Source organism: Thermobia domestica, chromosome 8 (assembly GCF_964235325.1).
Source record: "Thermobia domestica chromosome 8, izTheDome1.hap1.1, whole genome shotgun sequence".
Classification (NCBI taxonomy): domain Eukaryota; kingdom Metazoa; phylum Arthropoda; class Insecta; order Zygentoma; family Lepismatidae; genus Thermobia; species Thermobia domestica.
In genome coordinates this window covers 53,811,019-53,883,107 of record NC_137461.1, presented here as the reverse complement: position 1 = coordinate 53,883,107, position 72,089 = coordinate 53,811,019, and the positions used below count along the sequence as shown (strand labels likewise).

The following is a 72,089-nucleotide window of genomic DNA, read 5'->3' as shown; positions in this document are numbered from 1 at the left end:
GCAAAGAACTGTGCACAATTATATTGTCGCCCATAAACGCTTGACGTGGCACAAAACATGCAGTCAGTTGAATGAAGAAATTCATCCCACACGATATTGGAAAAAGTTTCATCAGTTGACCGGACAGCAAACAACAACAAGATATCCACTGTTCCAAAACAACGAACCTTTGCATTCAGATCAGGCTAAAGCCGACGCATTTGCCTCTCATTTACAAACTGTGTTCACTCCGCCCGTCGGTCAACATGACGATAGTCCCAGATTCTCAGAAACTACCATCGCTCACCTATTACAGCCGTCAACTACTCACACCTTAGATGAGAATCAACCGTTAACATTTTCTATCACCCATGACGAAATACAGACGAGTATCAAAGGAAAACGCAACACAGCGCCTGGTTTTGATAAAATATCCTACCGACTTATCAAAGAATGCTCAGTAAAGTTTTTTATTCTTCTCGCAGCTATTTATACTTTTATTCTCCGCACGGGATATTACCCAGTTGAATGGAAAGTCTCTAAAGTTTGTATGTTTCTAAAACCGAAAAAGCCGCCACATTCTGTCAGTTCGTATAGGCCAATACAACTGACTGCGACACTGGGGAAAGTATTGGAAAAAATTCTTGTAAAACGCTTACATCAATATCTGCATGATCGTCAACTCCTTCCAATTTTCCAGACCGGTTTTCGACCATCATACAGTATTAATGACCAGTTGCTTCGCTTGACGACCACTCTCGTTAACCAATATAATAGATCGCTCCCATCTTGTTTAATTTTAATGGATCTAGAGAAAGCATTCGATCGAATTTGGCATTACGGTCTATTTTACAAATTGCTTAAATTTGGACTACCACTTACATATGTCAGAGTAATTTTCTCATTCATACTGAATCGAATCGCATATGTATGTATCAACAATACCATCTCCCATCCCATCTTTCCATACACGGGAGTACCTCAAGGGTCCAGCTTGTCTCCTCTTCTATACATTTTGTACGCATCAGACGTGCCAGTACCTGCTCCTCCAACTTACTTATTCCAATATGCTGATGATACTGCTTTCCTAACTCTCGGAAGAACTATACAACACATTAATAGAAGCTTACAACTCACAGTTAATCAATTTCTTGCGTGGTGTACGAAATGGAAACTTACTGTAAATGAGGAGAAAACGCAAACACTTGTCATCATGCCACCTAAATGCCGAAGTAAAGTTCACCGCAACCCTAACCTGCTTGATATCACTGTTGGAACACACCGATTAAAACCGACTAACTCAGTGACATATTTAGGAATAACATACGATAACAAACTACAATGGACTGCTCATTTCCAGAAACTTATGCTCAAAGCAAAAAACAGGTTACAATTGCTTCGCAGACTCGTAGGACAGCATTGGGGGCTAAATTCAAGGCTGCTTATTAACACTTATAAAGCGTTCATGCGTAGCATACTTACATTCGGACATATTGCTTGGTCCCCAGCACAGTCTAGATTCTACAATAGGCTCGAAATTATGGAGCGCCATGCAGTGCGCTTAGCATACCGAATCAAATTACCATATCCTAACCAAGAACTATACAATCGAATAGACTTTCCACCACTTGTAGAACATATTTCACTCTTACGTAAACGATACATAGCCAAATGCCTAGAATCTCATAAAGATATTTTTCTTGACACAATATTCATAGACTCAGAGCAGGATTCCACTTTCAAATATTGTCATACACCGTTAAGCATCTTGATCACACTTCACGTAAACAACCTTCCCATGGATCACTTTCATCGCAGATTCTTTCAACGTCAAATCATTCATCAAGTCATCCCTCATCTTTTTCCATAGCTGCACAGTTCTTCCTCAACAATAATCTGGGCTCCCCATGTCTACATCAGTCTTGAGCCGCCCCAAGACAGAAGCCTAACATGCATTCGTTTATATTAACCATTTCATTGTGTTGTGGCGTATAATGCACTTTCATCTCATCAATCATGCTAATATATTTATAAAAATCTAATTATTTTCAACATATAATATTATATCCTTTCAGTTTATCTTATTATTTTTCTCGCTTATTCCTTGTTTATAACTTTTCTCATGTTATATCTTTCGCAATGCTCAGTATCTTAATGTTTATTATATGTGTTCATGCATATTGTTCTATTAAGCACTTTTGGTAGTACTTGTTTCATTTTGCACGTATAGTTTTCTTTATATCACATTGTACAACTATTATTATTTATGTTTGCACTTGTTTACAGCACATCACATGCCGAGAGAGAGGGCGTAACCCTCTAGTGGCAGTTCCATATGAAAATAATTGATGATTAATACCAATGGAATGAATTATGCCCTATAAATAAATAAATACTACACCAAAAAAAAATCCTAAAAGAAAAAACCCATTCCTTGTTCAACCTAAAATCTTCCTAAAAAAAAAAAAAAAAAAAAAAAAAAAAAACATTAAAAGTGTTGATGTTAATTTGTTTCCGTTGTAATTCGGATTTTTAGAGAAGCAATTAGGGGTGATTTATGCTCTTGCTTCATTAATTCAAGTGAATTATGTGGTGTAAAGTGTAAGTTGTTCATTCTTTCACATAGCAGCAGAATTTCCTTCAAACACAATGATTATGTAGTTACACGATGAACTTGCTATCTTGGTGATGTATGTACGATAATAACAAAGTATAGGATAATTTATCGACTAGTAAGATGTGAATATAATTGTGGATATATTAAAAACTCAGAAAAAAAAATTTCATGAATAAGGATATAAAATTTGTGAGAATTAGAAGTTCTATTAATTCTAAGAATTAACAGGTGAATTAGTTCTATTGCATTTAGGAGAAGTTCTATTAAAATTATCCAAAATATTATAAAGGCAATCAATGTCTCGAGAAGGTAAATAATGCAGGCAAATTAAAGTTAATAGTATACAGTATAGTAACAGGGCCGGCCTTAATTGGCGCGGGGCCAATTGGGAACATTTTACGGGCCCCCCAGCTTTACAACTAACTTGTACAAGGTCCGTACAACTAACACACACACACACACATATCTATCTATCTATCTATCTATATATATATATATATATATATATATATATATATATATATATATATATATATATAGATAGATAGATAGATAGATGGTGATCAGAAAAATGGAAAAACCTGAACCAAATTGCAACTTACCAGATTAGTATGGTGTCGGGCAACCTTTCGAATACAGAACAGCCTTGATGCGACGTGAAATGGAGGCATAGAGGTCGTGAATGGTAGCAAGTGGAATTTTACACCATTCCTCTTGCAGGGCATCGGCCAGTTCTGTGAGAAATGATGGAGGTGGAAATCGTCGGCGGAGTCGTGTTTCCAAGACGGACCACAGATGTTCAATTATATTGAGATCTGGGGATTGGGCGTGTCAGGGGAAGTGTTGAACTTCATCCCGGTGTTCCTCAAACCACGCTGCAACAACGCCAGCTGTGTAAATGGGTGCATTATCATCCTGGAAGATGGCGTCATTGTCCGGGAACAACATCCGGACCACAGGATGCAACTGGTCTCCTAAAATTCCGACATAATCGTTGGCAGTGATTCGTCCGCTAAGTGTGACCACAGGAACCAATGAAAACTATGATATGGGGTCCCAAAGCATCACCGAGCCGCCGCCATGTTTCACAGTTGGGCGGAGCCACTGCAGATCATAAGCTTCTTTGGGCGTTCTCCATACACAGACACGTCCCGTGGTTGGGAATAGGGTGAAGGATGACTCATCCGACCATATCACACGTTTCCAGTCCTCAACGGTCCAAGTTGCATGGTCGCGGCACCATTTGCGGCGTGCGAAAGCGTTATGGTCCCTGATGAGCGGTTTGACCCGTGCAACACGACCCCGTAAGTTCATGTCATGTAATTCGCGGCGGACTGTGATTGTCGAAACAGGGTGGGGAAGGTGCTGATTGAGTTCCTCCGTCACTTGCTCCCCAGTGACACGACGGTTCTGCGTGACATAGCGCTTTAATACCCGGCGTGACCTGTCACTCATGATTTTCTTCCGCCCACTGTTCCGCTTCCCCGATGTGGTTCTCCCGTGTGTTATGTAGGCCATCATCCTGTCCCACGCGACACATCTAACACAGTAGCCATAGCTGTCACACTCATTTCACATAACCGCGCACCAACAATTTGCTCTCTTTGAAAATCTAAGAGGTCTCTCATTTTACACTACCTCCGTCTGCTGCAGGCACTGGACACTGCTCTCCCACTGCGCCTGACGTAGTGTGGAGACTGACCTAACACACCACCACTAGCGGTCCGGCTCTGCGGGCGCCACGACACCACTGCCAACCCATATATCTGACGTGTTGCCAACTACAGGTGTTTCCATTTTTCTGATCACTATCTGTATATAGGCTATATATATATATATATATATATATATATATATATATATATATATATATATATATATATATATATATATATATATATATATATATATATATATATCGCTTTCCCTACTGGTCTAGTGGTCATGCCCATTTCCCATTATAACGTGTTTCCATCTGTAGGTGTTCTGGTGAAAACACTCACCTTGTTCATTACTTATAGCAGTTAATTTCTCGCAGAAATTACTCAAATGCAAATGCAGACAGTGAATGATTTTAAAATACATATTTCACCCTTGTGCCTCCCAATTTTTCAAGAAGGTTCTGTACCAGTATTTCATAGTTTTTTCTCTTGCAAATAAACCTATCGATGTCAAATCTAGTTTCTTGACCAAGCTTGGTCGAGAAGTGTGGAATATCAGGAAACGAGCGTAACCAAAATTTAAAGTGCCTCCGGCCATAAAGACGGCCGCAGTGGCCAAAAAGCTGATTGGTCAGATTTAGGGATGCGCACGAGACGAGTCGAGACAGGATTTTCCTGACAAAATTCGAGTTGAGACACGGCTCTTCCAATAGAAAAATATTCATTTTTCGAGTCGAGACATCACTTTTACAGCACATTTTCCAGACGAGACAGCCACAAATCTTGTCTCGTGTGCATCCCTTATCAGAATATGACATAACAATGTGTTTCAAGTTTGAAAATTCCATTTTATTTGTAAAATGATAAAGGGATGAAAAACAAAAAAACATATTACCTACACTGGGAGGAAGTAGACATCTGTTTGAAGGTATGCTTATCATGGCCGCCATCTTGAAGTCGGCCATCTTGTATCTTTCTCGACTTTTTTAAATAGGAAGCGAGTCATGTAATATATTAAATTGGGCTAGAATTTTACGAGAAATACAATGGTGAAGTCTATATTTCCATAAGTTCATATTTGTAAGACATAATGAAATGCACATTGATATGAATTCGCTGAAGATTTCTTAACAGCTGTATCTTTTCGAAAAGAATTCAAGTTATTAAACTAAATATACGCTAGTGAGAACATCAAAGATAGCTACTTATTAAAGGTATAATCAGCTTGAATCGTTATCTTAATCGTAATACGGCAAATTTTGGATTCACTAAAATATTATATAATACTTTTGATAAAGTGGATAGTTTCAAATATCTAGGATCAATATTAACAGACAAAAACCATATTCACAAAAAAATTAAATGTCGACTAAAAGCAGGGAATTCGCCTTATTATTCATTTTAAAACCTCCTATCGTCGCGAATTTTGTCAAGAAATTCCAAGCTTAAACTATATAATATGATAATCATGCCTGTTGTTCTGTATGGTTGCAGAACATGGTCGCTTACTCTGAGGGAAGAACATAGACTGAAAGTATTTGAGAGCAAGATCCTGAGACGAATATTCGGACCCAAGAGGAACGGGAATGGGGAATGACGAATCCTTCATAACGAGGAACTACATAATTTAAACGGTTTACCAAACATTGTTCGGATCATCAAATCTAAGAGGCTTAGGTGGGCAGGTCATGTGGCCAGGATAGAAGAAAGTAGAAACACTTTCAAAGTCTTAACTGGAAGACAAATCGGAAAACGACCATTAGGAAGACCTAGGCGCAGATGGGAGGACAATATTAGGATGGATCTCGCAGAAATAGGAATAGAAAGTATAAACTGGATTCAGTTGGCTAAGAGTAGAGGTTAGGGGAGAGGTTTTGTGAATCCGGCATTGAACATTCGGGTTTCATGAGCTATAGAGTTAGTTACATATTCAGGGCAAAGTTTGTCTTCTGGTTTTGAATTTTTAATACAGGTATAATAAGAGAAAGGATATCCAAAGAAGTTGCACTGAGGCTGATTTATTTGATATCTCGGAATTCATGTTAGTATCAGAAGATATAATCAGTATGAACACCAGGAACTTTAACTTAGTGAGATGTTTCAAGTGAAAGGATCCCAGAATAATGATATACATATTTACACAAACTCAAAGAAAACAATATTTTTATGCCCAGGGTGTATGTAAGGAAATTTGGAAGAGAATTAAAGGTGTTGGTGTGTGTGCAGAATACTCCCTGGACATAATATATATTTTTACAACAGAAGTTGTAAACGTATAAAAATAAAGAAACTACTGAAGCATTATATTTTAAAAATATTTACTTATGCCCGGAAACTTAATATAAATTATTTATTTACTTGTTAGGGAGAGGTCATACGCCCCCTTGTGGGGTCTATGGACGTAACTGTATTGCAATATGTTGTTGGGTGTACTTGACAACCGAGAGTAGCAGAGCCGTCTTAAGGGTACCATAGCCACTTTGTCGGGGACCCGCGAGCAGAAGGCCACGCATGTATTAATTTCATGTATTAGAAGCAAAATTTTGTCATAGGGAGTACAACGCTACATAGCGACTACATAGGGACTACAACCCATAGCAGAGGGGCCCGATTGGGAGCAATTGGTCCAATTGGCTTAAGGCCGGCCCTGGTAGTAAATTACATATTTTACGTTACACTGTTTGCTGCATTCTGCATTTTACGTTTATTCTAATTTAAAATCATAAAAGTAATTTATTTGCTTACACATGTTTATTATTTCTAACTAATTGGTTAATCTGATTACTGCAGTTTAACATACATTTTCAACACCGATACTATATACGATGGAGAATACTGTTAAATTGATTACTGTGTACTCCAGGCAAGTAGTTCCACCTATATTAAATCCAGGACAATGTACGAGAGGCCTGCACGGGCTTTAGACGAGCCCGCGGGCCGGACTCGGGCCTAAAAGGCATATATAATTTCGGCCCTGGTCGGGCTCGGGCCGTAAATGTTTAAATATACAACCATATTTCTTGGGCCTTTTCGGGCCTAACTTTGTAAATATACAGTGCAACGATGTTTATTGCACCGTTGTTTCTGGAGGGCTTTTAAAGCACAACTGCAAAATTGCTGCAAATAAAATACAATTTTGCGTTAATTATTAAGTTTTTTAATTCGGGCTTATTTCAGGCTCACTTTGTTATCACACGAGTTCGGAAGTGGCTCAGTCCTAAATGCTAAAACTTATTTCGGACTCGGGTAGGGCCTCACATTCTAAATTCACGAGCCAGGCCGGACTCGGGCTAAACTTTCCGGCCCGTGTAAATCTCTAGAACGCACACAGGAAACGTGCGTTATCTAGTTTAAGATGAAATTATCATTGAATGTAACGATACACATGCCACACGAAGCTTCACAATCTTCTGCGCTGCTTGGATTTAAAATCAGTCGACAAAAGGACAAAAGTTAAACGAAAGATTTCGGTTTTTCTATCTTTTATATGAGTAATTTTGCTTTAAAAAAGTAGTCGTACAACGATCAGAGTTTTAGAAAGTAGGCCTATCTTACTTCCTTTAATGATGAAGTGTTTCCTTTCTCTGATCTCCAATTTCTTTCCTTCGGATTCAGTTTATTTATTATTTCACTTTGGTAGGAAGGTTTGGGTTACAACTCTTCACTTCTGTATTACTTTGTTGTGACAGTCGTATTAAATCGAGAGACTCGTATATATCATTATGCTGATAACTAAATATCATTTTACTTATCATAAAACAAGCTTTTAATGCAACTTAGATTTGGGAAATGTGGTTAATGTGCGTATGGTTTTGTGTTCGATCTGAATGACATGCTCCCGCTTTACGCAATAGGTCTTATTTTATGTAGCAACAATCGATTGCGTATTTTACATTAGCATACTTGCGGATGGGTAAACTTATACTAAAAAAACCGCGAAGGTTTGACTAATATGCTCGTTTTCTGAATTGCAATAATAATAATAATAATAATAATAATAATAATAATAATAATAATAATAATAATAATAATAATAATAATAATAATAATAATAATAATATACTAGATCTGGTAATCCTTACAACCTGTGTAAAAGTAAAAGATAAAGAAACACTTTGATAAGACTAGATTGACAGAACAGCAGGCATGATTATCATATTATATAGTTTAAGCTTGGAATTTCTTGACAAAATTCGCGACGATAGGAGGTTTTAAAATGAATAATAAGGCGAATTCCCTGCTTTTAGTCGACATTTAATTTTTTTGTGAATATGGTTTTTGTCTGTTAATATTGATCCTAGATATTTGAAACTATCCACTTTATCAAAAGTATTATATAATATTTTAGTGAATCCAAAATTTGCCGTATTACGATTAAGATAACGATTCAAGCTGATTATACCTTTAATAAGTAGCTATCTTTGATGTTCTCACTAGCGTATATTTAGTTTAATAACTTGAATTCTTTTCGAAAAGATACAGCTGTTAAGAAATCTTCAGCGAATTCATATCAATGTGCATTTCATTATGTCTTACAAATATGAACTTATGGAAATATAGACTTCACCATTGTATTTCTCGTAAAATTCTAGCCCAATTTAATATATTACATGACTCGCTTCCTATTTAAAAAAGTCGAGAAAGATACAAGATGGCCGACTTCAAGATGGCGGCCATGATAAGCATACCTTCAAACAGATGTCTACTTCCTCCCAGTGTAGGTAATATGTTTTTTTGTTTTTCATCCCTTTATCATTTTACAAATAAAATGGAATTTTCAAACTTGAAACACATTGTTATGTCATATTCTGATAAGGGATGCACACGAGACAAGATTTGTGGCTGTCTCGTCTGGAAAATGTGCTGTAAAAGTGATGTCTCGACTCGAAAAATGAATATTTTTCTATTGGAAGAGCCGTGTCTCAACTCGAATTTTGTCAGGAAAATCCTGTCTCGACTCGTCTCGTGCGCATCCCTAAATCTGACCAATCAGCTTTTTGGCCACTGCGGCCGTCTTTATGGCCGGAGGCACTTTAAATTTTGGTTACGCTCGTTTCCTGATATTCCACACTTCTCGACCAAGCTTGGTCAAGAAACTAGATTTGACATCGATAGGTTTATTTGCAAGAGAAAAAACTATGAAATACTGGTACAGAACCTTCTTGAAAAATTGGGAGGCACAAGGGTGAAATATGTATTTTAAAATCATTCACTGTCTGCATTTGCATTTGAGTAATTTCTGCGAGAAATTAACTGCTATAAGTAATGAACAAGGTGAGTGTTTTCACCAGAACACCTACAGATGGAAACACGTTATAATGGGAAATGGGCATGACCACTAGACCAGTAGGGAAAGCGATATATATATATATATATATATATATATATAGCCTATATACAGATAGTGATCAGAAAAATGGAAACACCTGTAGTTGGCAACACGTCAGATATATGGGTTGGCAGTGGTGTCGTGGCGCCCGCAGAGCCGGACCGCTAGTGGTGGTGTGTTAGGTCAGTCTCCACACTACGTCAGGCGCAGTGGGAGAGCAGTGTCCAGTGCCTGCAGCAGACGGAGGTAGTGTAAAATGAGAGACCTCTTAGATTTTCAAAGAGAGCAAATTGTTGGTGCGCGGTTATGTGAAATGAGTGTGACAGCTATGGCTACTGTGTTAGATGTGTCGCGTGGGACAGGATGATGGCCTACATAACACACGGGAGAACCACATCGGGGAAGCGGAACAGTGGGCGGAAGAAAATCATGAGTGACAGGTCACGCCGGGTATTAAAGCGCTATGTCACGCAGAACCGTCGTGTCACTGGGGAGCAAGTGACGGAGGAACTCAATCAGCACCTTCCCCACCCTGTTTCGACAATCACAGTCCGCCGCGAATTACATGACATGAACTTACGGGGTCGTGTTGCACGGGTCAAACCGCTCATCAGGGACCATAACGCTTTCGCACGCCGCAAATGGTGCCGCGACCATGCAACTTGGACCGTTGAGGACTGGAAACGTGTGATATGGTCGGATGAGTCATCCTTCACCCTATTCCCAACCACGGGACGTGTCTGTGTATGGAGAACGCCCAAAGAAGCTTATGATCTGCAGTGGCTCCGCCCAACTGTGAAACATGGCGGCGGCTCGGTGATGCTTTGGGACCCCATATCATAGTTTTCATTGGTTCCTGTGGTCACACTTAGCGGACGAATCACTGCCAACGATTATGTCGGAATTTTAGGAGACCAGTTGCATCCTGTGGTCCGGATGTTGTTCCCGGACAATGACGCCATCTTCCAGGATGATAATGCACCCATTTACACAGCTGGCGTTGTTGCAGCGTGGTTTGAGGAACACCGGGATGAAGTTCAACACTTCCCCTGACACGCCCAATCCCCAGATCTCAATATAATTGAACATCTGTGGTCCGTCTTGGAAACACGACTCCGCCGACGATTTCCACCTCCATCATTTCTCACAGAACTGGCCGATGCCCTGCAAGAGGAATGGTGTAAAATTCCACTTGCTACCATTCACGACCTCTATGCCTCCATTTCACGTCGCATCAAGGCTGTTCTGTATTCGAAAGGTTGCCCGACACCATACTAATCTGGTAAGTTGCAATTTGGTTCAGGTTTTTCCATTTTTCTGATCACCATCTATCTATCTATCTATCTATCTATCTATCTATATATATATATATATATATATATATATATATATATATATATATATATATATATATATATATATAGATAGATAGATAGATAGATAGATAGATAGATATGTGTGTGTGTGTGTGTTAGTTGTACGGACCTTGTACAAGTTAGTTGTAAAGCTGGGGGGCCCGTAAAATGTTCCCAATTGGCCCCGCGCCAATTAAGGCCGGCCCTGTTACTATACTGTATACTATTAACTTTAATTTGCCTGCATTATTTACCTTCTCGAGACATTGATTGCCTTTATAATATTTTGGATAATTTTAATAGAACTTCTCCTAAATGCAATAGAACTAATTCACCTGTTAATTCTTAGAATTAATAGAACTTCTAATTCTCACAAATTTTATATCCTTATTCATGAAATTTTTTTTTTCTGAGTTTTTAATATATCCACAATTATATTCACATCTTACTAGTCGATAAATTATCCTATACTTTGTTATTATCGTACATACATCACCAAGATAGCAAGTTCATCGTGTAACTACATAATCATTGTGTTTGAAGGAAATTCTGCTGCTATGTGAAAGAATGAACAACTTACACTTTACACCACATAATTCACTTGAATTAATGAAGCAAGAGCATAAATCACCCCTAATTGCTTCTCTAAAAATCCGAATTACAACGGAAACAAATTAACATCAACACTTTTAATGTTTTTTTTTTTTTTTTTTTTTTTTTTTTTAGGAAGATTTTAGGTTGAACAAGGAATGGGTTTTTTCTTTTAGGATTTTTTTTTGGTGTAGTATTTATTTATTTATAGGGCATAATTCATTCCATTGGTATTAATCATCAATTATTTTCATATGGAACTGCCACTAGAGGGTTACGCCCTCTCTCTCGGCATGTGATGTGCTGTAAACAAGTGCAAACATAAATAATAATAGTTGTACAATGTGATATAAAGAAAACTATACGTGCAAAATGAAACAAGTACTACCAAAAGTGCTTAATAGAACAATATGCATGAACACATATAATAAACATTAAGATACTGAGCATTGCGAAAGATATAACATGAGAAAAGTTATAAACAAGGAATAAGCGAGAAAAATAATAAGATAAACTGAAAGGATATAATATTATATGTTGAAAATAATTAGATTTTTATAAATATATTAGCATGATTGATGAGATGAAAGTGCATTATACGCCACAACACAATGAAATGGTTAATATAAACGAATGCATGTTAGGCTTCTGTCTTGGGGCGGCTCAAGACTGATGTAGACATGGGGAGCCCAGATTATTGTTGAGGAAGAACTGTGCAGCTATGGAAAAAGATGAGGGATGACTTGATGAATGATTTGACGTTGAAAGAATCTGCGATGAAAGTGATCCATGGGAAGGTTGTTTACGTGAAGTGTGATCAAGATGCTTAACGGTGTATGACAATATTTGAAAGTGGAATCCTGCTCTGAGTCTATGAATATTGTGTCAAGAAAAATATCTTTATGAGATTCTAGGCATTTGGCTATGTATCGTTTACGTAAGAGTGAAATATGTTCTACAAGTGGTGGAAAGTCTATTCGATTGTATAGTTCTTGGTTAGGATATGGTAATTTGATTCGGTATGCTAAGCGCACTGCATGGCGCTCCATAATTTCGAGCCTATTGTAGAATCTAGACTGTGCTGGGGACCAAGCAATATGTCCGAATGTAAGTATGCTACGCATGAACGCTTTATAAGTGTTAATAAGCAGCCTTGAATTTAGCCCCCAATGCTGTCCTACGAGTCTGCGAAGCAATTGTAACCTGTTTTTTGCTTTGAGCATAAGTTTCTGGAAATGAGCAGTCCATTGTAGTTTGTTATCGTATGTTATTCCTAAATATGTCACTGAGTTAGTCGGTTTTAATCGGTGTGTTCCAACAGTGATATCAAGCAGGTTAGGGTTGCGGTGAACTTTACTTCGGCATTTAGGTGGCATGATGACAAGTGTTTGCGTTTTCTCCTCATTTACAGTAAGTTTCCATTTCGTACACCACGCAAGAAATTGATTAACTGTGAGTTGTAAGCTTCTATTAATGTGTTGTATAGTTCTTCCGAGAGTTAGGAAAGCAGTATCATCAGCATATTGGAATAAGTAAGTTGGAGGAGCAGGTACTGGCACGTCTGATGCGTACAAAATGTATAGAAGAGGAGACAAGCTGGACCCTTGAGGTACTCCCGTGTATGGAAAGATGGGATGGGAGATGGTATTGTTGATACATACATATGCGATTCGATTCAGTATGAATGAGAAAATTACTCTGACATATGTAAGTGGTAGTCCAAATTTAAGCAATTTGTAAAATAGACCGTAATGCCAAATTCGATCGAATGCTTTCTCTAGATCCATTAAAATTAAACAAGATGGGAGCGATCTATTATATTGGTTAACGAGAGTGGTCGTCAAGCGAAGCAACTGGTCATTAATACTGTATGATGGTCGAAAACCGGTCTGGAAAATTGGAAGGAGTTGACGATCATGCAGATATTGATGTAAGCGTTTTACAAGAATTTTTTCCAATACTTTCCCCAGTGTCGCAGTCAGTTGTATTGGCCTATACGAACTGACAGAATGTGGCGGCTTTTTCGGTTTTAGAAACATACAAACTTTAGAGACTTTCCATTCAACTGGGTAATATCCCGTGCGGAGAATAAAAGTATAAATAGCTGCGAGAAGAATAAAAAACTTTACTGAGCATTCTTTGATAAGTCGGTAGGATATTTTATCAAAACCAGGCGCTGTGTTGCGTTTTCCTTTGATACTCGTCTGTATTTCGTCATGGGTGATAGAAAATGTTAACGGTTGATTCTCATCTAAGGTGTGAGTAGTTGACGGCTGTAATAGGTGAGCGATGGTAGTTTCTGAGAATCTGGGACTATCGTCATGTTGACCGACGGGCGGAGTGAACACAGTTTGTAAATGAGAGGCAAATGCGTCGGCTTTAGCCTGATCTGAATGCAAAGGTTCGTTGTTTTGGAACAGTGGATATCTTGTTGTTGTTTGCTGTCCGGTCAACTGATGAAACTTTTTCCAATATCGTGTGGGATGAATTTCTTCATTCAACTGACTGCATGTTTTGTGCCACGTCAAGCGTTTATGGGCGACAATATAATTGTGCACAGTTCTTTGCCATCTACGTGCCTGTGTTAGATATTCAGGGTTATGAGTGCGCTCATATTGTCTATAATAATGCCGAGATTTTCTTACTAAGTGCAAATATTGCGGAGGCAAAACAGGCTGATATGTTTTACCGTGATAAGTGGGAATGTTGTCATGTGCGCTTGTAGCAATGACCTGCGTGAGTGTGGTTATGGTTGTGTTTAGACTCTCCTCTGTATCCGGTGGTAGTATAGTTTCTAATGCAGCGTCAATATCCGAGCGATATTTATGCCAGTTAGTTTTGTCATACAAATATATGGTACGTTCGGCTGCTGTCGGAGAAACGTTTTTACGTACATCGTTGACCGTGATTTTCACCGGTAAATGGTCGCTACCTATGCAGTCCAGGACTTCGATATTACACCTGTCTATGAGTGAAGTGGTAGAAAGAACAACATCCGGTGTAGTTTGGCTACTTGGTCTGGTGTGCTTCGGAAGGGGATATATGTGACCATGTAAGGAAAGTGCTATATGGTCTGCAAACTGAGTCTTTTCCCTCTCGGAACGGCTATGGATATTGATGTCTGCTAGTATCAGAAGATGCTTATATGTTTGAAACAAATGTGTGAAATACTCGAGTGGTATCACGTGTCCGGGACGTACATATATTGTTGCTATCGTAATTGCTATGTTAGGTAGATAGATAGTTGCTGTAAGATGTTCAGGAAGTCTGTAGGGAACCCGAGTCTGATGCTGTCGGTAAGATAATTTATTATTTATGCCAATTGCCACTCCACCTTGCGCTCGTACATTATCTTGTGAAAAGTCATAGCGCATGAGTTGATACCGTGGAAATCGTGATGGCATTCTTGGTTTTAAAGCAGTTTCATTCAAAGCGAAAACATCAATATTTTCTTCTAAGAGCAGATGTTCAAAAAGAGCTTTATGTTGCGGCAATGACCGTATGTTCATAAATAAGAATTCCAAACCCATGATAATGTAGTAAGCTATCGGCTTAGACAGCAGTTTCTCTCGGAGATATGTGAAAGTGTACATAATTCCCTGAATATGTGGCATACAGATTGATATGAAAAATGCTCGTGGCGGCAGCAATGACATGTTCAAGAATGAATTGTCTTTGAAAAGGAAAAATATTTTGTAGAACAAGCGTGAAATATCGAAGAAAATTTTCAACTGTAAGACCGGAAGTGATTGATTGGTCGGCTTGGACTGGTGGATCAGTTGTACGCAATGGCACTGTGAGTTCAGGACGATCTGCTGGTGGGGCTGGCTTAGCTTTACATTTGTAGCTGTATGTAGGGTGTGACCCAGGACATACAGAGCAGTGAGCAGGCTTTTGGTGATTTGGACAGTCTTTAGTCTCGTGCTGTTCAGCACAGTAACTACACTTAGGGATGTTAGGACATTTTGCTGTCACGTGCGAGTTGTAAGTCTGACATCGTTCGCATCGAATAGGCAGGGGTGAATTAGTACGTGATGGTTCGACTCTGTGCCTTTTCTTAAAGATGTACGCTCCCTCTTGAAGGAGGGTATCAATAGACGATTTGTTGGAGGTTAGCACACGAACCATGTATGTAGGTCCCGTTTGATTTCTGATGCGAATGCATTTGTCGACAGGAATGCCTTCAGCTGTAAGCTCTTCCATTACTTCTGAATCAGTGATTTCCGGTAGAACCCCACGGATAACAACAGATAACATTGGAGTCTTTGGTGGCGGGGGTGTTTGCTTAATTTTACTGGTAAGCTGTTTCAGCTTGGCATTTTTTCCAAAGATTTCATAGCTAGCCTTGTTTCGTAATGTAGTTCCAAAGTTCTCATCCTCTGATCGGATAATGACACCATTCTTGGTGAAGACTATTTGCTTGATGCTAGCTCTGGGAAGGTACTTAACTATTTGGTTGAAAATAAGCCGAGAATTGTTGTATTTGATATCGAAATCCGTCAATAGAAATGAATAAACTGGTAAACGTGGAGAAATTAGGTTTTTAGTTCCTGGATTGTTTTCAGAAGTTGCATTAGACGAACATTGCATAGGTTCCTCAATGCTGGTAGATGGAGCAACATAGTGCGGTGATTTAGAGCGAGAGCGCTTTTCAGCGGATCCGATACTGCTTTCAGAAAGCTGTCTACTACGGCGCTGTTGACGGGGATCCCTCCCCTTATCCCCCGGAGGTGGCGGGTCTGGGCCCTTAACTACCGGAGGCAAACGATGCATGGTCTCTCGGACCAGTAATATCCCAAAGAAATGCAATAGGCACACGAGTGGATTGAATCACGATTAGAAACTCAGACTATGATAGAGTTATCCTGATGACAGAGAAGATAAATAAGTCTCACCCTCCAGTACTGAGAAGCACTGTCAATCCCAGTGAGAGCGTATGCGTGCTGGCCTCGATTGTGCGTATGCAACACAATGTCATAGAAGGCACGTTAACACTTCCCAGCTAGGCTAGGCTTGGTTCAAAAATCAGCTTGTGACGTATGGTACGTCAAGCTGCTAAGTATGTCGACTTTTAATGTTTTTTTTTTTTTTTTGTAAGTGACTAGCCGTTCCGGCTAGAACCCTGTTAGAGGGTTATGCCCTCTCTTAGGGAACTGAAGTATGGGTAACAGTAGATGTGCCTGATTTTGAGATGGTCTCAGAGTTCTTTATTAAAGCTTGTTATAGCGATCAAGATTTAAGGACCTGTGCGGGCCTTAACATCAGGCAGGGAAAGGGTGGCAGAGCAATTACATGATGTATAAGATGCAACGTAGTTGTCATTATATAGGTTATATGCTGTGGAGATGAAGATGGTAGATGAGGCGAGGTGCATGGTCACATCACAATACGGGGAAAAGTTAGTTGACGGATGAAGTTATCTTCTCGCCTAGGGGCTACTCTAGGCATTGAAGAAGACAGAGGGAGCCCATGTTAGTTGTGGATGGATTTATTGTGCAGCATAGGATGGAAAGATGAGCGACAGATGGTCATGAATTTGATATTCAGCAAGTAACTCTAGGTCTAGTGCATCAGGAGGTAGTGTGTAGCAGTACAGAGTATACAGGAGTGAGAGCGGTGGATGGAAATATCGAAATGCTGTTGGGTGGAGTGCCATATGATGCATAGTAGTCAGAAGTAGAGGATGGTGTGCTTCATAACGATTGTGTATGTAGGTGAGACGTAACTTTTCAAGATGAAACTGTAGAGATGGAAACTCAATGCGGTTGTATAATTCTGCTGTTGGGCTAGGTAACTTAATACGAAATGCAATACGTAGTGCATGTCTTTCTAAGATTAAGAGCTTTTCGTAGAAAGAGCGTGCAGCAGCTATCCAAGCAGTGTGACCGTATGTTAGAGTCGGTCGTAGGAAAGCTTTGTACGTATTTAATACTGTAGTAGGTTTCAAGCCCCATGTTGTTCCGGTTAACCTCTTTAGAAGATTTAGTCTATTGTAAGCCTTGGCGGTGACTGTTTGAAGATGTGGTTTCCATGTTAGATGTCTATCGAATGTAATGCCCAGATAGGTCACTGTTGAGCGTGCCTGTATAGGTGTATGGTTGACATGAAGTGTGAGGCGGTTGGGATTTCGACGGACTCGTGAGGTTTTCTTAGAGGGAATGAATACAATCGCCTGAGTTTTCGTGGCATTAATTGTAAGTTGCCATCTATCACACCAGCGGAGGAAATCGTTAATAGCTGTTTGCAAAGATTTGTTTATTGATTGGATAGTCGATCCCAAAGCAAGGAATGCAGTGTCATCGGCGTACTGAAAAATATGGACTTTATCTGGTAGTGGAGGCATATCAGCAACGTAGAGAATGTACAGAAGTGGCGATAAAGCCGATCCTTGAGGAACTCCGGATAGCAGAAAAATAGGGTGTGATAGGCAGTTGTTAATAGAAACATAGGAAAGGCGACCCACTAAAAAGTTGTAAATCAGACGGATATATGTGAGTGGAAAACGGTGCCGTATTAATTTATAGATAAGTGCTAAGTGCCAAACTTTGTCGAACGCTTTCTCTAGATCAAACAGTACAAGACATGATGGCTTGACGGAATTATAATGATGTGTGACCATAGTGGATAAGCGAAGCAGTTGGTCGTTGATAGAATAGCCTGGTCTAAATCCTGCTTGATGGATGGGAAGAAGGTGACGTCTGTCGATGTATGCGTGTAGACGTCGGACAAGAATGCGTTCTAAGATTTTACTGAAGGTAGACGTTAATTGTATTGGGCGATACGATGATACGCTTTCAGGTGGTTTGTGAGGTTTTGGAAACATTAACGTCTTTGAAGTCTTCCACTGGATAGGAAAATAGCCTGTTCGGAGAATGAAGGTAAAGATGCTGGCAAGCAGAGTAAGCAATGTGAGCGGACTTTCTTTGATATGTCGATAGGTGATATTATCGAATCCTGGTGCACTATTACGTTTGTTTCGAACAACAGTGATGATGTCCTGAACTGTAATTGGTTCTGTCAAAGGTTGATTAAGTGGAAGAGTATGGTGTGGATGAGGCTGTAAAGAAGGAGATGAAGTATTGACTGTGTCTGCTGGATGGTGATAAGTAGGAGGAGATCCGTTAGGTGTGAATATTGTTTGAAGAAAATCAGCGAAAGCGTTGGCTTTGTCTGTATCTGTTTGAATGCGAGATTCTTCTTGTAATAGTGGGTAAGGTGTTTTGGTGTACTTTCCACAAAGAGCGTTAAAACGTTTCCAATACTTCGTCGGATGATTGACATCAGAGAGAGAATTACATGTTTTAACCCAACAGCGTAGTTTGTAAGCAGATATGTAGTTTTTGACCATCCGCTGAAGTTGCTGATAATGCCGAAGTGATTCAGGATTGCCAGTCATTTGAAAATCTCTATAAAATTGTCGAGAGCGAGTAACGAATGTGAGATATTGCGGAGGTAATGTAGGCCGGTATGGTGTGGAGGTAGAAACTGGAATGAATAGAGAACTTGCCTCCTGAATTGTGGTGGTGAGATTGTCTATGTGAGCATATAGTTCGTCTTCTGTAGTGGGTGGTTGTAATGGCTCTATAGCTGTCATGAGATGAGCTCGATACTGATCCCAGTTTGCTTTGTCAAAGCGGAGACTAGTGCGCTGGAAATGATTAGAGGAATTCATACAAGTTGTACGGAGCTGAAGTTTAATTGGAACATGGTCACTGCCGACTGGATCAAGAACATCGATATGTACTTGGGAGACCAGATTAGCTGAAGTAATGACGATGTCCGGAGTAGTTTGTGAGATGGGTCTTGTATGTTTAGGCAGATTATGAATGATGCCAAGTGTATGAGTTGTAATGAAGTTTCGGAATGCGGTTCTGTCGTGTTCTGATCTACTATGCATGTTAAAATCGGCCATGATTATAAATCGTTTATAATTATCTGAAATATACTGAACAAATGAGGTAGGTAGTGGATGACCGGGTCGGATATAAATGGTGGCAACAGTGATAGCTATGTTACGGAAGTATAATGTGAGTAGTAGGTACTCAGGAAGACCAGGTAAATTGCAATGATGTCTGCGAGATGGAACACGATGTGGAAAACCCACAGCTGTTCCTCCATTGGCTCGTTTGAGCGGAAGGGAGCTATCCTGCCTAACCAGTGTGTAGCCAGGAAACTGGCAAGAGATGGATGGAGTAAGGAAGGTTTCATTAAGAATAAAGACTGTGGCTCTTTCCTCTAGTAGTAACGCTTCGAATAAAGGTTTGTTTGTGTGAAGTGAACGAATGTTAAGGAATATAAACGTTAAAGCCATGATGAAACAGACAAAGCTAAACAGTGGTTTCCAAGCGAGAGGTATGAAAGTATACATTTTGTCCTGAATAAGTTGCATAGAAGTTAACATGAAAAATCTCTCTTGCTGCGTGAGTAATTTGCTGTAAGACGTGAGAGCGATGAAATGGTTGGATATTTTGTAAGGTAAGCGTGAGGAAAGAAAGAAGATTTCGCACTGTTATAGGTGAGTCCATAGTAGGAGGAACATCCTCGGAATAATTATGTGTGCGCAATGGTACTACATATTCTGGATGATTTACTTCAGGAGCAGGTTTTCCTTTGCATTTATAGCTATATGTTGGATGTGCTTCGTGACAAGTAGAACAAGTAGGTGGCCGTTCTAGATTTGGACAGGCACGTGTTAAATGCTCGCCAGTGCAGTAACCACAGACGTTGGTGTTAGTACAGTTGGCGGTAGTGTGCTGATTGTAAGCCTGACATTTTGGGTTTTTTTTTTTTTTTTTTTTTAATTGCTAGCCGAAGGCTAGCTCCCTTGCGAGGGTTACGCCCTCTATCCGGGGTGAGTGCTGAAAGTATTGGGGTAGTAAGGAGATTGGAGCTGGTCTATGGGATGTAGGAGAACTGGAACATCATGTATTTAAGTAACACTTTATTATATTTCAACTTTATTTCATTTTATTATAGTATGCATCAGACATTATGATCTTGTGATCATAATCATAAGGGCAGGAAAAGATGATGGTGAGGTGCACTTCACAGGACAAACACAAACAGGTTGTTAAAAAGACGAATGCTGGTTATCTTCTTGTCCAGGGGCTACTCTGGACAGTGATGAAGACATGTGAAGCCCTGTTAGTAGAATGGATTTACAGTGCAGTAAATGTGGGTGAAACATGATGGGGAAGATGATCGGAAGAATAGGCAGATGCGACAAAATGGTCGGGGTGATCAGGTGGAAGAGTTTTGAGATAAAGGGAGAAGAGCAGAGATAAAGGACAGGTGATGAAATTATAACCCAGATCGTAGTTGCGATCGATATCCATCGTGTCCACAAGTAGAGGGTGCCGTTGCTGAAAGCGGGTAGTTATGAACTTGAGCCTTAATTTTTCGATGTGATGAAGTAGGGTAGGAAACGTTATGCGGTCATACAACTCCTGCGTTGGACTCGGAAGCTTGATTCGGTATGCTAGACGAAAAGCATGTCGTTCGAGCACTTTTAATTTGTTGTAGAAGTAAGGTAATGCACTAACCCAGGCGGGGTGTCCATATGTTAAGACGGGGCGCAAAAATACCTTGTAGGTATTGAGTACTGTAGAAGGCTGTAATCCCCATGTGGTACCTATAAGACGTTTAAGAAGGTTTAAACGATTATAGGCCTTGCGAGTGATTTCTTTAAGATGTGGGCGCCAAGTTAGATGATGGTCTATAGTGAGACCGAGGTAAGTGACCTGTTTAGTGGGTTGAATTCGTGTACCGTCGACACTGATGTTAAGGAGATTCGGATTTTTCTGTACTCGAGAGCGCTTGCGAGGTGGAATAAAGACAATTGCCTGCGTCTTAGTGGAGTTTATGTGAAGTCGCCACTTATTGCACCATCGAAAGAAGGAATCAATTGCTATGCTGAGAGAGGAGTTAATCTGTTGAATGGTTCGGGCTGTACAGAGAAAAGCAGTGTCATCAGCATATTGGAAAGTGTGCACATTGAGAGGAAGTGCCGGCATGTCAGCTACAAACAGAAGATATAGTAGGGGTGAGAGAGCAGAGTCTTGGGGTACACCAGAGTGAATAAAAATCGGATGAGAGAAGGAGCTATTGATGGTTACATAAGAGAGGCGGTTAGAAAGAAAGTGAAATATGAATCGGAGATAAGAAAGCGGAAGTCGGAAGCGGTGTAGTTTGAACAGAAGAGCTAAATGCCAAACTTTATCAAAAGCTTTTTCGAGATCGAAAAGGATGAGACAAGACGGTCGAGCAGTATTATAATGATTGGTAATGAGATTTAAGAGTCTGAGCAGTTGATCGTTGATGCTAAAATTAGGTCTAAATCCAGCCTGATGCACAGGGAGCAAATTATGGGTAGAGAGATGGAGATGAAGTCTGGCGACGATGATGCGCTCGAGAATCTTGCTAAATACGGAGGTTAGCTGTATTGGACGGTAAGATGCAACAGAATCTGGAGGTTTGTTAGGTTTCAGAAACATTAAAGTAGAGGATGTTTTCCAGTCTGAGGGGAAGTAGCCGGTACGAAGTATAAATGTATAGACATAAGAAAGAAGAAGAAGAAGACAGTATGGTGCTTCTTTGATGTGGCGATAAGTTATCCGATCCAAACCAGGAGCTGTATTACGCTTGCGATTCACGACAGACGAAATATCGTCAGTAGAGATAGGAGCGGTGAGAGGATTATTGTCGGGAAGACTATGAGTTTCACTTGGTTGTAAGTAAGGTGCTGATGGGTTCAAGATGTCCGTGGGATGCCTCCGGGGAAAGTCTGGTGAAAAAGGAGTGAATGTAGTTTGCAGGTGGTCGGCAAAAGCGTTGGCTTTATCTTCATCGGTTTGGAGCGGACAGTCATTAATAAACAATGGATAAGGCGTCCTGGTTAGCTTGCCCGTCAGCAGATTAAAGCGTTTCCAGTACTTAGTTGGGTGCGAAGTTTCTGCCAAGGTGTTGCAAGTCTTGACCCAGGTCCGGAGTTTATATGCCTTAACATAGTTTCGGACTGTGCGCTGGAGTTTGCGATGATGCTGTAGTGCTTCCAAGTTCCCAGTGCGCTGAAACTCTCGGAAAAATGCGCGGGAGCGGTGTATAAGAGGTAGATAACTTGGTGGTAGGCGTGGTTGGAACCGGGAGATTTCAGTGGTTGGTATATGAAGTTCGGATGCATGACGGATAGAGTAGGTGATATCAGAAATGCAATTGTACAGAGCATCTTCTGTGGTAGGCGGCTCAAGATTGGCTAAATCGGCAGTGATTGTGGAGCGATAATGTTCCCATTTTGCTTGGTCAAAACGTGGGACACGTCGAGATTCTGGTAATGTTCGAGGACTATGAGGCTGTGGTTGATCAATGTGAAGTTTGATGGGTAGATGATCGCTACCAATGGAATCTAGTACCTCGAGAGTACATCGTTGGGAAAGGTTGACAGATGAAATCACTACGTCTGGTGTGGTTTCAGTGATAGGTCGGGTAGGTTTTGGTATGTCAAAGATATGGCCTGTGGTATGACTGGTGATGAAGTTAAGGAAACGTTGTTTCTGGTTATCTGAACGGCTATGAATATTAATATCTGCCATAATGATATAATATTTAAAGTTATTAGAGATATACTGAAAAAAGGAGAGGGGGATTGGGTGTCCAGGGCGCACATATATGGTGGCTATAGTGACATAAAGGGAGTGAAAATAGAGAGTGATAATGAGGTGCTCCGGTATGTTATATAAGGCAGGGTGGTATTGGCGATGACTAATGGAAGGATGAAAGCCAACAGCCACTCCCCCATTTGCTCGGCGTGCAGCTACCGTAGAATCACAACGTAGTAATGTATATCGGGGTATTTTAAAAGACATAGCTGGTGTGAGGTGAGTTTCGTTAATGAGGAAGGCTTGAATAGATTCTTCTAAGAGAAGCTGTTCGAAAAGAGTATAATGAGTAGCGAGGGATCGAATATTAACAAATAAGAGCGAAATACCCATGATTACGGTGCAGTAGAAAGGTTGGAAGTTTCTGTGGAGGCATGTTCTTCGAATGGAGTGACATGAAAATACACGTGTGGACCAGAGTAGGTAGCTTGAAAGGAACATTTAAAGATCAGGCGAGCAGAGTGATTGACCACCCCGAGAATGTGTTGTCGAAGAAAAGGATGAATGTTTTGCATTGCGATAGTGAAAAAAGATAGTAATTGTTGGAGAGTAATAGGTTCGTCGATAGCTGGTGGTGGTAGCGCTTGCTGAGTTGGCGGTAAAACAGGTCGCAAAGGAACCGTGAGTTCCGGGCTGAGAGGCTCAGCTGTAGGTTTCGCTTTGCATCGATAACTATACGTCGGATGCTGCTCTGGACATGTGGAGCATTTAGGTGGTTTAGCTAAGTTGGTACATGCCTTAGTATCGTGGGCACCGCTACAGTATCCACATTTGCTAGGTTGCGTACATTTTGAAGTCGGGTGGGAATTGTACGCTTGGCAGCGCTCGCATCGCAATGGTAAAGGTGGAGGTGATTTTGAAGGCTCGACGCGATGCTTTCTTTTATAAATGAAAGCGCCATAAGTTAGCAAGTCATCGATGGTGGTTTCGGAATTAGTAAGGACTCGTACCATGTATGTGGCTCCATGGTCGTTTTTAATACGTATGCACTTAAGTATAGAGTGCCCCTCTTGAGTGAGTTCTTCCTGAATCTCATCGTCTGTCAGGGAAGGATCCACCCCCCTAATGACAACTGAAAGAGCCGGGGGTCTTCGTGGAGGTGGTGCCTGTTTAAACGCCTTTGATTCAAGTCGCTTCATTTCAGCATGTTTGCCAAAAATTTCGAAACTGCATTTGTTTCGTACAGTGGTTAAGAATGATGAATCGTATGACTTGAAGATTATCCCATTGCGTGTATGAACAATTTGAGCGACGGAGGCGCGTGGTAGATATTTTAGGAGTTGTTGGAATGCCAGCTTGGTATTCTCAAATTTGGGATCAAAGTTGGTAAGCAGGAATGAATGAAGACGAGGTTTGGAAGAATCCAGTATTGTCGGAAATTCGTTAGCGTCGTCGAGATTCATGGATGAAACAGACTGCTCGGATTCACTAACAGTATGATGACGCTTAGACGGTGGCTGAGTTGAAGAAGTGTGATGTTTGTCCGGTGTGCGTGATCGGGATCTACCAGAATTTTTGCCTTGGGAAGCAGATGGATGCCTGCGGTCAGTTCCCTGGCCCACTGACGTGGGATTCAGAGACGGCCCAGGAGGTTGCGGTGGTAGTCCCGGATGGCCACCTGACGCCATCCAAATGGGCGCAAAAGACTTCGGTGAAGAGGATGATCGAGGAAGCCCACTGTGGCTCTCACTTGAGGCAGCAATACGTCCTCGCGGAGATGTCGGTCAGTGCGAGCACTGGCCCTCCACAAAAGAGATGAGGAGACGAAAATGATGATGATGGCCACGGGCTCCCACTTGAGTCAGCAATACGGACTGCAAGGGGATGTCGATTGCCTGTAACAGTACAATCCTCCCGAAATGAACAAAAAATACTATACAATGCTCGTAGAGCGTTAGCAATCGACCTCAGACCTGTGAATCGATAATCGATTCTGAATTCTGAGTGATTATCGACATTTTGGACTCCAATGCTACCCCACTAACTGAGAGCTAAGTTTTCACCTACGATAGTTTTAATTCCTTTCGTTCCACATGCAACAATTAAAATATATTCATTTTTTAATAACAAAATTTAATATAGAAAATAAAAATAGTCAAAATTAATGTAAGAATTGGAACAAATTCAATCAGTTATTCAGCCGTGGTGTAAATTAAGAGAAAACTTTCCTGTGCTGCCACCTATTAACAATTTTTATACTAGCTACACATCGAATGATAAATGTATTGTAATTACTATTATTTCATTTTTCTATTTAAATACGTATCATAATTAGTGATGGGCAGTGGAAATATTCCCTGTGGGAAGGAAAATAAAAAATGATAATATTCCCGGGTTTTTCCCTAGCATATTAATTCCTGGGAAGGAATGTATTTCCATTTCTTTATTTTATCTTCCAAATTATAAGAACCGTATGGCTAATTACTTTATTTTCATTTATTATGATTTACTTCTAGCCTTTAAATAATTTGGACGTTAAAAAATAAAATTCGTTGACTGTCCTTATATAACTATTCATATGATTTGTTAGTTCCATTTTCATTTGTACTAAAAAGTAGGGGGTATGTTTAGTACAAGGGGTCCAGAAGCACGTAAAAAACACAAAATTTACAGGAGAAATGAGTGATGCAAGTCTTTAGACGTAACAACGTAACCAAATCTAACCTAACCTAACACAAACTAACGTAAGTTAACCTGAACTAGCTTAAACTAACGCAATATTAGTAGAAATAAGCGAAATTCTATCATTTCTTTAGAAAATTATGCGCAGGGAGTAATCTACACCCCCCGAACACCCCCTAACACCCCTCCAAATTTCATTACACACACCCCTGGATGGAAAAGGAATACTCCCCCAAATCCAATTGTATCAACCAGTATCATATAGGTTATTTATTACATCAAGTTAAAAAAGGTTTAGCGTTTAGGAAAGAAGGCAATATTCTTATTTATATATTTCACTTCAAAATACGAAGCGACCTCGTTCTCATGTACGACTTCGAGAACTACATTGCCTCATTGTTTCGGGCGGTGTTTCAATGGAAACAATTGACAAAACAGACCCGCTCATACCTACTCTCCTGGACTTCGCGGTCGTTTCCGAGAAAAGAGATTGATGGACAGATGCAGATGACTGAAATTGGCAACGTCTTGAGCGGTCATTCACTTAGCTCCTCCTCAATAAGGAAAAATATGACAATATAGTTATAAGCCTATACCAGATTCAGTTGGTAAGTGCTACTCTGCAACAGGCTCGCAACCAGAGGGGGGCTAGGGAGGGCCTGGCTCTCCCTTAATTTTAAATGTCCCCATCAGACCTCAATACAAAATGCACAATTTAGATATTTGTATGAGAATTTTTAATGACTTGGCTCCTCCTAACATATCCATGCCGCCCCCCCAAAGCTCTGTGGCTGGTTTCGAGCCTGCTCTGCAAGTGGTGTATCAACGGACGGACATGAGAAGGGTGTAGTCAAAACGTTTTTAGAAATGAAGAGATCGATCGATATTAGAATTATATATATTTTAGACTGAGTCTAGTGTTATGCAGGAACGCATTTGGCGCTAGCTTAATTTTTTGTAAAGTAGGCTATATTTTTTATTCATGTAAATTCATTGAGTGGAACAGGGCTCATAGCGAGTCACTTTTTTAACTAAAATTTACTTTTTTTTTTCAAGTTGGTCACTAAAAGTTACTTTTTCCAAATTTGTCACTAAAAGTTACTTTTTGAGAGGTAAAGTGACTTTTTCGTGTGATTTATGTTTTGCATTGGCATATTTCTAAGAAAAATATAAAAATAAATGGAAAAAGGCAGAAACTTGTTACTCATTACTCTTCTGAAAACTTCAGTACTTGCTGCCACATGTGAAACAGTCAGCTTTATTCTCACTTCAGCTTTTATTTTTCTAAAGCACAGTGGACGGTTGATGGATGCTTAAGCTCTCAAGGTGGGGTTGAGAACCCTTCTGTGTCTATTTTTTCTTCTATCATAATAATCTTTTAGTTTTCTCTCATAATAGTTAACGCTCCGTTGAACGTTGTGTGTGTGTGTGTCTGTGTGGTTCATCATGTTCGTCTTGTGTTATGCTTCTTGTATGTTCTTCTTAAGAGTAGGTGGTGAATTTGAATATTTCACGTTTTTGAGAACTCTTAATGCGAAGTTAAATATAATGTCTGGGATGAAGAAATTCAGAAATAGGTCAGAACTGGTTCCATTTAACTCGGAAGCTTTTTACATCTGCTAAGTTTGCTTACCGTAACTACAAAGCTTATTTTGAAAACCTAAGAAAGGAGGAAGCTCAAAAAGAAGTAAAGAAGAAACAAAACAACAAACAGAGAGAGGTGATGGCGAAATTGACAAAGGAAAAAAGGGGCATAATGAGATTTTGGTAATTTTTTCGTGTGCTTTTGGTCACTTTTCAACTATTTACAAGAGACCAGACCACTATAAGCCCAGATATTATTAAAATTAGGGTATATTAAAGAAGACAAAACAGAAAGATACAAAATATTTGTAAATTGAAAAACTGCATTTCTAGAAAACAACTAAATCAATGAATAATTTTTTTGTGAAAGATATTCAGAGCCAATAACGTAGCCAGTAAGGGGCAGAAACGGAGATTAAGAGATCAAGTAATATTACAACAATTAACGTTAACAACAGGTTTAGAATATTAAAATAATGAAATTGGAACTATGTACAGTATAAATTACTAAACGAATGTGATTTCAGCATGGGACGAGGGATTTGTCCCCCAAGTAATATTTTGCAAAAATATCACTCACTAAAACTTGCTGGGGGTGAATAAATTGAAATAAGAGCAGAATTTTGCAAATAATTACAATAATTCGTATGTTGTAAAATAGTAGAGGTTAATTCCTAATACAGTGAAACTTCTCTTAACGGGCATCTCTCAATAGTGGACATCTTCATAAGGGGACAAACTTTCTTATTCTTCCGTTCCATAAATATGTGTGGTGTGGTGTTTTGAGAGAGAACTCTTCCATTTAGGGACACCTCTCATTTACCGACAAATAATCGTGTTCCACCGATGTCCGTTTTGAGAGGTTTCACTGTATTACTTAGTTTCATAATAATAATAATAAATGCTCAAATGTGCGAACTTGCTTTATTGAACCTAGCTGATATTATTATTATTATTGTGGTTATTATTATTATTATTATTATTATTAGTAGTAGTAGTAGTAGCAATAATATAGTAGTAGTCGTAGTAGTAGTTCTAGTAGTAGTAGTGCAATAGTTGCGTAACAAAATATACTGTTTTCTTGTTTGAGTTTGTTTAAAAATTATATCACTATTCTGAGAGCACACCCCCCCTTTTATTTTGAACACACCCCCAACTAAAAATTTCTGGCGTACTTACTGATTATGCGGGACTCCTACACTAATATAACATAAACTAAACTAACCTAACGTAACCTAAACCAGCCTAACCTAACTTAAACTAACCAGCCCTAACCTAAACTAACCGAATGTGAACAGAAATTACCAAAATTGTAACATTTTTTAGAGAAAAGAACTGGACCCCTTCTGCTAAACATAGGCCAAAAGGAGCAAAATACTAATTTACAAATGATAAAAGGAGACGAGTTTGCAAGGGCGTCGATTTCTCTGAAAATTTGGGGGGGCATTCAGATGCAGAGAGCATATACGAGGATTTTAAAACAAATTGCATTCAAATTATGGCAAATGTTATAAATTTACAAATATAGTAACGGAGCACACATGAGCTTTGCGGGTCTCGGGCCCCCTGGGCCCCACGGGATCGACGCCCTTGCCAGTTTGTAAAGTAATGTACAAATTATGTAGAAATAGAGATGAAGTACTATTAATACACCCCGAAGCACCGTTAATGATAGACGTCGGTCTGTCTTCTGTCTCTGACTCGGATTTGTGAAGAGGTATTCGAACTTCTATTACATGTGAATTAATGCATGAAATTTCGAGAAATAAGTAGGAAGAAAGGTCGTGTGTGGCAATGTTACGTGCTAAATTATAAAGATAAATCAGTATCTTGCAAATTTTGTGACCATAGATGTGTATGCGCAAATGATAAATTGGTGAGACATGTATCTTATGGCAGTTGCCCAATCTAATTTGTTTATAACATTTAAAAATTTAATATGTTTATAATATCAGTTGTAGAGTCAAGTTTAGAAAATCCATTTACTTATAAATTTAAACAGGTTAGCGGTGTAAAAATATGTGGACTTACTACACCATTTTTTCCACATATTTACTTTCATAGAACATATTGTAACTAAATATACATTTATGCGTATTATCTAAATATAATAAAATATTAATAAAGTAACATAACTCTGATTAGAATATACATTTTAAAGAATCCTGTTGTGACAACTGTAATAATATACGGTGATAAAAAAACGAAGTTAACTTCGAAATCATAATTAGTAATAGAATGCAATTTTCTTTGTGATACTCCATAAATTCCCGGAAAAATTCCCATTTTGGGAATCTTCCCAGGGAATATTCCCGAAAAATATCTTCCCGGAAATTTACCCATCACTAATCATAATAGCACGCAACTGTGTGTTTCCAGATTTTAACCCTCTTTTCAAAAAGCTTTGAGGAAAAATAAACACCACGCATTGATATATATATATATATATATATATATATATATATATATATATATATATATATATATATATACAGGGTGAATGTGCCACTAGTCAAACCCTCACCGGTAGTCAGCCATTTACGCATTGTCGAAACAAAAATAAGAAAACGTTACGTTTTGACCCTTATCAACATGAAGCTTATCTTTGGAATGGTTAACCGGGACAGAAACGAACCGTTTCCAAACCAAACCGAACCGAACTGATCCCAAACCAAACCGAACCGTTCTCAAACCGAACCGAATCATACCGTTCAGAACTGTCGGTAGAACTTTGCCAAACTAAACTGTCCAAAGGATTTCAAACGTGGTTTCGTTTACTATTGGCTAACTAAAACTTAAGCAAATTCCGTCAAAGCGAATTCAGTTGTGTCAAATGGAGCTGAATTTAATCTTTGACTCACTCGTAACATACGCCAGTTAGCAGATTTGTGTATAATAAAAGAATAAAATAACAATGAGTTTGAAAGTACTCATTGAGCTTGAAAGTACTAATTCCATATATATATAAAATGTTTGTATATCTTTTGTATGTATATATATAGATAAAAATATCACACAACTAGATACCAAATATGCACACACACACAAAAAAAAAATCCTGGCAATACAAGTATTTGATGGAGAAATGATCCCAATAAATTCCTTCAAATTAGAAGCATTTCATATGTCCACTGTATAAAAATAATCACTGGTAGTGATCAAGCTTTGAAAAAGATTCGTTGGGTTAAGTTCTGACCTGTTAAGCCTCTATTCTACAACTGTTTCAAATTCCAAAATGTTTTTTTTTTTCCTTGTTTACCTTCACTTTTAATATTCCTGCTCAAATAGCAGCTTGTATGTGTCTTCATTTCTCTCATTTTTCAAACATTTATTCTCACCGTCCTGATTAATATTATAAGAAAAGCGTAATTAACTAACCAGACTCATCATCATCAGAACGCTCCTACGTACAATGTAAGTCATTGCTCGGCACCTTGTATATCACACCCTTAACAAATCATTATATAATAACTTTCTGTAAGTAATAAGAAAAACTTCTTGTGAGTTTTACTGAAACGTTTGGATTGCGAGAGTAGCGTGAAAGAATTTTTTTAACAAATGTATTTCTTTGAAAACCGACAACAATATTGATATATAGAGCGCCAATACTTTTACGGGGCACCACATCGTTTACTCATTTTCAACACTTTTTTTTTTCTTATTGCTTGTTCGGCACCCTCTTGCTACCAGTTCCCGCCCCCACCCCCGTCTGCTATGGCTCTGGGTGTGGTATCTTCTCCGTCAAAATGTCGGTTTTGTACATTTGCTAATCGTACGCATAAATATAATTCTCGGGCAGAAGAGTTGCACTAAGTTGCAATCTCGCTATCTTCAATTCTGGACAGTGAACACAATGGCGAAGAAGCACCTGCCATTTCCTACTTTAATTTTGTTTTATTTCATCCCCATACGGCCAACGAGTGTGATTACAGGTAATAGAGGAGTACACACGTGAGGAATTGACAGACATTGGTCTGACATACGCGAAAGCGGATGGTAATGGCCGTGTGGCACAACGGCTGTACAGACAACAGTTTCCTAATCTTAGAATTCCACTCCACGCAACGTTTTACGGTGTAGATCGAAGATTACAAGAAACATGATTGCTGGAAGCACACAGGAAAAATCATGGACGAAACAGAACCGTATGGACTGTGACTTTTGAGGAGGAAATTCTTGCTTGAGATCAGAGAAAACCTTCCACCAGCACACGGGTAGTAGCTCCTGAAATTAACACCCATCATCGGCAGGTTTGAAGCATGCTTCACGAAATTCAGATGTACTCTTTCCATGTCCAAAGGATGCATGCATTACACGCCATCTATGTAGGCGGGAGTTTGTCCAGTGGTTACGCGAACCATGCTAATACATCTCGCTTCATGTCTCGTATTCTCTTCAAAGATAAAGCTGTTTTCCCATGATGGAGTGATGAACATCCACAGTCAACATTAGGCAAACCAATATGGAATGTCAACTCGTGTCCATCAGGAACGGTGTTCTGTGAATGTGTAGGCATGAATCATTGATAATTCTCATCAGACCGTACCTGCTTAACCGGGTGGGAGTATTGGATACCTTTGAAGGAGATTCTGCCTGAACTACTATAGACTGTGCCACTCGCTGTTCATTGAAAAATGTGGTTTATGCAGAACGGAGCTCCAGCACATTTGCTGTGGAGGTGTGAAATTGTCTCAAGGCATCCTTTCCGAACAAATGGATGGCAGAGAAGGATCGGTATCTTGGCCACCTCGCTCATCCGACCATAACCACTTTGATTTCTTTTTCTGGAACCATATGAAACAACTAATCTACGCGACGCCTGTGCAATCAGAGGAGGATTTGGTTGCTCGAATTGTTTCTGCAGCGTACAGCATTCAGGAAACGCCAGGAGTGTTTCAACGTGTTCGCAGCGTCTTTCCCTTCGACGCCGCTGTAACCTTTGCATTGAAGTGGCGGGTCGAAACTTTGAACACCTTTTCTGACCGTGTCCGTTCTGACAACCATTCTCTTTCCATGTAAACAAAGACTCCCCTCTGTACTTTGCTCTGTATGCAGTCCCGTTATACGATTTGGAACCAAAAATATCGGCTCATGTTCAGTGGCGAAGGGTGATAGTTTCAAGAGGGTAGGCCCAATGTTCTACTACTTCTACTACTACTACTACTACTACTACTAATAATAATAATAATAATAGTAAAATGAAACAGGTTAGACATAAATATTTTACTACAGAAATGCAAGAAGACAAATTTACATACATTTAATGCAATTGTAGTCCATCGACACCATTTATTTGATCCGGATCTCAATTTTCATAATGAAATTGACGTATATGTGACTCATACATGATCTTAGTTCGCCATAATGCAATTTAATTGTTTTAATTGGCGTGATCGGGTAGGGAAGATGGACTATCATGTTATCTGCGCTTCACAAGAAACATATGTTGTTTAGTCTACATGTACTGAAACAAACTCTGCTTTTAAAATTTTGTCTTTAATTATATTGTTCAAAACACAGGACAGGCATTCTATCAAGATATTTTGTGTGTCACTTAATTCCTCTTTAAAAACAGAATCATACTAAAATATTTTTTATACGCTGCTCTTTATTTCAACAACTACATTTTTTTTGTACCAATGAATGCAGAACTCTCTTGCCCTCTGTTCTATTTTCAACACAGGCGTTGGAATTCGTTCCTTATAACACATAAGACCACTTCAAAAGTTTCAGAAGTTTCAAAAAGACCACTAAGTTTCAAAAGACCACTGACATAGAAGATTCTTTAATAGGAATTATATTACGTACCGGTATATTCATATTCTCCATTTACTGACATTTCCTCTCATTCACTTTTGCAAATGTAAGAAAAAAATATCACTCAAGCCAACGCAACGGAATAAAGGGGCATTAGTTTGCGATAATAGGGGTAGCGCCTTTAGAGTTGCTTGTTCCAGTTTTTGCGTTGCGTTAGAGACCGCAAAATTATGCTAAGTTAGAACGGAATGGAGCCCACGTTATCTTGCTCTTTATTTGTTTGATATATCGAATCGAAATCGAAGGTCTCGAGAGGAACTAGTAGGTAGAAACGAAAGTCGATAAGCGCTGAGGCCGGTCTCTTTCGCAGGTAATAACCAACACGTTCTCTCGCGGGATTTTCTGAGTACTTTGGCGGTAGTTCTACTGCCGCCTGAGACACTGCTCGGTGAGCCTCTCAGCAGTGGTGCCAACCACGATTTCTTTATCGAACATTTTTTTCAACTTAGAAAATGTCATGTATTCTTTGCAAAGAAAATTAATTAATTATAAATTAAAATTTCTGAAAGTAAATGGGTAGGCCGGGCCTCAGGGCCTCTTACCACCCTTCGCCACTGCTCATGTTACAGTACGTACAAATATCGTGAATGGAAGGAATACTTTGTTTCACATCCGTCAGTTTAGAACATTGATTGAAAAAAAGAAAACGTACTGAAGTCGCATTTCTGTGATGTACTGATCGAAATGAACGTGCTAAAACAGTTATGTGTATTATTATTATTATTATTATTATTATTATTATTATTATTATTATTATTATTAGTGGTAGTAGTAGTAGTAGTAGTAGTAGTAGTAGTAGTAGTAGTAGTAGTTGTTGTTGTTGTTGTAGTATTACGCGTTCTTTATTTGTCTGTAGTTCTTGTTCAATTACTGTAGTTGTAAAGGTAGATGCGTTCTCAAAAGCGGTGCAATATTCCCAGATAGCACGAATACTTGCGGCAAATTTTTGCTTCGTTTAGTGGATCAAACAATCTGAAAGTTTGCGAAGGCAAAATTTCTTAATATTTATTAAAAGCTTTCAATATGATCTGCAAATTTTCACTGATTTGCAAATATAAATTCACCACTGCAATTAACTTGCATCTTTTTTGAAAATATAACATTGAAAGTTTGCCGTCGCCAAGGATCTTGTAAAATAGAGGATCTGCCTTTATATATCTTCATCCTATTAAAAGAATGAAGCCAAAAAACATCCGAGCATCGGCACGTCTAATTGGCTACTCTCGTTACCGCCATATTTGTTGACATAAAACATTGCTATCTTCATAGGAAGACATGTACTGTGTCTGTCGTTTATTTTTAAAGTATTACTTCAGTAGCATACGGCTGTACAAATAGGAGTGAGGAGAAATTACCCGGAATAATCTTTCTCAGGTAAGAAAATCCCTAATTAAAAGATACTCGCTTCTAGCAGTATTGATATTTTGATGTCAGTATTATCTGCTCTTTTTTATTATATTTTGAAGATTTTAGTAGTAATTATTTAAATAGACATACTACACATGTTATTATAGCTTCAATTAAGTTGAGTTCTTCATAGATTCAGAAGTACGCTACTGAATGCTAGTTCACGTCCTAGGTGGTAAGAGAACGTAAGTTACACTTCGTTCCATTAGAAAAATTGTAATCGTCATACTGAAATTATTGTATGTGCTTTTGATTTAAATTTTGTGACAAGCTATGTATCTGAATGGATATGTATATTTACATGTTCTTAGTAGAAGTATGTGTTCCGACTTAACTTTCGACAATTCATCACAGTAACTCGGAAACAAGTAATAAAGTTAGTGTTATAAATGAAATAATACAGAGAGAATTAATAAGTACTGAAGTTAACAATAAGTGACAAGAACATGGAGAAGTTTCTAGAACAGTTCCCCGTATATAGGTTACTAGCTAGGTTCGTTCCTTTCTGTACAAAAATTCATTATTTCATTTACATAATATTGCCGAGCGAGTGAAGGCGAGTTAGAGCCCCACAGGGCACGTCGTTTTCTGTCTTTATTACGGCTAAATGGGAAGGGGGTCTAGTGTTCTAGAACCTTGCCAAGAACCTGCGATTTAGAGAGAAGTAGGATTCACTCGAGCAGACGGTTCTACAAGAATATGATGTGGAACATGTTTCGTGAAGGAATGAGAATGTGAATACAAGTTATTACTGTCAGTGCACAGCATATTGAAATGAATTTTGAGTGATAGTGAGATTATTGTAAATGTAAATGTGTTCTTCAACTATCCTTGTTTATGCGTATACCCCCGTCGCTGACGCGCCAGCTACCTGTGCACGTCCCTTCTCGCTGACAATCGGGTTCCACTGTTGCGCTTCTGCCCTGGCTCGTTGAGTAGCATTCGTGCTTTTTAGTAGCCACCTAGCACCGCGTGGTTCGTATTTTATGCACTGTAGTTCTTTGCTATGTGTCGACACTATGTGCAGAGTCCTCCTGAAGTAGATCTCCAAGTAATTAAGGTTCTAGATTACTGGTCCCCCATGTAGGTTAGTAGCTGGGTTGATTTTGTTCTGTACTAAACTTTATACATTTAATTTTCACAGTATTGCCGAGCGAGCGTCAGCGAGTGAAGGCGGATTAGAGCCAGGGTTTGAAAAAACCCGGGCTTTTGTGAAAAAGCCCAACCCACCTGGGCCCAAATGGATTTTTTCGGGTTTTTTCGAAATATTTCAATGTCTTTGGGGTAAAAGTGTTGAAATGTGATTTATATTTGAAGATTGTCATTGTCACAACTTGCAACAATTTTCAACTCACTGCTGTTTCGAAAAAATTGCCGCCATTTTGAAATTTTACATTCGATTTGTGAGAAAATCTATACAGCAAATTTAGCGTATCTCGTGCTTCCACCGTCGAAATTTCAACTTAAAGGACTGAAAATTGCGCTTCGTAGCGCGGATACTCGCTGTTTTGAAAAATGGCCGCCATTTTGACATTTTACGTTGGTATGCCGCCAAAATCTATACGGGAAATTTAGTGTCTTGTGCTTGTACTCTGAAAATTTTAACTTAAAAGACCGAAAGTTGTAACCTGTAGTGTGTGTGGTAGAGGCAGACAAACAAGTTGAGTTGATTTTGTGTTTAATGTCCCTTTCAGCAGCGAGGCTATATGAGACGGGACCTCCTGATTAACATGGAAGCAAACCCGGATCTCCCACACCGAAGACACATACACTAACCGCTTAACCATGAAGGAGCTCGGCAGACAAACGAACACATGTAGATCAATTCATCTACAAGCCTGACTGAAGTTCGGCAAATGTGAATACCAAAAGGGGTCTATTAATTAGAACAAAAATTGCACTTCATGTTATATGAAATAAATAAATGTTTCAAAATGTCTTGTATGAAATTAACATCTTCCAGCGTAAGTAAACATCCCATATTTTTTTCATGAGAATACGGGACACCTCAGACTCCCCCCCCCCCTTCCCCATTAACTTTCCAACACAATGCAACTAACTGTAGTCTGGTTATGAACAAAAGTATAATAGGCTGCGGTGGCTCAGTTGTAGAGGGTTCGCCTCTGGTGCATGGTGTCCCTTGTTCGATCCCATCTCGCGCCAAGTGAGCTTTGTGGTGGACAAACACCTTGTGTGTGGGTTTTCTCGGGATTCTTATATTTCCTCCCACTGTCTTCATTATTAACTTCTTTAAAAAATACAAAAATTAAATCAGTACGTTTTAATTAACATTAAGAAAATTAACAGTTCGTCTGATTCCTTTATTTCGTAGCTTTCTTATATAATACAAAAATTAGATCAGAAGTACAAGCATCGTGAACAAGCGAAAACTCAATCCATGACGAGGTTAGGCAACAAATGCCACAAACGCATTAAACTATTTAATTTAAATGAATAAATAAGATAGAGATAGAAAATATACAGATAAATGAAATGAGATAAAGATAAAAGTGTAGGAAATGTATATATCCTGATTCGCGCTTAGTTTTCGGTGCCTAGCTTACTTTATATGTCGTAAATTGTGATTTTTACTATGTACCTCGCGCCCAAACGTACAGCGCCGAAACGTCCGCGCCCAAATGGTGGCGCCCAAACGTCCTGTTCCGGAATATAATAGATGAAAGTTCACTAAGCAGCAGCTGCTTTTCTCTGTTCGTACCCCGCAATTAATTGTACGGACTGAAGATGCCTAAAAACTTAAGATGTGCTATAAAAATGCTTTACAGGAAAACAATATGCAAATTATTTAAATCAGTGGTACAATCTACCTACAATATTCTTCACGCGTTTAGCAATATTTATTTACATGGCTGTATTTGCCAAAATTACGTTCGTCAGTTTAATCTGATGAAAAGCTGATTTTTCTCCTTTTTCTCCTGATTTCACAATTCTATGACCTAGCTTCTGAAAAAGATAATAATTCTTGTTAACTTATCGAATGTGTTGTTGGAGAAAAGGTCAGTTATCTTCCCTGTGTTTGTAAATGTAGAAACATTTTTTTTTTTTTTTTTTTTTTTTTTTTTTTTTTTTTTTATGTACCAGAGAGTATCCGAGTTCCCATAAAGTGCAATGTAGGAAGTAGCATTTTAAATTTCGCTCGCTATTAAGTCGAACAGAGTGGTGTAATAACTTCCTCGAAACAGCGTACTGTTCATTCACTAATTACAGGATTTCCAGCCAATGTCAGTTTTTTTTTTGTTTGTTTGTTTGTTTGTTTTTCACTTTTCGAATAAGCTGATATTGATAGCAGAAATGGAACGGAGTTAAAAAAAACGGGAAATTACCCTGTCCCGACTAAATTTACGGGGACGCGGGACGCTCGGGCCCAAAAACGGGACGTATGGCAGGCTTAAGCGTAAAATAAATAGTTTTATTGTTGAAGTATTCATTTCCGATCCTTCTGCGTTTAATTTCCCGAGCACTTCTTTCACGGCGTGTACATCAAAACTTCCACTAGTACGGAAATTTGAACTCAGCTCTTGAAATAGTAAGCGTTACATAGTCTTCAGAACCCCGAGCATTAAGCTTCTTAAATTTGACAAGAATTTTTACGCTATTGCTGGTGTTGATTCTACAGAATTATTATTTGAAGAGTAGCAACAAATGACTGAACTAAACTGTTATTGTTGGAAAACCAAATTTTAGTTGAAGAAACTTGTGTTTTACATCCAAGGTAAGAAATAATGCTAATAGCTTTACTAATGTATTTACATATGTACTATTAGTACCGGCACCTATGGCCTTAAACCCGTCAAATGTATGAGTGATAACGTCCCTTGGTGTCGACGAGCACACTATTCACGGAAAATATTTTCTAAAGTACAAAATTGCTTATTGTACTTCAAATAGGCTTTCAGCATAATCCATACATTAATTTGTTCTATAACTATCTCAAGCTAAGGTATTTTTTAAAAAATTCATTCAGTGCATTCAGAACTTTATGAAGATCGCATGTTGAATGTTGTTGTCTACCTTAACGTGAGAGCCTCTAATTCGCCCAAGGAAAGTAAAATCTGATGAAAATCACTTACAATGTGATCACCTTAGTTGTACCAATCATATATTAACAAATAGGTCAAAAACCCATGTGGGTTTTAAAGTGGGTTTTTTCAGGTGGGTCCAACCCGAAAAAACCCACTGGGTTTTTTCGGGCTGGGCCCACTTGTGCAAACCCTGGTTAGAGCCCCGCAGGGCACGTTGTTTTCTGTCTTTATTACTGCTCAATGGAAAGGGGGACCAGTAATCTAGAACCTTGCCTTCTCATTTAGTGCATACTCTGCGAAAAGACACACACAGCTCCATGCGAGCCGACTATTTGGGTGGTCCGGGGCTCCAGCATCGGCAAGATTTTTAGTTTGGACCCGGGTTTGAACCCGTTTCTCTTACGTTTAAGTCAAAGTCAGCCGTCTTACCGACTGAGCTAAGGTATCCCCAAATTATCGTTATAGTACCAGTATATTTTACTTATCACAGCAGAGGGGGCCGCGGTGGCTCAGTGGTGGAGCGTTCACCTCTGGTGCTATGGGTCCTGGGTTCGATCCCAGCCCCCGCCATGTGAACTTTGTGGTGGTCAAACACCGTGTGCGTGGGTTTTCTCGGGGTTCTCCCGTTTCCTCCCACTTTCTTCATTCCACTATTTCATTCATTATTCATCATCACTGTCTCCTTTAGCCTAACCGGCATAACCGTGGGACGTAAAACTCAAAGATTTCATTTCATTATCACAGCAGAGCCCTTTATGATAGTGTTCATAAAAGACTTTAACTAGAGGGAAATGAATCAAAAAATATCGATACTCGCCTGAAAACATATAACACGTCTGCGCCGTTGCAAAGCTCTAACCTAACCTGAAAATGTAAGAAATGTGTCAAAATTTGGTAGAACCGTCTGCTCGAATAATGCCAAAAGTAGTAAGGAAGCTGATCTTCCGCAGGTAGCGTCCCCGAATTAGACCTTCAGTTTTTTTAACGTTTTTAACCTTAAACCAGTTTTTAACGTTGTATTGCTATTTATTTGTTATTATTTTAACATATGTTGCCTATTAGCTACTCCTCTTTCATTTTCATCGTTCACTGTTAACATTTAATCATAAATAATTCTTGTTTTCATGCTTTCTGTGCTTTATGCTAGTGTAAATTCATCTGTATTATATTACTGCACAAAATTAATTACTTTCTCATGCTTCCCACTAGCGCTTAACAACACTCTACTAATGTAAGTATACTTTTAGATGGGGCGTTGGGAGCGGAGTTTCCTATCAAATACATGTCCGTGGGACAAAAATCTAGAACACATACAAATATACTACCTGTACTAGGTTGCTACACAACGGGATGATTATATTCGTGAAATATAAACTCCTTTTAGTAGGAAGTGCACTGTTTCTATCTTAAAGAGTGTTTAAATAAGGATTTGTAATGAAATATTCAGACTGACTTCAGGAGAGCTGAGTATAACTACAGCGTGTGCAGGTATATCATAAAACAGCACTATATATAACAGAATCGACTTAAAAGCACAAACCAACTTGTGTTATGTGGTCATTAAAAACCAAGATTGCTATCTGAGGCAGGCAGGGGAATACTAGCCGTAGTAAGGCTTTGTGTAGGGAGCAGGCGCGTTACTGACCGTGTGTATACACATAAATGGTAGTAGAAAAACGTTTTATGCTTCATGAAAGCATGTGCCCTATAGCCATATGCAACTGGCACAGCTTTGTGAGAGTTGTGTGTTCAATGATCACTTTGTACCAAGAATGCAAATAGGCAACAAAATGTTACTAGCCCAACAAAAAAATCCAACCTACTTGCTCACATTCCATTAGAAATCGTGGCTATTGTTTAACTTTAGGGAGGCCAGGATTTTAACCGAATTTTCCCGATATGCTATTCACATTCGGATAGGTGAGGTTAAATACATTTAATTCAGACAGTTGCCGCGCGAGCATTAGCGAGTAAAGGTGGTTTGGAGTCACACAAGGCACGTTGTTTTTTGTCTTCGTTAGTTTCCCCACCCCCCATTACTAAAGATTTACAAAAATAATTTATTTACGTTTAAAATAAATAATAGCGATTTTAAAAACTCGCTCGGGGCGAGTGTTTATTAGCATCAGTGCTTTGTACACTGTCTTTATATAACACTTTATTTCATGTCTTTCTTATGGAGTATTACCTGGTAAACGCCACACTTTTCATTTCGAATTTTGCCTTACTATACATGCAAGAGGTAAGACCCCGATATATTTTTATTACTTGTATGATCTTATTGTGTAATCAAGTAATATATATTTCTTCCGTACATTTTTCAACTGCATGCCCGCATTACATGGAATGGCATCTAAACTTTTGCCCCATTTCACCATATTTGGTTCAGATAATACTCGCTTTTCAGTTCCTGCTCTCCATTTACGTTTCCCCTCCATTACTGGAGCATACATGTTCTAAGTTAAGGGTTGGCTTTAGACAAGATTAATGAATTAGTAAGATAGTGGGTTTGAAACTGCCATATTATGCTCTATGTACCTAATATTGCCACAATACCGAATTCATATAGTCCAGAATTTAACTTTTTTTAAAACATAAATTATCATCATACGGTGTTGATCATCATTTTTTTTTTTTTTTTTTTTTTTTTTTTTTTTAATACATGCATTCCTTTGATATCGAGCGGACCGACCTTCTTTGCGCTTCCCAGACGTGAATAGGTCCAATGCTAGCTTCTAGTAACTACCTAGCCCAAACAGGTAGATATTTTTTGCATAATTGCGCCCAGCATTATCTGTAGAGATGCAACAACACCATCTGTCGGCGAACACTTAAAATAGTCCTATTTTGTGTGTGTACGCAAGGATAAGACTACTTGTATGTTGTGTGATGTGAAGTTAAATTAAAACAGAAACCTACAGCAAAGTTGAGAATTGAGAAGAATCGGGTTATGTTCAATTTCTGAAATATAATGCTTTACATACTCTTCTTTATAAATGAGAAACTTATCAGTGCTCTACGCTAATTCCAATTTTTATTATTGTTATTGCATGAATTTAAAAAGTTCTGAGAAGTTGTGTTTCGCATAAAATTAGTGTAATAAGTTTCAAACCTGAGATATGATTGAATGTCGGAATTAAATGTAGTTTCATTGTCCATGTGTATGAGAAAGCTTCCAGTGAAAGAAGATATCAGTAAAGCACACTGTCATTATATGATAAAGAGGAAGCGGAAAAGATCGATAGATAGGTTAAACTTGATATGTAAGAGAGTTTCCCAAGTAAAGCTATGGTTATACTTTCCAAAATTAGAATATAGAATAACTTATTCAAATCCAAGTCCGCGCATAGTGTAGCAGTAGATTACTTTGGGGGGGAGGGGGGGACAAATAGCAAGACCGGGTAATAATCTGCGTTGTCAGCCTTTTATGGCTAAAGTTCTGTATTTGTAATAACAATTACAACTAACCTGAATAATGTTCCTTTTTCACGTCTTCCAAACTTACATGCAACGTAGAAAATTACAGGAATAGATTTTTAAAAATACAGAATCAGTTTAGTTAAAAAAGAAATTTTCACACCATTGTTGTTACCAAAGAAGAAAAGAAAAGAAATTCTACGTGAAGAGCTGCATAAGAGAAAAAATGTTAAGCCCTATGCCCGATGAAGAGTACCCTTGGGAGTATGGAAATATAGGCTAAAAATACCTGAAATAGGAACATTATTATTATTATTATTATTATTATTATTATTAAAGTGTGTTCCATAAGCTCAATAACCAATTCTATATTCGTATTGTATAATCTGAATTTTTAATGGTAATTTTGTACATTTTTTAATTGAAGGATACCTAAGAAGAAAGAATTGCGTGAAGCCTGGATTAGGTCTATTCGACGGAAAAACTGGACTCCTAGTGCTGGTAGTGCACTTTGTTCTGTACATTTCCGAGAAGATGACATTGATAGAACGTCCCTCTCTTGTGTGAGAATTCGCGAAAATGCAGTTCCATCTGTATTTCCTGCTTTTCCAAAGTATTTGCAGAAGGTATATTCAGTTTCTTTATTTTTATTTATTTATTTGAACCTTGATAATTTTATACATTATCATCACTAGAAAGATCAAATATTTCTCTTGACTCCTGGTGAAATTATAGCTAACTGGTTCATAATAGTTTTGCTATCTTAAATATCTTGAACTAGGAAATAAATAACTGAATAAAACAACGTTTATTTTAAAATAATGTGACAGTTTCGCCAACTAACTGAACATATTGGCTTCATCAAACACTGTAAAAAGAAGCATTACTGTACATTTATAACCTAAAGTATACGTTGGAGATTTAGGGGAGGGTGCAAGTGAGTTAAGTGTTCCAAGAAAGGGAACGTTTTAGAGATATAAGGAAATTACGTAAGTTGCTTGTAGGCTCATTGTGTCCGTATGCTACGTACATAAATGTGATCTGTCACGAACAAAACAACATATTACAATGAATACTAAGCCGTTTAAGTAGCTAGGAGTTAAAAGAACTCGTTCAGGATTGGTGCAAAATTCTTTGATTTTTAGTGGTAATGAATGTACTAATTATTACTGGTATTAAGACGCAGACTGGGTTGTGACTTAATTCGCATTGTCTTAAAAGTATATGGGGAGGAGAGGCAGGGTTTTAATACAGTGGCTAATTATAATATCCAACGCTGAAGGACGTATCTTAATTGATTTTCTGTATTTTAGTACATGCTTGTCTGTATGTCTGTAAGAGGGTTGGCAAAGTTTTATTGAAAAAAGTTTTTTCTTTGGGGTTTAAACTTTTTTTTTTTTAAATATAAATAATTTGCTCTGTGTATTTATATTACATATGGGCAGAGATAAGTTTGTTTCACCTTGGTGTTATTTTGCAACTACCGGGTTATGCTGGAAGGGGTCACATAAGCTTAGAGCGAAGTCCAAACCGTTTCTCGACTTACATCCGAAACAAATTGTCCTCCATTTGAACTCGAAACCGGGACTAATTGGCCACAAATGCGGTACGTTTGCCGACTCACTCACGAAGGACTCCTGATAAAAATACGTTGTACTGATCTTTACATACTTTTAATACATTTGTCTAATTGTCTTTTGAGGACCAGAAGATAAACGTGTGCACAAGTGAAACCATTATAGAAAATTACATATGGACAATTTCAAAATACTGCAGAGTACAGAAGAACTAATTAATTCCGAGTTAGTTCTTGGGGGCCGCGGTCGCTCAGTGGTAGAGCGTTCACCTATGGTGCTATGGGTCCTGGGTTCGATCCCAGCCCCCGTCAAGTAAACTTTGTAGTGGACCAACACCGTGTGCGTGGGTTTCCTCGGGGCTCTTCCGTTTCCTCCCACTTTCTTCATTCATTATTCATCATCAGTCTCCTTTAGCCTAACTGGCATAATCGTGGGACGTAAAACTCAAAGATTTCATTTCCAAACTAGCGGAAAAACGTAATATGAAAAAGCTGCACAAGCTGGAGCGCTGGAGCTAGAGAAACGAAATTTGCTCTGATGATGTATCATGAAGAGTAGTTTATTAAACAATAGCGAAATTTTCAAAACGTTACCCTTTTTAATAAAAAAAAAATAAAATAAAAAATAAGCACCAAGTATCGGAAGCAATACAAGGTAGGTGATTTATTCTGCCACCTGTTGAAGGAATTATGCACTTCACGTTGTGTTTCCATATCATTGCTGCAACAGAGGATAGTTTTTTTTTCTTTAATGTCACTTGGCACTGTAGCATCCGTGGTCCTCAGATATTTCCTTGTCAATACGGGAGAAATTAACTCTCGCCTTAATTATATCATGTTGATAATCGAATGTTATAGCACAAATGCACAATACTTTGAATTTTCATTTCAGAGAAGGCAGAAGCAGTACTCCAGTTTCCTTGGATGAGAGCGAAAACACTACTCGAGTTTCAGTGGATGAGAGCGAAAGCACTACTCGAGTTTCAATGGATGAGAGCGGAAGTGCTACTCGAGTTTCATTTGAGGAAAGCAGAAGCACTATTAGAGTTACTCTGGATGAGAGAGCATCCTCATCTGGAGGTGGCACTCTAAGCAGCACGCAGTCTCAGCTTCCAACGGAAGAATAGTGATTACGAAATATTTGTAACTATTTGTAAGAAGTAATCCGAACAACTTTGTTCATATATTTTTGAAACTGCATGGTGATAAGTCTGTTTTGTGCATTTAGTTTTCGTTGGGTGCTAATTTTGAAGGAGAGTTACACATAAAGTGAGAGTCGTTTAGCTTGTATGCGTAACGGAAGAACAGTGATTGCGAAATATTTATAACTATTTATAAGAAGTAATCCGGACAATTTAAGAGACTTGTTTATATATGGTTGAAACCGCACACGGTTGATAAATCTGCTTTGTACATTTAGTTTTTGTTAGGTGATAATCAAGGAAAGTTACTCATAATGAAAAGACAGTCGTTTAGCTTGTATGCATATGAAACAAGAGTTAATATTTACCATCGGGGTAGTTATCAACAAAGACGCATTGTACAGTTTCCAGTAATATAACGTTTGTTCATACACGAGATGATTTGCAGCATCTGTGCTGTAGGTAGTCTGCTATATTATGAACTGAAAGATAGGCATCATTCAAATACCTCATTCACTTTTTTTTTTTTTTTTTTTGTGCAAACTTGTAGTTTCTTATATTAAAATTGGACAAAATGGTCGTATGGTATTTTGTGAGCTGGTCAATGGTATCGGCAGAGAAGGGATTTATAAACCTACCAGTTGGTATGACTCAGGCAGCTTGTAACTGCTAAGAAAAGTTACCCCCAAAAATATTTAACTATTTTTCGAAATAAAGTAGTTAGTATGGCAAAAGGGTGTATAGTGTGAAGTATTTTTATAATTGAGTATATGGAAAACTGCATGGTACGAATGGATTTTTAGGTACATTGTACTCACCCCACGGACCTGGATTTTTGACAGCATCGACTAAAGCATGAAGACCGGCATATAATAGTTAAAAACCACGATGGAGTGTTTTATAGTTTGTGACCTCAGTTCCAGATAAAAAATGAGAAGTGGAGAATTTTAACGTGTAGCAAAATATTCCTCACCAAATAACTCTCCAACTTCCAACCTCAATTCGCGTCCGAATTTGCACCAAGCAAGGCGAGCATATATAAAACACAACCGGATGTTTTTGTTTCTCAACATAAGATAGTATTTAGCTGAAGTGACGGATTGCATATAAGAATTTTGAAAATTAATCCTTTATCGTGCAGGTGCTATGCAACCAGTTTGTGAGAGTGATGACTGGGTCGCTTCTCGATCAAGTGTGTCTATACGCCAGATATTGACACACGTTTGTTTCTGGATGCATGTTCCGATAGTTTCCGGGTGTGTTCCCGGCGAAAAAGCTTCCGGGTGTGTTCTATTTGGGCTTGATGCGAAATCAGGTTGAAGGTTGCACAGTTCGAAATTTTGATATTTTCTTCCATTTTCGCACAATTTTCAAACTCAAAAAGTTGTGAAGAGGCATCAGATATTGGCATCTGGTACTAAGTATTGTTATATATACACAACAATTTGCTTTTCTCAACTTTTTTCTCTAAAACAGTTTTTGTTAATCCCCTTATGCATTCTGTAATATGATCACTGAGTATTGTTATAGTTTGTAGTACATTGTCATTCTAAAGTCAAAATCAAGCAATAAATATATAATGCCCTTTATTTGCCGTATAGTATTTTTTAATGTTTCATCCTAATCTTCTTATAGTTATTTTTACATGCTTGCCCTCACACATTCTAATACAGTTGTGCCATTACCATGATTTTTACTGTTTTTTTTTTTTTCGACATGACAATTTAGAAAAGGCTTAATCCTTTGTTCTTGGAGCCATCTGGATGCCGCCATGTTTGTTTATGCATTTGGAAGTGTTTGTTTTCCCTTGTGCATTATCTTCAAGTATAATGTGTTGTTATTGGGTAATTAGCAGTAGCGGTTCGTGGTCTGTAGAAGTACCGGTTGCAATGTCAAAGGTATGTAGTTACGCGCAAGTGTTCCCTCCCCCCAGCATTCTTGAGTCTTATCCAAAAAATATTCAGGAAATATGAAGAGGAAAGTCCTTATAAGCTCCATTTGTATATTTATTGATTAAAGTGTATTCTCTAATATTGAATTAATATATAAGTTATTCCCTTTTTTTTTTTTTTTTCAAACAACCACTATCAATGTACGTTTATACACTATTTATATACAAAAACTTCTACGTTCATGTTATTGAACAAGAGATAAATCGAATATATAGCATGTGCTGTGAGCCATGAATGATATCGTTAACCCAAAAAGAAGAGTTGAATTGATTTTGAGTTTAACGTCCCGTTCAGCAGCGAGGCTATATGAGACGGACCTACTAATTAATGTGGAATCCGAACCACATAAGCTGCGCCGGGAATCGAACCGGGGTCTCCCACGCCAAACGCGCGTACGCTAACCGCTTAGCCACGGATGAGCTGCCAAAAAGAAGAAAAAAAGCAAAAAAATGCATATATTCATGCACACAGTTAAACAAAATTATTTAATTAAGTAAACTATGCGTTATTTTAGAATGGAAGGTCTTTCTTCGTTCTTTTCGAGTTTCAAATTCTTCTATGACTTCATTGAAATCTGAAATGCTGCTCGCCAAGTTTTCTGAATTGAAAGCATCGCTACTGCAAATATTTTCCGCTTTATTTCTTTAAGGTACAGAAACACCTCTCTCCTCCGACAATATGCATTTTGTTAGCATTTCTTTGTATGAATATAAGGGACAAAGAGTTCATTTTCAGTAACTACGTATTTTTGTCTGCTGTTCTATTATAAAGAAGCATGAAATATAAGATGTTTTCCTTCGAAAATGAAGAAAAATAATAGTTTAACATTCCAGCAATTTAGGCTAAAGAAGACAGATGAGTATTGAAAGTGAATAATTTGAAATTAATTTTTTATGCTCTCCGCCGGAAATTGAACACGGGATCATGTGCACGAGCGACACACAGATAGGAATTAGACCAGTGGTAAGACATTCTCTTCTTCGATTCTCGATCGCCCCCCCCCCCCAGAATAGGATATTTTCTTTTTTAAAAATAAAATCCATCCTAAGAATTTTTACCTATAAATGTAAAATAAAATCTATTGACTTCGAACGACTGCCCTGCCCCAAATATTCAGCTTGGATCCGTCCCTGCTACCACCAGACGCATATTTGTTCTTTGCGAGTTTCTGTTTGGTGACCAACTTCTTTCTTCCAAGCGTCTATATCTCACTCAACCTACCAATTGAGTCAAGCGCTGCCAAACGGAGGAATTCGTAACTACTACAGAAGCTGACTAAATACCAGTTGCAACGAAATAGCAACTGCAAACGCGTAATACGGGAGGATAGCAGCGATGCAAGAATAAATCCACTTCCTCATGTTAAGAGATAGGATCTCGCTGCCATATGCTCAATGTTACTGCTTCCAGTGGCAACGCTTGCTGCCACTGGATTTGTATATCACTCTCTTTCTTTCAGTTTTTTTAAGAAATGCATCAATACTGTTTTGCGCTCAAGAGCAAAGGTTTATTTTTTACTGATACACGACTTTAATACTTAAAAATATCCTTAGTATTAAAGAAATATCCGGTTGCACAACCATGCAACATATAGTACCAGCCGCCACTGGTAATTAGTCGTCAATTGCTACTTTGCTGAGCGATTGTGCAGCCGACTTTGTAAAATTTTGGATTAAAATGTACAGGCCAAATTCGTTGAAAGGTCAAATTTATTAGATTTGTTTGAGTGGCTTGCTTTAAGTCGAAATCTCCCTACGAGGAACCAGCGAAAGTTTCCGTGTCCATTACAAGAGTAAATGATGGAATAAACGTTGATGTAACCTTCAGGAATATTCAGGTTTAGGCTTAAATATAAACTAATTATTTGCTGAGCAAAGCTATATTTTCATTAAAATTCAAAACGTGTTAGTTTCGCCAACTAACTCTGGCTTCATCAGACACTAATGAAAATATATAGCTTTGCTCAGCAAATAATTAGTTTATATTTAATTCTAACAAAGCAAATCTTCTATTTATGGAAAAATCACAGGTTTAGGCGTTCTCTATTGCTGTTTTAGTATTTATGTATACATATATATAAATTAAATGACGTTAAAATAGTCGTTAATAAGTTACTTCTTATTTTATGATCAAGCAAAGTGCAGCTGGAAGGTAGCAAACTATCATCTATATTTGCTCTCTCCAAAAGGATGTAGGCTGATAAGGGTCATTTTTCGCCCATCGAACACCGGAAAAATGTAAAGTGTTTATAGAGGCTAGATACATTCTGTTCTCTCATAGGTCGAAAGACACACTGAACTAAAATAAATTGTTCCTCATATCAAAGCTTACACAGCGATGTATTATTACGAGTCTGCTTTATTTAGGTTCATTGAATCCTTCTTACCACAAGCCTATGTCAACGACAGCAAACATTGTCAAAATGACGCAAAGTTGCCTCTTTTGGGGCACTAATTTCTATGACCTATTTTCTTTCTCACGTATCTATTATATTCACATACAAAACCTATCTTCCAGTATACAGATATTGCAAACTTGTCTGAATCGGACTCTTGATTTTTCCGGTGTTCGATGGGTGAAAAATGACCCTTATCAGCCCATCTCGTTTGTTTATATATATAGTTGTACTAGTTTCAAGACAATTGCTGCAAATTTTGGTTAAGATATGTAGATAAATTCTGAAACTAGTGAGGTACAAGTCAGAATATAAACTGCTTGGGATTTAAAGACTATTAAAGCATACGAAACACAATATGTCATTCCGATTACATTTAGGCAGAACCTGGAAAAATATCTTCTAAACGTCACAGGTGATTACTCCATGAATGCAACCGAAATGGTAGATTGTGTTTCCTCTCGATCACAAGTTTCAGAATTTTGATACATATTTCAGCCTTATACCAAATTTGCAACAAACAATACCTTCTACATTTGCTACAAACATTACCTTCTAAATTTGCTACAAACATTACCTTCTAAATTTGCTACAAACATTACCTTCTAAATTTGCTACAACCATTACCTTCTAAATTTGAAACAAACATTACCTTCTAAATTTGAAACAAACATTACCTTCTAAATTTGAAACAAACATTACCTTATAAATTTGCAACAAATGTTACTTTATAAATTTGCAGCAAACATTACCTGATACATTTGCAGCAAACATGATCTTGCGATCGTGAAAACACTTTCTGCAATGTTGCTGCAAACCTTTTAATGTTTTCACCAAATTTATCAGCTCATTTTCGGAAATTTTGAGAAGAAAATTTGCACAAAATATTTGCAGCAAAGTCCTGGCAAACTTTCTTGCTGTGCAGTCGCAAACATTTCGTTTGTATTGGCAACTGTTTTCGTTTTCTGAGGCAACTTTGCTGCAAACTCAGCCAGCGTCAACTTCGTTATTTGCATTGAACTTTCGGCAAATTTTCCCATTTGAAAAGGCAAGTTTTTTGCAAACTTTTTAGTTTGCCTTTGCAAATTTTTAAACATGTTTAAAAAATTTTCTGTGCTATCTGGGATTATTAATATGAGCAGATCAGCAATCGCAATTTCTTTATTTTCTGTTACTTATCGGCTTGTGCCGTACGTATTTTTACATTCTAGCGACGTAAAGTTTCCAGTGAATCCTCTACAACGACTTTACTAGTAGTTTTTTTGAGGAGGTATGCAACCACACACAGTAATTTTTACTTCATCCGCCATCTTTTATCTTCGTGTATGAGTATTGACCTGCCACGTAATATTATTTCCAGGCAGTTAAATGTCCTTTACATGTTGTTATCCATTCAATTTAGGTCAAAAAATATCAGGAAATCCCTAACGTCCTTTGGGGAATCCCCTGCGCCACCTTTGCACAAATCTGAAAACTGCAAATTTGGATAGAGTATGTTAGGATCCTTTGTCGATATCATACCACATCACGTCTACAATCAGTAGTTTATGCAATATTTAACTCTAAAGTTCGTTTTCCTATGCTTTCGGCAGCCTATAACACGTAAACGACACGCTTTTCGTCCTATGTGTACTGGAACTTTTTTTTGTTTTGTTTTGTTTATTTTGCTCTCAGGAATCACTCCTCTGTTTTTGTACAACAAATTTAGCGCCATACTGTGTAAAGTTATCTGAATCAATTTGACCACACTAACGTGACAAAACTAACTGTTCTCAAAAACAGCACAAATTTTCTTGGTTACCTGGTAATATTACACCACGATATATTCCATATACAGGGCGTGAATCATGCCCTTCCCCATGTCATTTGAAGATGAGTTTAATGTTTCATTCTAAACGTAGCTTCTCCTGGAATAACACCCACCCTTCAAGTAACTGCCTTCCTTACCACGGTATCTCGTAAATCCGTCCATGCCGTAAAGTTGTCTTCCAACTAATATTAAGACTTTTATTCCAAAATCCAAAGCATCAGTAAAAGTACCCACACAAGTACGACCCCTCAATTATTTCAGTAATATCGAAATAATTTTAATCTGAATAAAGTTATACCGAAAAACGTAACATTCAGCCTTATTATAATGTCTGGGTGGACGGTCCCTAATAATGCAAACTGCATTTCTGTTGACTTCAAGTATTGAACTGAAACCGAACAAAGCAGTCCTCAAAAAGGGCCTAACAGTTCTTAAACCGAACCGAAAACTTCTACAAACCGAACCGAACAGTTTACAAACCGAAGCGTTTCAAAACCGAACCAAACCGATCCCAAACCTTACCGAACCGAATCGTTCCCGAACCGAACCGTTCACACACCGAACCGAACCGAACCGAACCGAACCTTTCCCAAACCAAACCGAACCGTTCTCAAACCGTACCGAACCGAACCGAAACATTCCCAAACCGAACCGGACCGGTTTGAAGTCCAAACCGATTGATTCGGTTTAAACTACAATCCGAACCGAAACCGGTCATCCGGTTCTTGGAACATCCCTACTGTACACAGCCGATCACATGTCACACCGAAATGTCACCTAGTGTCGCAGTAATAGGTGGACAAAGAATACGCTAGGTTGTAAAGCGTGGATCTGCTACGTAAAAAATAACAGACGAGACTTTTTGTTACAATTGTGTATTTGTTATCTAATGTAAAAATAATATTTTTTTTTTTAATTTTTTAATTTCTATATATCAAGGAAATGAAAAGAGAAAAATATTTTTGTACATTTTGAGCATTTCGTTTGTATAGAGTGCGGGGGGCGACAACTGAAATTGAAAAATTAGTGATTTTGTAATAGTCAGTCCCCGGGGCTGAGTACTGGAATTATCGCATATGTGTTAAATTTCGTCCAGACCAAGTATTCACTTCCCTTCTGTTAATAATATACAGCATGACTCAAAAATATTTGTTTTTCCAGTAGTCAGCCCCGGTAAAAAATGCAAAGGCCGAGTACTAGTGCCTCAAAAGCCAAAAGTCAGCCCTGCTGGTAATTTTTCTGTAATTTCAAATATCAATATCCAAATTTGCTAAAATCAGGTTTCCACTTATTCATTTCGTTTGTAAATATAAATGGATAAAAAAGGAGGGAAAATGGAAGTTCAGAAATGAAAACGGTGGTTAATTCAGCAATACTTAGAAGAGTGTCTCTACAATGCACTGAGGGCTGTAGAAAATGGAATGACTATACGTGAAGCTAGCAGAATATTCAATGTTTATCGCAACACAATACAAGATAGGATTCATTGTCGAGTACATGAAAACAAAAGGAAAATGGGACCAGATCAGTGTTAACACTTCCAGAAGAAAAGAAGCTAGTTCAGTGAATTACTAAAATAGCCAAAGTTGGATTTGAGCAAAGTAAAATGGATATATTGAATACAGTATACAATACTGTAAAAAGTGACAATAGAAAGAAACTTCCCAAAGAGAGCAATTCAGGAAAGAAATAGTATAAATTGTTCTTATGAGGAAACCCAAAATTAGTTTGCAGAGTTCCCGAAGGCAAGAGCAACAGTCACCGAAGAATTTATTCGGAAGTGGTTTAAGGAACTCGAGGAGTGCTTCCAAAGCATTAAAGCATCAGATATTCTTCAAGATCCCACCTGAATCTTTAATGGTGATGAAACTAGTTTTAACCTTTGCCCCGAAACTGGTAAAGTTATTGCATCGAAAAGTTTGAAAAATGTTTATGGAGTCCGACGTGTAATTGACAAAGAAACAATCACTGTTTTTCTAGTTTTCTCTGCAAACGGCCAAACTGTATTTCCAGTGGTTATTTTCCCGTATGTTAGACCACAGCGTGACATCATAGAGCGTATGCCAAAGGACTAGTTTTGGGGAAGATCAGAAACAGGCTGGATGAGGAGTGATACTTTTTATGAGTATATTGTAAATGGTATACACAAATGACTGGAAGAAATAACGTTAAAAAACCAATAATTTTATTTGCTGATGGACATCGTTCGCATCCAACTATGGAACTTAATGTGTTTTGCAGCGAAAACGGAATTCTATATGCCTTACCACCTAATACAATACACATTCTTCAGGCAGCAGATGTTAGTGTCTTCAAACCCCTCAAGATAGAATGGAAGAAGAGAGTTCATGACTGGCAAAGCCAACCCAAAAACATAAATAAGTGTATATCAAAATCTCACTTCTGTTCACTCTCGTAAACGGTAGTAAACCGTTCTTCTCTCTTCGATTCAATTAGAAATTGTTTCAGGAATTGTGGTTTGTGTCCTTTCAATGCAAATGCTGTAGACTACTCTAAATGCATTAAAAATAGTCTAGTGAAAAGACGGTCGGAAAAAGATTGCAGTGTATCGGCTATTAATTCACAACACTTTCAATCAGCTCAGTCAGTGATTTCATATGTAAGAGAAAAACTGGAAGAGAAAGGTGTAGATGTTGAAACAGTGTTAAGTGATATCGGGGAGGAAGCTTCGACTCATATAATTCTATTGAAAGAATGGGGAATTTATCAACTGTTAGTAACATCAAAGGAAAGCAACGCCGAACGTCAACTTTCGGCCGAACATCTGTGCGATTTCATTGTCAAGTAGATCGTACTGAAATATTGGTCCATAATGTAATGGAAGATAGTACAATGTTTTGAAAGACGGTACATTATTTCAAGTTCAAAGTGACAGCGTTAATGTTGAGAACACAGTCATAGGTAAAGCTCCCGAATAGTTCAAATAACAGTAGACAGGTCTCACCAAATTTTGAAAATAATTTATTTTGGCCAGGACCAATTGCGAAGACTTCAAAGAGAAAACGAAGTAAAATAAATTACCAATTGCCATATCATCAGATGATTGGAGAAATATAATGATGGTCAAGATCTTAGAACGGAATAAAGCAATTTAAGGAAAAAAAAGAAAAAGAAAAAATCTTACTTCGTGGAATTTTTGTGAAGAGACAACTAATACAATTTTATTATAATTTGTGAGAAGTAAATGTTTTATTTGCGTTTCCTAACTTAATAAAGGTGTTCAAACAACAATGGTGATAGCTGTGGCATATTTGCACTCTAGTTCTATGTGAAATATTCCTAACTTTGTAGAATTTTAATGAAGACATAATTCAATATTATTTAATATTTTTGTGTTTTTCTTTTCTTTTTGTGTTTTCTAACTTTTAACTAGAGTGATCAAATGATATTGCGATATACTGGTAATAAAATTTGGCTATGATCTATCAACTTTAGTTCTATTTGAATTGTTTTAACTTCATGGTGGGCTATATTTTTACGAAGGTTCCGCTCAATACAGTTTTGTTTCTGTTTTTCCGAGAAATAAATAATGTGTTTTTGTTAGATAATTATGATGTAATCTATTACAATTGTAGCGTTATGTAGCAAAATAAAAAAAGGTCCATAATATTACATTTGTTTTTATCATTAGTTTTGAATTTTGTTGGCTGACTTTAGGTTCGTTAATGGCTGAATTCTCGGCATTTTTAGGAAATTTATAAATATTGTTAAAATCCTAAAAATGACATTAAAAACACTCCTTTTATTGTAAACTAGACTAAATAATGAATACACATATCATGAAGAAGTCTCATTCTGTTCAAAATTAAAATCAAAAATGACATTCAAACTAAAAAAATTTGAGTACTGGCACATTCACCCTATATATATATATATATATATATATATATATATATATATATATATATATATATATATATATATATATATATATATATATATATACAGGAAAATCAAACTTCCTGGAAGGCATTTGATGAAATTCCCTGTATGTCAACGCGTCTAAAAATACAATCTGTATTTATTCAGCAAAGCAGAAAATTTAGATTGAAATATCAAGGCACGGAATGTGTCCTGAAGCTGCATTAGTAGCGTAGCTTGGATTACGTTTAGGAGAGCAGATAAATGGCCACTAATTTTGAGCGGGGCCATTCGTGTTAAAAGGCATTATAAAGTATAAAGTATATGACGGCTCCTGGAAATGTGTCTGCATAGTAGTGTTCCGCTATTACAGGGTGGTCCGAAAGTAGGTATAAAGTCCCATACTGATCAACTCACTCTATTTCATATTATATCTTATTATTATTGTCTAACTTCTTTATTATTTGTTCTTAAGGTCTCTTTACTTGTATCTTAAGCTCGGAACAGCCGATGCAAATAAACCTTGCACCTACGTCCTTCATTGTTTTCATATGACTGTTCCTAATGTCTGGCGTACATGGCGAGATTTTTTTCCTGCGTACGACAAATATCAGTGTTGCCAGCGTTCTTGAAGTTCAAATATGTGGCTTTCTTTTATAAGAAAATATACACTGGAGAAATGGGCAAATTCAATAATCCCCATTTACCCCACGTAAGCCGAATGACCAAATAAAGGGATCACTAGTTAGAATATTGATTTATTTAATTGATACCAAATTTTCATGCTTATAGCTCCTTTGAGATAAGTTTATATACATTTTGAGTTTGGTATGGATTACATTCTTTGGAACGCATTTTTTGTTGGAAAGCCATTATCTTATTGTTAATACATCTAACTGAAATGAAAATATAATATTAGTATTACAACAACTTTATTTGCATTTACCTTCATTTGTTGAACATTTGTGGTCCTGATGTTTATTCAGCCAATTTCCAGTGTCTGATAGTTTCGAAAACGAAAATGACAGTGACATAAAATATGAAGATCAATTAATAAGAACGTTTGAAAACCTGAAAACTAAGCAAAATGAAGCGGACACAAGAATTTTTCTTCATGTGCTTGATTTACTTAGAAACAAAGGAAGTGTAACCCTAATAATTAAAAGCACAGACACGGCTGTGTTCGTGTTAGCCATATCATACTGCCATAATTTGAAAAACGTCGGTTACAAGTATTTCTGGTTAGTCGCTGGTGTTTTAGAAAGGAAAAGAGGTTTAGGATGTCATATAACTTCAGAAGCACTTGAAATAAAATTCTCCTAAAGTTTATCAGCTCTTCATGACTTTGCAGTCTGTGGCTCGACGAGAAAAGTAGGAAACAAACAGTATGCTTTCAGTTTATCAAGAAAATCGGATTCTGTTTTTACATGTTCTACAGTTGTTACAGCAACGAGACCTGAATGATACCTGAACTTCACCAACTAGAGCTTGTCTATTTAAAGATTGTTTTAAAAAATCAGAAACTCTTGTGATGAAAGTAGATACATTCACTTCCTGCAATCCCTATCAGCAATTAATGACATTGTTTGTTTACCATTCCTCTCAAACTATTTCCGGCAACATGTACTGAGAAGCACAGCTCAACTCTACTATTGGAATAACTTTACCATTCGGTTTGCAGAACCTTTAGATTTAACCAAGTTTGTTTTTTTCCTTAGATGACAATAAAACCATACGTTCTAGTTCTGATGACAGCCTGCCATACCAGATATCTTAATTCCACCTTGCACATACAAAACCAACCTGCAAAACACTGCCTTGCAGATGTTTTGTCAGTAAGCCGTCTTGCTGCAGTTATTGTGCTTGTAAGGGCAATCGCAAAAATCCTGTGACAAAATATCTCTGCGAAGAAGCCAATAGTGACTAAATAAATTATACTTAAATGCAATAATTAAGAACAAACCATTAGTATTAGATTTATTTTTTAAATTGATATGCAAACTTTAGGGCAATAGATACCGTACGTTAGGCCTTAAGTAATTCATGTTTAGTTAAAAAAAAGTGGAAATTTTGAAAATCAATAAAAATTCGTTTGTGAAATTAAGAAGTGTTATTTAACAACACGTGAAAATGTGGGAGTTATTTGTTACTGAAAATTGGCTGGATTAACATCAGGCACACAAATGTTCAACAAATGAAGGTAAGTGCAAATAAATTTGTTGTAATACTAATGTTATTTTTTATTTGAGTTACATTTAATAACAATATGATAACGGTTTTACAACTAAAGATACATTTCAAAAAATGTTATCCATAATACCAAACTCAAATTGCCTTTAAACTTATCTATGACTCCTGGCTTCAAACTTGAGAAAACAGACTAATTCGATGACATGAGGATTTTGCTTGTTTAGCAGGGTATTTAATCTATTATCCCAACCCTCTGCGGGATTATCTGTTCTATGGCGTTTATCATGACACTTCCGAGTGCTTGTGGGGATTGTGGAATTTTCTAGCCACTGGGCAATGAAATAGCCATAGAATTGCTCAAGCTTAGGGGATGTCTTCTTGAATAGACAATCAGCATAGAGTCAACCATTATCGACCATTTCTAACCGAAGAAATGCTAATGACGCAAACATTCGAAACTGATGTCATTGTTTTTGTGGTCTGTAACTACGACCAAATCCTGTATCTTACATCTGAAATGATTATACATGAATTTCAACGTTTTAGTGTTATACCTAGCCTGAAAGGAAAGGGGGTAGAGTGCATCGCTAAGATACCCAAAGGAGAAAAGTGATTAGTCGCTCAGCGTTTACGTATGCATCATTATGCAATTGTTTATTTTGAATAAGGTACCTATTACGGGATTCCTAAGGGGTTGATATGATAAGTGGATGATATCATTAAAACAAATCTTTAATACTTGCAATTAATATTTAATTATATTTTACAATAACAAAGAATAGGAATTTGCTACGACTTAGTTCACTATTTTCTGTATACAAGGTAATTCGAGAATAAATAATATAAATCTATTTAAGGGTATTTTTGAAACTTTTGTTTAGTACATACAAAATTCTTCGGTTGTGATGTATTAATTTGGAAAAATAAATGAAATGAAATCTTTGTTTTACGTCCCACGGTTATGCCGGTTGGGCTAAAGGAGACGGTGATGATGAGTAATGAATGAAATGGTGGAATGAAGAAAGTGGGAGGAAACGGGAGAACCCCGAGAAAACGCACGCACACGGTGTTTGTCCACCACGAAGTTCACTTGGGAGGGGGCTGGGATCGAACCCAGGACCTCAAGCACCAGAGGTGAACGCTCTACCACTGAGCCACCGCGGCCCCTAATTTGGAAAAATAATTCCGTAAGTTGTACGGATAAATATAGCTGAATTTTATTGCAGGAAACAAAATTGAGATAGTTCGAGCTGATCTTCCTATGAAACTTTGTGCACTTTCTATTCTTCAACGCGCAATTTTTAAATTGTAAATAAAATAAAACATTTACAGTAACGATGAATGTTCTTCTTTTTATTTGTCTGTAGTTTGAATATTTATATATATTTTTATCTTTATAGACAATCAGTGGTCCAAGGAGAAAATACCTCAAGTTAGAAAATCCCCCCTGGAGTCAAATATCTATTCATTCTTAATGTAGGTTACCAGTAGATGTACAGTACTAGTTCCAGCTGCAGCCCCCATGTATTGAAAATCCCACAGGAACAAACTGAAATCAGCACTCACCCCACTGGTTCTCAAATTGTGGATTCTACTAAAATTAATTAAACCACGTAGGCAAAGGGTACTTGGAGTCGTCAGTTTGCAATCGGAAGACCTTGGACTCTAATCTGGTTACTGGCTTTCCTAACTGAATTTTCAAGACTTTTCGCTCAGTTTTCTCAGGAGACTAAGTCAGCACGTTACCTCTAAAGATAGGCCATTTTCAATTCTTGTTGTGGCTGTTACTAACTGTTATGATCGTAGTATGAAGTAGCCTATTAACCTTCAAAAAATATAACAGGTGACCAAACAAACTGGCTGTTTTTAGTGAGCCAACTGTTGAGTAGCAGGTGAATCGTTTTGCCCATCGCTAGTGCAATGGATCCTTACCTTAAGAACTTAGTCCTCACTGTAATGCTATTCGTAAACCGAATTTATCTTTCCATGAAATTAATATAAACAGAATTAATCCTTCTAGCCACAGAAATATGATAATGCATGTATTGTATTACATTTTGAAGTACTTTATTGCGTGGAGAGTATGGAACGAAAATAATATTATCCTGAGAATAGAAAATGATTAACACCTAATTAACAAATCAGTATGAGGGTAAAAAAAAAAAGCTCAGAGAATGAAAGGTAATGTTTCATGACAGTACTCTCAAAGATATAACGTATACGATAGGGTTAAAATATCCTGATATGTGAGAATGCGTACACTATTCCATCTAATTGAGTCACTATATAAACATTAACTTTGGACATAAGAATTAGAAATAGAGAATGAGATTTTCGTCCCTTACCTTCAAGTTTGCTTTCAAAAGATTATGAAAATATATTGAGGTGTATACTGAAATAATTAGGTTCTAAACAAAACCACTTACACAGAATCATGTTAACTTTCCTTATTCATACTTTTTAGTAGATCTTATCTTCCTTAACACTTCCCTTCACCCTACATCAGGGAAATAAACTCATCATGTACATTATGTTGACATAACAGCTTTCTCAAAAAAAAAAAAAAAAAAAATTCCAGCCAGGAATTAGTGCCCGATTCCCACAATTAGTGCTATTCTTATTGATTGATTATTAAGTTAGCTTTTCTTTCAGCAGCGAGGCTATATGAGACATGGATTAAAACCTTAACTTGGAATCCAAACCACATGAGCTCCCGCCGGAAATTGAACACGGGTTTCCTAAGACAAGGGTGCATACGCCAACCGCTTAGCCTTGAGGGAGCTCTAGTATTTATCTCGTTGAGAAGCTAGGGTGCAAGAAAAGTGTCTGGGCCAACTCCTCACTGGACCAACCTAAAATAACACTTTATCGGACACAAAAATCGTTTTCCAACACAAATTGCTGCCGAATTAACGTTAATTAGGGTCGATGCACAGAGTTATTGTTGGTCTCGTTGTGCGTTTTTTTTTTTTTTCTATTTTCTTTTATGCCAGAGTGAAGTTGTACTTGTCATTCTCGGTTTCCGCTAACTACTCGACAAGCACAACAGTAACTCATGGAATCGGAACTGGTGTGACTTTCTTTTCTTTTCTTTTCTTTTTTTAATCAGAAAGTGCTTGGACCAACTTCATAGACGACTTTCCTGATAATCCCCAAGTTATGACTGTAATATTGATTATTAGTTCCGAAACTTCTGAAAGAACGATTTCTTCAGTGGAATTATCTCTGAAAGGAACCGACTTGGCTTTTGCGGAATCAAAAGAGGGATTTGCTTAGGAAAGGAAAAGATGGATTCACTCAGTCGGATTGACGGATTTGGTTGATGGAAACAAAGAACAGAAATGTAAATCTACGTGTAGTTATTTAATAACGATGGAATCGGAAAAAAACAATACTTCAAATACAAAGGCAATACTGACAGAAAAGAAAAAGATGAGCCTAGTGCGTGCATTTCAAAATTACCAAGTCTTTCTATTTTTTCCCTTTTTTTCATTATTCTGATCACCGTGACAACTCTAGCAAAGGAGGTAGTGCAGAAGGTCAATGCTAGTCATATCAAAGTGTTTCTTTATCTTTTACTTTTACACAGGTTGTAAGGATTACCAGATCTAGTTTATTATTATTATTATTATTATTATTATTATTATTATTATTATTATTATTATTATTATTATTATTATTGCAATTCAGAAAACGAGCATATTAGTCAAACTTTCGCGGTTTTTTTTAGTATAAGTTGATCCATCCGCACGTATGCTAATGTAAAATATGCAATCGATTGTTGCGATAATATTACAGTTCAACACAAAGGCTACATAAAATAACACATATTGTAAAGAGCGGGAGCATGTCATTCAGATCGAACCCTAAACCATACGCACATTAACCACTTTTCCCAAATCTGAGTTACATTAAAAGCTTGTTTTATGAGAAGTAAAATGATATTTAGTTAACAGCATAATGATATATACGAGTCTCTCGATTTAATACGACTGTCACAACCAAGTAATACAGAAATGTAGAGTTGTAACCCAAACCTTCCTACCAAAGTGAAATAATAAATAAACTGAATCCGAATAAAAGAAATTGGAGAGCAGAGAAAGAAAACACTTCATCATTAAAGGAAGTAACATAGGCCTACTTTCTAAAACTCTGATCGTTGTACGACTACTTTTCAAAAGCAGAATTCCTTATATAAAAGAAAGCAAAAAAAAAAAAGAAAAGAAAAGAAATCTTTCGTTTAAATTTTGTTCTCTTGTCGACTGATTTTAAGTCCAAGCAGCGCAGAAGATTGTGAAGACTCGTGTGGCATCTGTATCATTACATTCAATGATAACTTCAGCTAAAACTGTATTTATTTGTCTGCATACGAAATAAGATTGAAGTTCAATTCCTTAGCTGTCTATAGAAAAATGAAATATTTGATTTTCCTTCAACACTTTATATGTTTATTTGCAAAAAATATATATACATGAAGTAGCTAGTAATTACCCGTCCTTGAATGAGATGATGACGCAAGTTTCAAGTGTGCGTTCGAGACGTCTGCACGGACCAGAATGTTTAGCCCGGGTCCGACCTGGCTCGTAAATTTATAATGTGAGGCCCAACCCGAGTCCGAAATATGTTTGAGCATTTAGACCTGAGCCACTCCCGAACTCGTGTGATAACAAAGTGAGCCCGAAATAAGCCCGAATTACAGAAACTTAATAATAAACTCAAAATTGTATTTTCTTTCCAGCAATTTTGCAGTTGTGCTTTAAAAGTTCTCCAGAAACAACGGCGCAATAAATATCGTTGCACTGTATATTTACAAAGTTAGGCCCGAAAAGGCCCTAAAAATATGGTTGTATATTTAAACATTTACGGCCCGAGCCCGGCCAGGGACGAAATTATATATACCTTTTAGGCCCGAGTCCGGCCCGTGGGCTCGGCTAAAGCCCGTGAAGGCCTCTAGTACGTTGCCCTGGTTTTAATATAGGTGGAACTACTTGCCTGGAGTACACAGTAATCAGTTTAACAGTATTCTCCATCTTACACAGTATCGGTGTTGAAAATGTATGTTAAACTGCAGTAATCAGATTAACCAATTAGTTAGAAATAATAAACATGTGTAAGCAGATGAATTAGTTTTATGATTTTAAAGTACAATAAACGTAAAATGCAGATTGCAGCAAACAGTGTAACGTAAAATATGTAATTTACTACCAGGACCGGCCTTAAGCCAATTGGACCAATTGCTTCCAATCGGACCCCGCTGATATGGGGGCCCCGTGCTAGTGTCGTCAACTCTACTGTCCAGTCTACTCTGGAGTGAGGTTTTTTTTTTAGCATATTAGGGCTCAGAGCAAATAAGCGCGTTGTAGTCCCTATGACTACATTTTGCTTCTAATACATGAAATTAATACATGCGTGGCCTTCTGCTCGCGGGTCCCCGACAAAGTGGCTATGGTACCCTTAAGACGGCTCTGCTACTCTCGGTTGTCAAGTACACCCAACAACATATTGCAATATAGTTACGTCCATACACCCCAGAAGGGGGCGTATGACCTCTCCCTAACAAGTAAATAAATAATTTGTATTAAGTTTCCGGGTATAAGTAAATAATTTTAAAATTTAATGCTGCAGTAGTTTCTTTATTTTTATACGTTTACAACTTCTGTTGTAAAAATAGATATTATGTCCAGGGAGTATTCTGCACATACATCAACACCTTTAATACTATTCCAAATTTCCTCACATACACCCTGGGCATAAAAATATTGTTTTCTTTGAGTTTGTCTAAATATGTATATCATTACTCTGGGATCCTTTCATTTGGAACATCCCACTAAGTTAAAGTTCCTGGTGTTCATACTGATTATATCTTCTGATATTAACATGAATACCGAGATATCAAATAAATCAGCCTCAGTGCAACTTCTTTGGATATCCTTTCTCTTATTATAGCTGTATTAAAAATTCAAAACCAGAAGACAAACTTTGCCCTGAATATCTAACTAACTCCATAGCTCATGGAACCCCGAGGTTCAATGCCGCATTCACAAAAGCTCTCCCATGACCTCTACCCTTAGCCAACTAAATCCAGTTTCTACTTTCTATTCCTATTTCTGCGAGATCCATCTCAATATTGTCCTCCCATCTGCGCCTAAGCATTCCTAATGGTCGTTTTCCGATTGGTCTTCCAGTTAAGACTTTGAAAGTGTTTCTACTTTCTTCTATCCTGGCCACATGACCTGCCCACCTAAGCCTCTTAGATTTGATGACCCGAACAATGTTTGGTAAACCGTTTAAATTATGTAGTTCCTCGTTATGAAGCTTTCACCATTCCCCATTCCCGTTCGTCTTGGGTTCGAATATTCGTTTCAGGATCTTGCTCTCAAATACTTTCAGTCTATGTTTTTCCCTCAGAGTAAGCGACCATGTTCTGCAACCATACAGAACAACAGGCATGATTATCATATTATATATTTTAAGCTTGAAATTCTTTGACAGAATTCGCGACGATAGGAGGTTTTGAACTGGATAATAAGGCGAATTCCCTGCTTTTAGTCGACATTTAATTTTTTTGTGAATATGGTTTTTGTCTGTTAATATTGATCCTAGATATTTGAAACTATCCACTTTATCAAAAGTATTATATAATATTTTAGTTCATCCACAATTTCCGTATTACGATCCAGATAACGATTTCACGCAGATTATACCTTTAATAAGTAGCTATCTATGATGTTCTCACTAGCGTATATTTATTTTAATAACTTGCATTCTTTTCGAAAAGATACAGCTGTTAAGAAATCTTCAGCGAATTCATATCAATGTGCATTTCATTATGTCTTACAAATATAAACTTATGGAAACATAGACTTCACCATTGTATTTCTCGTAAAATTCTAGCCCAATTTAATATATTACATGACTCGCTTCCTATTTAAAAAAGTCGAGAAAGATACAAGATGGCCGACTTCAAGACGGCGGCCATGATAAGCATACCTTCAAACCGATGTCTACTTCCTCCCAGTGTAGGTAATATGTTTTTTTGTTTTTCATCCCTTTACCCTTTTACAAATAAAATGGAATTTTCAAACTTGAAACACATTGTTATGTCATATTCTGATAAGGGATGCACACGAGACAAGATTTGTGGCTGTCTCGTCTGGAAAATGTGCTGTAAAAGTGATGTCTCGACTCGAAAAATGAATATTTTTCTATTGGAAGAGCCGTGTCTCGACTCGAATTTTGTCAGGAAAATCCTGTCTCGACTCGTCTCGTGCGCATCCCTAAATCTGACCAATCAGGTTTTTGGCCACTGCGGCCGTCTTTATGGCCGGAGCCACTTTAAATTTTGCTTACGCTCGTTTCCTGATATTCCACACTTCTCGACCAAGCTTAGTCAAGAAACTAGATTTGACATCGATAGGTTTATTTGCAAGAGGAGAAACTATGAAATACTGGTACAGAACCTTCTTGAAAAATTGGGAGGCACAAGGGTGAAATATGTATTTAAAATCATTCACTGTCTGCATTTGCATTTGAGTTTTTTCTGTGAGAAATTAACTGCTATAAGTAATGAACAAGGTGAGTGTTTTCACCAGAACACCTACAGATGGAAACACGTTATAAAGGGAAATGGGCATGACCACTAGAAAAGTAGGGAAAGCCTATATACAGATAGTGATCAGAAAAATGGAAACACCTGTATTTGGAAACACGTCAGATATATGGGTTGGCAGTGGTGTCGTGGCGCCCGCAGCGCCGGACCGTAGTGGTGGTGTGTTAGGTCGGTCTCCACACTACGTCAGGCGCAGTGGAAGAGCAGTGTCCAGTGCCTGCAGCAGACGGAGGTAGTGTAAAATGAGAGACCTCTCAGATTTTCAAAGAGAGCAAATTGTTGGTGCGCGGTTATGTGGAATGAGTGTGACGGCAATGGCTACTGTGTTAAATGTGTCGCGTGGGACAGTGTCGAAGGTGATGACGGCCTGGGACCGCGCCAAGGTTGGACGACGACAAGCCTGGACACTTTTTGTGTCCAGGCTTGTCGTTGTCCAACCTTGTCGTCAGCGACCCAAAATGAGATATACCAAAGCATCTCTGGGTCGATCCCGACAAGCCTGGACACCTTCAGGAATGTGTCCAGGCTTGTCGTTGGCCAACCTTGTCGTCAGCGATCCAAAATGAGATGTGTCCAGGCTTGTCGGGGTCGACCACGACATGCTTGGACACCCCAGGAATGTGTCCAGGCTTGTCGTCGTCCAACCTTGTCGTCAACGACCCAAAATGAGATGTGTCCAGGCTTGTCGTCAACGACCCAATTTGAAATGTCTGTTCCAACAAACTCTACAAGTTAAGGCGTTTACAGTTCAAACATACATGCCCTTCAACAGGGTGCGAAATCATTTGAAAATGGGGGGGGGAGAAGTTCAACGATCCACACTAAGGCTTTGTGGAGCCTCCAAAAAATTGAAATATTAATGGATTATTATTATTATTATTATTATTATTATTATTATTATTATTATTATTATTATTATTATTATTATTATTACTCTGCTATAAAATGAATAGAGATTACTACTCACGTAGTTATGAATACTGGTGTCAATTTTGGGGATTGCAGGCATTGAGCGACAGGAGAAAAGTTATTGAAAGAGATTTTATTAAGAAATTACTAGACAATAGCTTTCATAGTGAATATTGCTTGCATAATATAGGTATAAGGGTACCAATGTATAATACAAGAAATATATCAACATTAGTTCCGTTGAATCCGAAATCTGTAATTTTAAGAAGACTGACCAATTCTTTTAATTTTGTTTAATGTATTTTTATCAGTTTAAAAGCATGAATTTTTGAGCTTGACAAATATTATTGTTACTATTTATGACGACTATTTTGATACTAAAATAAAATGGTGTTAATTTGACAAGGAATTATTAATCCGATATTATTTTACTTTATTTTATCATTATGTTTTATTGTTTCAGTATATGGCTTACATTGTATGTAATATGTGTTTATATTGTCCGATAAAGTGCTGTATTTTTGCCGTTAGGCTGTTCATGGCACAGAAATAAACATTATTATTATTATTATTATTATTATTATTATTATTATTATTATTATTATTATTATTATTATTACTACTACTACTACTACTACTACTACTACTACTACTAATAATAATAATAATAATAATAATAATAATAATAATAATAATAATAATAATAATAATAATAATAATAATAAATGATCAAACTAGTCGTCATTGTTATTTAAAAATACTTTAATGTTATTTATTCATTTACCCAAAATTGGTAACTTATCTACTGCATTTAATATACACTTCGGTGCATATGGTCCAGGGTTAGACTCTCGTGGGAGCACAGTACCCTTGTGTTTACCATCATATTGAAGACTGCATTCACGAAAATAGCGGTAGAGATCGATAAGTCAGAAATAATAGTCCCTGAGAACCGATGTCGTAACCAAGCATTAGAACTACTAACTTGAAGCGCTCCAACTGGCCAACCATAGATCCTCATGAGCTGTAGAGTCAGAGTATAGTTTTTATTATTTTTTATGAAATTCTCGTTTCTTCGCTACGTACGTAGTGTTTCAGTTTGGTCGTTCAGATATACGGTCACCTTTGTAAGTCTAAATAATACTATGTATCTATATTGTATTATTAGCAACAATATATTATTATAAATAACAGATATGATTTCAATACAAATACTTGATAGACAACAAAAAGGCGTGTTGCCTCAGTAGTAGAGCGCTCACCTCAGGTGCGTGGGATCAATGGTTGGATCCTAGCTCGCACCAAATTCTGCTTGTGGTATACAAACAATTGTGTTGGGGTTTTCTCGGGGTCTTCCCGCTTCCTTCTGTCTTAATCCACCCTTATAATTCATCTCATCATGACCGTCTTCCTTAGCCTTACTGAATATTCGTAGGACGTTAAACTTTAGAAAATAAAAGCACAAACACTATAATACGATTGATTTGCTGATTTAAGTTTGATGACCCTTTTCTGCAGTGAGGCTACGAGATGTGGACTTACAGTTCAAGGTGGAATCCGAACCATCATAATCGTTTAAATTTTTTAAGGCGCTCCCACCGGGAATCGAACCCAGGACCCCGTGCACCGGAGATGGTGCGTGCGTGCTAGCCACTAGACCACCGAAGAGAGCCACAATAATACGAGTATTGAATGATTGTGTTACTGTATATATAGACCTAAAATATGGTTTGCAATAACGTATCTTACATTAGAGAAAATTTTTAAGATTAAACTTCACTTTCTTTCCGTGTGTAACGGGAGTTGAAAATGTGATGGCCAGAAGAAACTCACGTATGAGCAGCAGTAATAGCATCCCATAATTTTAAAGGAAACCCACTGAGTTTAATTATCAATAAAGATTTCAAGGTACCCGCCAACATACGGTTTCTTTCGGAACTTTTAATATGAACAACACTGAATCCACGTTCACAGGCAGCAGTTGATAATGGCACAGAACGAACTTTCCGCGTTAAGGCTTTAAGAACTTGAAAATTATTTACCGACTTAGAAATTGACTTGTACTCTCTCCATTCTGACATTGACTAGCACGCTTGACTTCGGTTAGCGTGGTCCCTGGTTCCACGGTGGGATACAGTTGAACGACCAAAGTGATTCGGATTCCATTATAATCAGTAGGTCCACGTCTCCTTTAGCCTAGCAGGCATATCCGTGGGACGTTAAACTAAATCAAACCAAATCATTCTGACACTGCAGTATCAAGATTCAATCCAAACAATTAAGCTGCTTTATGTACGCCTACGTTACCGTATAAACCATTCAGGCTATTACGATCTTTATTTTCAAACATTGAAAAGCACTTTGGCATATCTTTAAAAGGAAACCTTCTTTCCACTTCGTCTATTAAACCCTGGATTACCTGCCCCCTTATTTGATCAAACTCACTATCATCACTCCCTGTATCAAATGCTTATCTGCAGTGCACTAAATACTTATCTTTACAAAGACTTTGGTTGACATCATCTTTCATACGCATTTCTCTCAGAGCTTGGATTGTAGAGCCAATTTTTTCTCTATTTCAGTGTACGAAACTGCTTAGACAGAATGGACGCAATATTCAGAAGAAAAGCGAGCAATAGAATGTTCTTTTTCCCCGACAGTTTATTATTATTATTATTATTATTATTATTATTATTATTATTATTATTATTATTATTATTATTATTATTATTATTATTATTATTATTTGTAAATACCACTCAGTTTAAAACTGTCTCTGTTGAAATGGTCAGTATTTTCATACTCCAAAAGTAGGAATTGCATTATACAAGAAAATTATGTAAAGACTGCCAATAATGCATCCTTCTCATTTGAAATCCAACGTATCTGAAACAATCTTTTGATTTTCAGCAGTCCTGCGACATCTGTGACTGTCGTGATACTTTTAAGTGTTGCAGATGTAGATGACTTACTGAACGCCTTGTAAAGTTCGCCTAACAAACATTTGAAGTTGTGAACAGCATTCACAACACCAAAAACTCTTTCAGAAACAAGATCAATAACAGTAATAACATACATTTAATGGCAAGTGTGGAATTAAAAATATAAGTTGTTCATTAATCCCCAGTTTCAATATAACTTCTACAAAACAAGCCTCATTATTCATTAGTTTGATTAATAATATCCTTTCTATTTATTTGTTTTACAAATATGTTGTTAAATAATCTGATCACACAATTTTCCAGACAGAATTTTAAGATGTTCATGAGTAAGGAATCAAGGGTTAGTACCAGTGTGCGTTGCTCTTGTGAATTTATTTAATTAAATATGAAACACGATATACGGCATTTTAACTGAAAAAGATACTATCCTATTAGTTATACAACCTTTCTTCAAAGTGTTAGAAACAACCAGAAACACTAACATTGATATACACATATTCAGATCATATCTTGCCCCCCCCCCCCACTTTTAACGTCCAATCGCCGCCACTGTGTATATTCATACTAAATTTAGATTCATCATCTACAACAGTTTGTGTGATCCAATAAGAAGATCGGGGGGCGCGGTGGCTCAGTGGTAGAGCGTTCACCTCCGGTGCTTGGGGTCTCTGGTTCGATACCAGCTCGCGCCGTGTGGACTTTGTGGTGGACAAACACCGTGCTCGTGGGTTTTCTCGGGGTTCTCCCGTTTCCTCCCACTTTCTTCATTCCACCATTTCACTCATTTCTCATTATCACCGTCTCCTTTAGCCTAACCGGCATAACCGTGGGACGTTAAACTTAAAGATTTCATTTCATTTTTTTTTTCCAATAAGAAGATCAAAAATGTTGATACTTATTGGTTAAAATGTAAATACTTTGCCATGCACGAAAGTAGGTTCTCCTATAATCAGGGCTCGACTCGGACCGGAGCGGACTACAGCGTTCCATAACTTGTAAATTTCCATTTCGAACTCTGTCTATGTGTTGCTTCCATAATATTATTTTCCATTACATCATCCATATATTTTTTTTTTTATTTTTTGTATCCATAAAATATTTTATACAACCCAGATACTTCATGGATTTAGAAGCAAATGTATTCATTTGAATCCTACCTTCATAATAATGTCTAGACTAATGATAGGGTAAAATAGGACCTGCAAGAGATAATATATGTCATTACATATCAAAACATGCCTTTAAAAAAAAAAAAAGTAGGCCTACTGCAGGACTTAAATAATTTATACCATGCATGTCTCATAGTTTTTTGTGGAAATACAATTATTATAATAATTTCTTGCATTGAAGGTTCCTGCGCCGAAACTTCCTAGCTATAAGTGAGAAGGATGGGTTTCTCAATAATTTTGAAGGGATATTAGGGGGAGTTTTGAGGAATATAGAAAAATCCCTGCCCTGCAGATCTTATGGTAATGCTTTATACCTTCAAGTGAGGTGAATACGAACAAAACTTTCATTTTTTAAAATTTGTTCACTCTTAGGTTTTATAAATGCAAGAGAAACCCTATATTAGTTGTTTGAGGTACTCTTCATACTCTAATCTTGCTATGCATGCAATAATAGGATTGGCGACTTGCTTTAACATTTTTTCTCTGCAACTATTTTTAGCTACATTACTGTTGACAATTTTTGACCGAGCTTGCGAAGTCTTCTAGTCGAAAGTTTGGCATTTGTGTTGTCTGTTTGTCTGTGTGTATGTCGCACGATAAAAGTCGAACGCGTGAACCGATTCAAATGAAACTTTCACAGATTGTTTATTTGTTCAAGTTACAGATCTTTCGTTGGAGAACAAAATCGAACCAAGGGGAGGGAGTGGAACCCCATTAAAAGTGCAAAAATGTAGAAAAACACAGAAAATAAATAAAACGAATTTAATGGTCTATTTTCTGTTGCAAGAGCTTTATAAATCAGCAAATATACTTCGGTGATCTGGAGATATTTCTTCGGAAGGGGGGGGGGTAAATCGGACAAGGGTGTAGCTAGAAAATTACAAAAGGGGGTTATCTAAAAGTGAAAATTGACAAATACGAATGAAATTTTCGCAGGTTTATCACGAGGTCTATTGTTCGTTTCACAGAGTGTTTATTGGTTCAAATGACAGGTCGAGTTCGTTGGGAAACAAAATCGGACCAGGGGAAGGGGGTGAAATTCCCTCTTAATAGTGCGAAAATATAGAAAAACGAAGAAAACCACAATTAAAAACGAATTTGATGAACTACTCTCTGTTATAAGAGCTTAATAAATAAGCAATTATGAGCTATTGATTCGGAGGAAAGGGAGGGGGTAAAAATCGGATAAGCGTGTAGCCAGAAAGTAGAAAAGAGGGTTATTTAAAAATGAAAACGGACGAATCAAAACGAAATTTCCACAGGAAATGACCAAACATATTTCGGCCATTACCTGTTACTTCGCAGGTGTGGGGGGGGGGTCGGATAAGGGTATAGCCAGAAAACGGAAAAAAAAGATCTAAAAAAAATTAAAACTGACGAATCAAAACAAACCTTTCACAGCAAATGAGCAAAGATATTTGGGGATTACGGCCTATTGTTTCGGAGGGAGCGGGGTAAAATCGGATAAGGAATAAAATCGCAAGAATACAAAAACGGGGGTGATCTAAAATTGAAAACTGACGAATCAAAACGAAACTGTCACAGCAAATGAACAAACATATATCGGGGATTACGTCCTTTGTTTCCGGAGATGCATGAAATCGGATACGGTGTAGCCAGAAAATGAAAAGGGGGTGATCTAAAAATGAAAACTGACGAATCGAAACAAAACTTTCCACGCAACACACAATGTATAATATACGTATATTAAACGTATAATAAACATTCTAACGTGTATTAGACGTTTAATATGCGTATATTATACATTATGTGCTGTGTGGGTTTCACAGAAAACGAGCAAACGTACTTCGCGGATTACGGCATATTATTACGGAGGGGGTGGGGGTAAAATAACTAAGGGTGTAGCCAGAAAATGAAACAGGGGTGATCAAAAATGGAAACTGATGAATCGAAACGATACTTTGACAGGAAATGAACAAATATGCTTGGAGAATTACTTTTGTTTCGGAGGAAGGTGGAGGGGGTGGTGAAATCAGATAAGGATGTAGCCAGAAAATGAAAATGAATTATCCAAAAATGAGAACTGACGAACCTAAGTAAAACTTTCAGAAATTTATCGCGAGGTCTACTGTTCAAAGAATCTTAATACTAATTAACTTAGTTTAACTTTGTTCACTCCAAGCAATTTGACTTGTGGGACTTCAAAGAATTTGTTTTTGACTGCACTTCGATGTTTCATGTGCAAAACTAGTTTTGAAATTTCATAATTTGATTTAAAGACATTTTTATATATTAACAACAGCATTTTGAGAGTGGCACGTGAACAGGTACGTAATGTCTTTAAATGAACCATAACCCCGTGCCAAAAAATATCGCAAATACCCAAATGACCTAACTGAAAAAGCTAAAAGGGCATTATGGTTAACAAACTAACGTAAAAGATGTGTTAGTAAAAAATATGACATACCCAAAACAG

General features: G+C 37.6%; 1 long non-coding RNA gene across 1 annotated transcript; it reads left to right on the top strand.

The window, feature by feature from the left end:
* The first annotated feature begins 34,179 nt into the window (after positions 1-34,179).
* LOC145692900 (uncharacterized) lies at positions 34,180-46,832 on the top strand. Its single transcript, XR_014132662.1, has 3 exons — positions 34,180-34,583; positions 42,504-42,702; positions 44,545-46,832. It is a non-coding gene; the product is annotated as an uncharacterized LOC145692900 (long non-coding RNA).
* Positions 46,833-72,089: the final 25,257 nt, after the last annotated feature.